Raw genomic sequence first — 72089 nt, forward strand, 5'->3', positions numbered from 1 at the left:
CCGGGTTCTGTGGGTCAGTGGACAGGAAAGGAACACTAAAGTAGTATTTCAGACACTTTTAGGATGGCAGAAAAAGTGTCAGCTCTTTGGGCAAGTAAAATAGCATGGCAAAACTGGGCAGGTGGGTACAGTGCCCGGGGTCTGTGGGTACCAGGACAGGAAAGGAACAGTAACTTAGTATTCCGGAAACTTTTAGGATGGCAGAAAAATTGTCAGTTCTTTGGGCAAATAAAATAGCGTGGCAATAGTGTGCAGGTGGATAAAATGCTTGGGTTCTGTGGGTCAGTGGACAGGAAAGGAACATTAACATAGTATTCCAGACACTTTTAGGATGGCAGAAAAAGTGTCAACTCTTTGGGCAAATAAAATAGCGTGGCAAAAGTGTGTAGGTGGGTACAGTGCCCGGGTTCTGTGGGTCAGTGGACAGGAAAGGAACAATGAAGAAGTATTCCAGACACTTTTAGGATGGCAGAAAAAGTGTCAGCTCTTTGGACAAATAAAATAGTGCGGCAAAACTTGGCAAGTGGGTACACTGCCCATGTTCTGTGGGTCAGTGGACATGAAAGGAACACTAACTTAGTATTCCAGACACTTTAAGGATGGCAGAAAAAGTGTAAGTTCTTTGGCCAAATAAAATAGCGTGGCAAAACTAGGCAGGTGGGTACAGTGCCCGGGTTCTGTGGGTCAGTGGACAGGAAAGGAACACTAACTTAGTATTCCAGACACTTTTAGGATGGCAGAAAAAGTGTCAGCTCTTTGGGCAAGTAAAATAGCATGGCAAAACTGGGCAGGTGGGTACAATGCTTGGGTTCTGTGGGTCAGTGGACAGGAAAGGAACACTAAAGTAGTATTCCAGACACTTTTAGGATGGCAGAAAAAGTGTCAGCTCTTTGGGCAAGTAAAATAGCATGGCAAAACTGGGCAGGTGGGTACAGTGCCCGGGGTCTGTGGGTACCAGGACAGGAAAGGAACAGTAACTTAGTATTCCGGAAATTTTAGGATGGCAGAAAAATTGTCAGTTCTTTGGGCTAATAAAATAGCGTGGCAAAACTGTGCAGGTGGGTACAGTGCCCGGGTTCTGTGGGTCAGTGGACAGGAAAGGAACACTAAAGTAGTTTTCCAGACACTTTCAGGATGGCAGAAAAAGTGTCAGCTCTTTGGGCAAATAAAATAGCGTGGCAAAATTGGGCAGGTGTGTACACTTCCCGGGTTTTGTGGGTCAGTGGACAGGAAAGGAACAATAACTTAGTATTCCAGACACTTTCAGGATGGCAGAAAAAGTGTCAGCTCTTTGGGCAAATAAAATAGCGTGGCAAAACTGGGCAGGTGGGTATAGTGCCCGTGTTCTGTGGGCCAGTGGACAGGAAAGGAACACTAACGTAGTATTCCAGACACTTTTAGGATGGCAGAAAAAGTGTCAGCTCTTTGGGCAAATAAAATAGCGTGGCAAAAGTGTGCAGGTGGGTACAGTGCCCGGGTTATGTGGGTCAGAGGACAGGAAAGGAACATTAACTTAGTATTCCAGACACTTTTAGGATGACAGAAAAAGTGTCAGCTCTTTGGCCAAATAAAAAAGCAAGGCAAAACTGGGCAGGTGGGTACAGTGCTCTGGTTCTGTGGGTCAGTGGACAGGAAAGGAACACTAACGTAGTATTTTAGACACTTTTAGGATGGCAGAAAAAGTGTCAGCTCTTTGGGCAAATAAAATAGAGTGGCAAAACTGGGCAGGTGGGTACAGTGCCCGGGTTCTGTGTGTACCAGGACAGGTAAGGAAAACTAATTTAGTATTCCAGACACTTTTAGGATGGCAGAAAAAGGGTCAGTTCTTTGGGCAAATAAAGCGTGGCAAAGCTGGGCAGGTGGGTACAGTGCCCGGGTTCTGTGGGTTTCAGGACAAGAAAGGAAAACTAACTTAGTATTCCAGACACTTTTAGGATGGCAGAAAAAGTGTCAGCTCTTTGGGCAAATAAAATAGCGTGGCAAACATGTGCAGGTGGGTACAGTGCCCGGGTTCTGTGGGTCAGTGGACAGGAAAGGAACACTAACGTAGTATTCCAGACACTTTTAGGATGGCAGAAAAAATGTCAGCTCTTTGGGCAAGTAAAATAGCATGCCAAAACTGGGCAGGTGGGTACAGTGCCCGGGTTCTGTGGGTACCAGGAAAGGAAAGGAACAGTAACTTAGTATTCCAGACACTTTTAGGATGCAGAAAAAGTGTCAGCTCTTTGGGCAAATAAAATACCGTGGCAAAACTGGGCAGGTGGGTACAGAGCCCTGGTTCTGTGGGTCAGTGTAAAGGAAAGGAACAATACGTAGTATTCCAGACACTTTTAGGATGGCAGAAAAAGTGTCAGCTCTTTGGGCAAATAAAATAGCATGGCAAAAGTGTGCAGGTGGGCATAGTGCCAGGGTTCTGTGGGTACCAGGACAGGAAAGAAAAACTAACTTAATATTCCAGACACTTTTAGGATAGCTGAAAAAGTGTCAGCTCTTTGGGCAAATAAAATAGCGTGGCAAAACTGGGCAGGTGGGTACAATGCCCGGGTTCTGTGGGTACCAGGACAGGAAAGGAAAACTAACTTTGTATTCCAGACACTTTTAGGATGTCAGAAAAAGTGTCAGCTCTTTGTGCAAATAAAGTAGCGTGGCAAAAGTGTGCAGGTGGGTACAGAGCCCGGGTTCTGTGGGTACCAGGACAGCAAAGGAACAGTAACTTAGTATTCCAGACACTTTTAGGATAGCTGAAAAAGTGTCAGCTCTTTGGGCAAATAAAATAGCGTGGCAAAAGTGTGCAGGTGGGTACAGTGCCCGGGTTCTGTGAGTCAGTGGACAGGAAAAGAACACTAACGTAGTATTCCAGACACTTTTAGGATGGTAGAAAAGAAGGGAATTTTGTTACTTACCGTAAATTCCTTTTCTTCTAGCTCTTATTGGGAGACCCAGACGATTGGGGTATAGCTACTGCCCTCTGGAGGCCACACAAAGCACTACATTAAAAGTGCAAGGCCCCTCCCCCTCTGGCTATACCCCCCCGTGGTATCACGGGTTCTCCAGTTTTAGTGCCAAAGCAAGAAGGAGGAAGCCAATAACTGGTTTAAACAAATTAACTCCGAATAACATCGGAGAACTGAAAAACCGTTCAACATGAACAACATGTGTACCCGCAAACAACAAAAAAACATCCCGAAGGACAACAGGGCGGGTGCTGGGTCTCCCAATAAGAGCTAGAAGAAAAGGAATTTACGGTAAGTAACAAAATTCCCTTCTTCTTCAGCGCTCTATTGGGAGACCCAGACGATTGGGACGTCCAAAAGCTGTCCCTGGGTGGGTAAAGAAATACCTCATGTTAGAGCTGCAAAACAGCCCTCCCCTACGGGGGTGTCACTGCCGCCTGCAGGACTCTTCTACCTAAGCTGGCATCCGCCGAAGCATAGGTATGCACCTGATAATGCTTGGTGAAAGTGTGCAGACTGGACCAGGTAGCTGCCTGGCACACCTGTTGAGCCGAAGCCTGGTGACGTAATGCCCAGGACGCACCCACGGCTCTGGTTGAGTGGGCTTTTAGCCCTGAAGGAACCGGAAGCCCCGCAGAACGGTAGGCCTCTAGAATTGGTTCTTTGATCCATCGAGCCAGGGTGGCTTTAGAAGCCTGCAACCCCTTGCGCGGACCAGCGACAAGGACAAAAAGCGCATCGGCACGGCGCATGGGCGCCGTGCGGGAAATGTAGATTCTGAGTGCTCTCACCAGATCTAGCAAACGTAAGTCCTTTTCATACCGGTGAACCGGATGAGGACAAAACGAAGGCAAGGATATATCCTGATTAAGATGAAAAGAGGATACGACCTTAGGGAGAAACTCCGGAATAGGGCGCAGCACTACCTTGTCCTGGTGGAACACCAGGAAGGGAGCCTTGGATGACAGAGCTGCCAGCTCAGACACTCGCCGAAGCGATGTGATCGCAACAAGAAACGCCACTTTCTGTGACAGCCGAGAAAAGGAAACTTCCTTCAGAGGCTCGAAGGGCGGCTTCTGGAGAGCAACTAGTACCCTGTTCAGATCCCATGGATCTAACGGCCGCTTGTACGGGGGCACAATATGACAGACCCCCTGCAGGAACGTGCGCACCTTAGAAAGACGTGCTAGACGCTTCTGAAAAAACACGGATAGTGCCGAAACTTGCCCTTTAAGGGAGCTGAGCGACAAGCCCTTTTCTAACCCCGATTGCAGGAAGGAAAGAAACTTGGGCAATGCAAATGGCCAGGGAGACACTCCCTGAGCAGAGCACCAGGATAAGAAAATCTTCCACGTTCTGTGGTAGATCTTAGCCGAATTCGACTTTCTAGCTTGTCTCATTGTGGCAACGACTCCTTGAGATAATCCTGCAGATGCTAGGATCCAGGACTCAATGGCCACACAGTCAGGTTCAGGGCCGCAGAATTCTGATGGAAAAACGGCCCTTGGGACAGTAAGTCTGGTCGGTCTGGCAGTGACCACGGTCGACCGATCGTGAGATGCCACAGATCCGGATACCACGACCTCCTCGGCCAGTCTGGAGCGACGAGTATGATGCGGCTGCACTCGGATCTGATCTTGCGTAGCACTCTGGGCAAGAGCGCCAGAGGCGGAAACACGTATGGGAGCTGAAACTGCGACCAATCTTGAACCAAGGCGTCTGCCGCCAGAGCTCTTTGATCGCGCGACCTCGCCATGAATGCCGGGACCTTGTTGTTGTGCCGGGATGCCATTAGGTCGACGTCCGGCACTCCCCAGCGGCGACAGATTTCCTGAAACACGTCCGGGTGAAGGGACCATTCCCCTGCGTCCATGCCCTGGCGACTGAGGAAGTCTGCTTCCCAGTTTTCTACGCCTGGGATGTGAACCGCGGATATGGTGGATGCTCTGTCCTCCACCCACATTAGAATGCGCCGGACTTCTTGGAAGGCTTGCCGACTGCGCGTCCCTCCTTGGTGGTTGATGTATGCCACCGCTGTGGAGTTGTCCGATTGGATTCGGATCTGCTTTCCTTCCAGCCACTGTTGGAAGGCCAGTAGAGCAAGATACACTGCTCTGATCTCCAGAACATTGATCTGAAGGGTGGACTCCTGCGGAGTCCACGTCCCCTGAGCCCTGTGGTGGAGAAATACTGCTCCCCACCCTGACAGACTCGCATCTGTCGTGACTACTGCCCAGGATGGGGGCAGGAAGGATCTTCCCTGAGACAATGAGGTGGGAAGGAGCCACCATTGTAGGGAGTCCTTGGCCGTCTGGGAAAGCGAGACTTTCCTGTCCAGGGACGTTGACTTCCCGTGCCATTGGCGGAGAATGTCCCATTGAAGTGGGCGCAGATGAAACTGCGCAAAGGGAACTGCTTCCATGGCTGCCACCATCTTCCCTAGGAAATGCATGAGGCGCCGCAAGGGATGCAACTGGCCCTGCAGAAGAGATTGCACCCCTGTCTGTAGTGACCGCTGCTTGTTCAGCGGAAGCTTCACTATCGCTGCTAGAGTATGAAACTCCATGCCAAGATACGTTAGTGATTGAGTCGGTGATAGGATCGACTTTGGAAAGTTGATGATCCATCCGAAAGACTGTAGGGTCTCCAGCGTAGCATTCAGGCTGTGCTGACATGCCTCTTGAGAGGGAGCTTTGACCAATAAATCGTCTAGGTAAGGGATCACCGAGTGTCCCTGAGAGTGCAAGACTGCTACCACCGCCGCCATGACCTTGGTGAAGACCCGTGGGGCTGTTGCCAGACCAAATGGCAGAGCTACGAACTGAAAATGGTCGTCTCCTATCACAAAACGTAGAAAACGTTGATGTTCTGTAGCAATTGGCACGTGGAGATAAGCATCTTTGATGTCTATTGAGGCAAGGAAGTCTCCTCTGGACATTGAGGCAATGACAGAACGAAGGGTTTCCATCCGGAACTTCCTGGCGTGCACATGTTTGTTGAGCCGTTTTAGGTCCAGAACAGGACGGAACGAGCCGTCCTTTTTTGGAAACAACAAAGAGATTGGAGTAAAACCCTTACCCTTGTTCCTGAGGAGGGACTGGGATCACCACTCCTTCCGCTCTTAGGGAGCCCACCGCCTGCAGCAGAGCATCTGCTCGGTCTGGATGTGGGGAGGTTCTGAAGAACCGAGCTGGAGGACGAGAATTGAACTCGATTCTGTACCCGCGAGACAAAATGTCCGTCACCCACCGGTCTTTGACCTGTGACATCCAAATGCCGGAAAAGCGGGAGAGCCTGCCCCCGACCGGCGATGCGGAGGGAGGGGGCTGGAAGTCATGAGGTAGCCGCTTTGGAAGCGGTACCTCCATTTGCTTTCTTGGGGCGCGTGTGAGCCCGCCACGAATCTGAGTTTCTTTGCGTCCTCTGAGTCCCTTTGGACGAGATAAATGGTGTCTTGCCCGAACCTCGAAAGGACTGAAACCTCTGCTGCCACTTTTTCTGCTGAGGTTTGGTTGTTCTGGGTTGTGGTAAAGAGGAGTCTTTACCCTTAGACTGCTTAATGATATCAGCCAATGGCTCGCCAAACAGTCTATCTCTAGATAAAGGCAAACTGGTTAAACATTTTTTGGAACCAGCATCTGCTTTCCAGTCCTTTAACCACAAGGCTCTGCGCAAAACTACCGAATTGGCGGACGCCATTGAGGTGCGACTGGTAGATTCTAGGACCGCATTGATAGCGTAAGACGCAAACGCCGACATCTGCGTGGTAAGGTGCGCCACTTGCGGCACTGCTGGATGTATGATAGCATCCACTTTTGCTAAGCCAGCTGAAATAGCCTGGAGTGCCCATACGGCTGCGAATGCCGGAGCAAACGACGCGCCGATAGCTTCATAGACAGATTTTAACCAAAGGTCCATCTGTCTGTCATTGGCATCTTTAAGTGAAGCGCCATCCTCCACTGCAACTATGGACCTAGCTGCGAGTTTGGAAATCGGGGGGTCTACCTTTGGACACTGTGTCCAGCGCTTGGCCACCTCAGGGGGGAAAGGGAAACGCGTATCTTTAGATCGTTTAGAGAAACGCCTTTCTGGGTGAGCGTCGTGCTTCTGGATTGATTCTCTGAAGTCAGCGTGATCCAACAAAGCACTCAATTTACGCTTGGGATAAAGGAAACGAAACTTCTCCTGCTCCGCAGCCGCCTCTTCTGCTGAAGGGGCTGGGGGAGAAATATCCAACAGCCTATTGATGGCTGAGATAAGGTCGTTTACCATGGCATCCCCATCAGGGGTATCCAGGTTGAGAGGGGTTCCAGGAATGGATTCCTGATCACTCTCATCAGACACATCACAGGGAGACTGATTGCGCTGAGACCCTGAGCAGTGTGATGACGTCGAGGGTCTTTCCCAGCGAGCTCGCTTAGGGTGGCTGGGGCTATCATCTGAGTCATAATCCTCGGCCTGTGAAGCCGGGGACCCCCCTGTGGGCTGGATTAATTCCAAGTGAGGGGGACCTGAGGACAGAGGCCTCGCCGTGCCCAAAGACTGAGCCCCATGCATAGATTGCAAGGTTTCAAGGATTTTTGCCATAGAGACAGACATATTATCAGCAAAAACTGCAAAGTCTGTCCCTGTCACCGGGGCAGGACTTACAGGCGTCTCAGCCTGGGTCACTCTCCCTCCTGACTCCGGCTGGCGAAGCAGCACCGGGTCGGAGCATTGCACACAATGGGGGTCATCGGAGCCTGCTGGTAGATTAGCCCCACATGCAGCACCCGCAGTATACACAGCCCTAGCCTTGGCAGCCTTGCGTTTTGAGGATGGCATGTTGTTGCTTCCACAGAGTGATCTGGGAGATGCAGCCAGAAGCGACCTCACAGTGCAAGAAATACAATATCTCTATATCCTACACAGTACACCGATACACCGTGAGGCACTAGAGGGACCAGCACAGAAAAATAGCTTACCGCCCGCTTAAAAAGCGGGTGTGTGGTCGCCAGATAGCCCCTAGTCCAGGTCTCCCAGAGCCTTGCGTCCTTCCTCCAGCCAGACTGCATGTAATGGCTGCCGGCGTCCTGAGAGAGAAGGGGGGCGGGCCCTGGGCGTTCCTGGCTAAGAGCGGGAAGCCTGCTTCCCTCTGTGCCTAGTGTGAGGGCTGGAGCATGTAAATCAGGCTCCAGCCCTCGTCGCTGCTAGCGAACAGCGTCTCTCCCCTACCCTGAATGACAGGGTGGGGGCGGGAACGAATCGGAGCTGCCGGCGTCCTAGGCCCAAAAAGCCGGGGACTCAATTTATAACCGCCGCCGCCGTAAAAGCGCGGACGGCGGATCCCCGGCGCACCACAAGTCACAGCAGCGCCGCCCGGTCCAGAGGGGGTCGGCGCTGCGTTCCCATACACAAACAATCCCCCAGTAATCTGTAGGGACACTAACTCCAACGTTGCGGTCCCCGGCGCACTACAACACCCAGCCAGCCCGGAGTGTGTCTGTGCCTGCCGGGGACACAGAGTACCTGTATGATGCAGGGCCTGTCCCTGATCGTACTCCTGCTCCGTCTCCATCAGGTTCTAATGGGTCTGTGGATGGAGCCCGGCGTCAGAGCTGAGAGGCCGGCAGGATCCCACTTCCACAGAGCCCTACCAGGGGATGTGGAAGGAAAACAGCATGTCAGGCTCCAGCCCTGTACCAGCAATAGGTACCTCAACCTTACAACACCATCCAGGGGTGAGAAGGGAGCATGCTGGGGACACTATATGTGTCCTCTTTTCTTCCATCCGAAATAGTCAGCAGCTACTGCTGACTAAAATCTGTGGAGCTATGCATGGATGTCTGACCTCCTTCGCACACAAAGCTAAAACTGGAGAACCCGTGATACCACGGGGGGGGTATAGCCAGAGGGGGAGGGGCCTTGCACTTTTAATGTAGTGCTTTGTGTGGCCTCCAGAGGGCAGTAGCTATACCCCAATCGTCTGGGTCTCCCAATAGAGCGCTGAAGAAAGTGTCAGCTCTTTGGGCAAATAAAATAGCGTGGCAAAACTGGGCAGGTGGGTACAATGCCCGGGTTCTGTGGGTCAGTGGACAGGAAAGGAACACTAAAGTAGTATTCCGGACACTTTTAGGATGGCAGAAAAAGTGTCAGCTCTTTGGGCAAGTAAAATAGCGTGGCAAAACTGGGCAGGTGGGTATAGTGCCCGGGTTCTGTGGGTACCAGGACAGGAAAGGAAAACTAACTTAGTATTCCAGACACATTTAGGATGGCAGAAAAAGTGTCAGCTCTTTGGGCAAATAAAATAGCGTGGCAAAAGTGTGCAGGTCGGTACAGTGCCCGGGTTCTGTGGGTCAGTGGACAGGAAAGGAACAATAACTTAATATTCCAGACACTTTCAGGATGGCAGAAAAAGTGTCAGCTCTTTGGACAAATAAAATAGCGTAGCAAAACTGGGCAGGTGGGTACAGTGCCCGGGTTCTGTGGGTACCAGGACAAGAAAAGAACAGTAAGTTAGTATTCCGGACACTTTTAGGATGATAGAAAAAGTGTCAGTTCTTTGGGCAAATAAAATAGCGTGGCAAAAGTGTGCAGGTGGGTACAGTGCCCAGGTTCTGTGGGTCAGTGGACAGGAAAGGAACACTAACGTAGTATACCAGACACTTTTAGGATGGCAGAAAAAGTGTCAGCTCTTTGGGCAAATAAAGTATCGTGGCAAAAGTGTGCAGGTGGGTACAGAGCCCGGGTTCTGTGGGTCAGTGGACAGGAAAGGAACACTAACTTAGTATTCCGGACACTTTTAGGATGGCAGAAAAAGTGTCAGCTCTTTGGGCAAATAAAATAGCGTGGCAAAAGTGTGTAGGCGGGTACAGTGCCCGGTTTCTGTGGGTACCAGGACAGGAAAAGAACAGTAAGTTAGTATTCCGGACACTTTTAGGATGATAGAAAAAGCGTCAGTTCTTTGGGCAAAAAAATAGCGTGGCAAAAGTGTGCAGGTCGGTACAGTGCCCGGGTTCTGTGGGTCAGTGGACAGGAAAGGAACACTAACGTAGTATACCAGACACTTTTAGGATGGCAGAAGAAGTGTCAGCTCTTTAAGCAAATAAAATAGCGTGGCAAAACTGGGCAGGTGGGTACAGTGCCCGGGTTCTGTGGGTACCAGAACAGGAAAGGAAAACTAACTTAATATTCCAAACACTTTTAGGATGGCAGAAAAAGTGTCAGCTCTTTGGGCAAATAAAATAGCGTGGCAAAACTCGGCAGGTGGGTACAGTGCCCTGGTTCTTTGGGTCAGTGTAAAGGAAAGGAACACTAACTTAGTATTCCAGACACTTTTAGGATGTCAGAAAAAGTGTCAGCTCTTTGTGCAAATAAAGTAGCGTGGCAAAAGTGTGCAGGTGGGTACAGAGCCCGGGTTCTGTGGGTCAGTGGACAGGAAAGGAACACTAACTTAGTATTCCAGACATTTTTAGGATGGCAGAAAAAGTGTCAGCTCTTTAGACAAATAAAATAGCATGGCAAAAGTATGCAGGTAGGTATAGTGCCCGGGTTCCGTGGGTACCAGGACAGGAAAGGAAAACTAACTTAGTATTCCAGACACATTTAGGATGGCAGAAAAAGTGTCAGCTCTTTGGACAAATTAAATAGCATGGCAAAACTGGGCAGGTGGGTACACTGCCCGGGTTTTGTGGGTCAGTTGACAGGAAAGGAACAATAACTTAATATTCCAGACACTTTCAGGATGGCAGAAAAAGTGTCAGCTCTTTGGGCAAGTAAAATAGCGTGGCAAAACTGGGCAGGTGGGTACAGTGCCCGGGTTCTGTGGGTACCAGGACAGGAAAGGAAAACTAACTTAGTATTCCAGACACATTTAGGATGGCAGAAAAAGTGTCAGCTCTTTGGGCAAATAAAATAGCATGGCAAAACTGGGCAGGTGGGTACACTGCCCGGGTTTTGTGGGTCAGTGGACAGGAAAGGAACAATAACTTAATATTCCAGACACTTTCAGGATGGCAGAAAAAGTGTCAGCTCTTTGGACAAATAAAATAGCGTAGCAAAACTGGGCAGGTGGGTACAGTGCCCGGGTTCTGTGGGTACCAGGACAAGAAAAGAACAGTAAGTTAGTATTCCGGACACTTTTAGGATGATAGAAAAAGTGTCAGTTCTTTGGGCAAATAAAATAGCGTGGCAAAAGTGTGCAGGTCGGTACAGTGCCCGGGTTCTGTGGGTCAGTGGACAGGAAAGGAACACTAACGTAGTATACCAGACACTTTTAGGATGGCAGAAAAAGTGTCAGCTCTTTGGGCAAATAAGATAGCGTGGCAAAAGTGTGCAGGTGGGTACAGTGCCCGGGTTCTGTGGGTCAGTGGACAGGAAAAGAACACTAACGTAGTATTCCAGACACTTTTAGGATGGCAGAAAAAGTGTCAGCTCTTTGGGCAAATAAAGTAGCGTGGCAAAAGTGTGCAGGTGGGTACAGAGCCCGGGTTCTGTGGGTCAGTGGACAGGAAAGGAACACTAACTTAGTATTCCGGACACTTTTAGGATGGCAGAAAAAGTGTCAGCTCTTTGGGCAAATAAAATAGCGTGGCAAAAGTGTGTAGGCTGGTACAGTGCCCGGTTTCTGTGGGTACCAGGACAGGAAAAGAACAGTAAGTTAGTATTCCGGACACTTTTAGGATGATAGAAAAAGTGTCAGTTCTTTGGGCAAAAAAATAGCGTGGCAAAAGTGTGCAGGTCGGTACAGTGCCCGGGTTCTGTGGGTCAGTGGACAGGAAAGGAACACTAACGTAGTATACCAGACACTTTTAGGATGGCAGAAGAAGTGTCAGCTCTTTAAGCAAATAAAATAGCGTGGCAAAACTGGGCAGGTGGGTACAGTGCCCGGGTTCTGTGGGTACCAGAACAGGAAAGGAAAACTAACTTAATATTCCAGACACTTTTAGGATGGCAGAAAAAGTGTCAGCTCTTTGGGCAAATAAAATAGCGTGGCAAAACTGGGCAGGTGGGTACAGTGCCCTGGTTCTGTGGGTCAGTGGACAGGAAAGGAACACTAACTTAGTATTCCAGACACTTTTAGGATGTCAGAAAAAGTGTCAGCTCTTTGTGCAAATAAAGTAGCGTGGCAAAAGTGTGCAGGTGGGTACAGAGCCCGGGTTCTGTGGGTCAGTGGACAGGAAAGGAACACTAACTTAGTATTCCAGACATTTTTAGGATGGCAGAAAAAGTGTCAGCTCTTTAGACAAATAAAATAGCATGGCAAAAGTATGCAGGTAGGTATAGTGCCCGGGTTCCGTGGGTACCAGGACAGGAAAGGAACAATAACTTAGTATTCCAGACACTTTTTGGATGGCAGAAAAAGTGTCAGCTCTTTGGGCAAGTAAATAGCGTGGCAAAAGTGTGCAGGTGGGTACAGTGCCCGGGTTCTATGGGTCAGTGGACAGGAAAGGAACATTAACTTAGTATTCCAAACACGTTTAGGATGGCAGAAAAAATGTCAGCTCTTTGGGCAAATAAAATAGCGTGGCAAAAGTGTGCAGGTGGGTACAGTGCCCGGGTTCTGTGGGTCAGTGGACAGGAAAGGAACACTAAAGTAGTATTCTAGACACTTTTAGGATGGCAGAAAAAGTGTCAGATCTTTGGGCAAATAAAATAGCGTGGCAAAAGTGTGCAGGTCGGTACAGTGCCCGGGTTCTGTGGGTCAGTGGACAGAAAAGGAACAATAACTTAATATTCCAGACACTTTCAGGATGGCAGAAAAAGTGTCAGCTCTTTGGACAAATAAAATAGCGTAGCAAAACTGGGCAGGTGGGTACAGTGCCCGGGTTCTGTGGGTACCAGGACAAGAAAAGAACAGTAAGTTAGTATTCCGGACACTTTTAGGATGATAGAAAAAGTGTCAGTTCTTTGGGCAAATAAAATAGCGTGGCAAAAGTGTGCAGGTGGGTACAGTGCCCAGGTTCTGTGGGTCAGTGGACAGGAAAGGAACACTAACGTAGTATACCAGACACTTTTAGGATGGCAGAAAAAGTGTCAGCTCTTTGGGCAAATAAAGTATCGTGGCAAAAGTGTGCAGGTGGGTACAGAGCCCGGGTTCTGTGGGTCAGTGGACAGGAAAGGAACACTAACTTAGTATTCCGGACACTTTTAGGATGGCAGAAAAAGTGTCAGCTCTTTGGGCAAATAAAATAGCGTGGCAAAAGTGTGTAGGCGGGTACAGTGCCCGGTTTCTGTGGGTACCAGGACAGGAAAAGAACAGTAAGTTAGTATTCCGGACACTTTTAGGATGATAGAAAAAGCGTCAGTTCTTTGGGCAAAAAAATAGCGTGGCAAAAGTGTGCAGGTCGGTACAGTGCCCGGGTTCTGTGGGTCAGTGGACAGGAAAGGAACACTAACGTAGTATACCAGACACTTTTAGGATGGCAGAAGAAGTGTCAGCTCTTTAAGCAAATAAAATAGCGTGGCAAAACTGGGCAGGTGGGTACAGTGCCCGGGTTCTGTGGGTACCAGAACAGGAAAGGAAAACTAACTTAATATTCCAGACACTTTTAGGATGGCAGAAAAAGTGTCAGCTCTTTGGGCAAATAAAATAGCGTGGCAAAACTCGGCAGGTGGGTACAGTGCCCTGGTTCTTTGGGTCAGTGTAAAGGAAAGGAACACTAACTTAGTATTCCAGACACTTTTAGGATGTCAGAAAAAGTGTCAGCTCTTTGTGCAAATAAAGTAGCGTGGCAAAAGTGTGCAGGTGGGTACAGAGCCCGGGTTCTGTGGGTCAGTGGACAGGAAAGGAACACTAACTTAGTATTCCAGACATTTTTAGGATGGCAGAAAAAGTGTCAGCTCTTTAGACAAATAAAATAGCATGGCAAAAGTATGCAGGTAGGTATAGTGCCCGGGTTCCGTGGGTACCAGGACAGGAAAGGAAAACTAACTTAGTATTCCAGACACATTTAGGATGGCAGAAAAAGTGTCAGCTCTTTGGACAAATTAAATAGCATGGCAAAACTGGGCAGGTGGGTACACTGCCCGGGTTTTGTGGGTCAGTTGACAGGAAAGGAACAATAACTTAATATTCCAGACACTTTCAGGATGGCAGAAAAAGTGTCAGCTCTTTGGGCAAGTAAAATAGCGTGGCAAAACTGGGCAGGTGGGTACAGTGCCCGGGTTCTGTGGGTACCAGGACAGGAAAGGAAAACTAACTTAGTATTCCAGACACATTTAGGATGGCAGAAAAAGTGTCAGCTCTTTGGGCAAATAAAATAGCATGGCAAAACTGGGCAGGTGGGTACACTGCCCGGGTTTTGTGGGTCAGTGGACAGGAAAGGAACAATAACTTAATATTCCAGACACTTTCAGGATGGCAGAAAAAGTGTCAGCTCTTTGGACAAATAAAATAGCGTAGCAAAACTGGGCAGGTGGGTACAGTGCCCGGGTTCTGTGGGTACCAGGACAAGAAAAGAACAGTAAGTTAGTATTCCGGACACTTTTAGGATGATAGAAAAAGTGTCAGTTCTTTGGGCAAATAAAATAGCGTGGCAAAAGTGTGCAGGTCGGTACAGTGCCCGGGTTCTGTGGGTCAGTGGACAGGAAAGGAACACTAACGTAGTATACCAGACACTTTTAGGATGGCAGAAAAAGTGTCAGCTCTTTGGGCAAATAAGATAGCGTGGCAAAAGTGTGCAGGTGGGTACAGTGCCCGGGTTCTGTGGGTCAGTGGACAGGAAAAGAACACTAACGTAGTATTCCAGACACTTTTAGGATGGCAGAAAAAGTGTCAGCTCTTTGGGCAAATAAAGTAGCGTGGCAAAAGTGTGCAGGTGGGTACAGAGCCCGGGTTCTGTGGGTCAGTGGACAGGAAAGGAACACTAACTTAGTATTCCGGACACTTTTAGGATGGCAGAAAAAGTGTCAGCTCTTTGGGCAAATAAAATAGCGTGGCAAAAGTGTGTAGGCTGGTACAGTGCCCGGTTTCTGTGGGTACCAGGACAGGAAAAGAACAGTAAGTTAGTATTCCGGACACTTTTAGGATGATAGAAAAAGTGTCAGTTCTTTGGGCAAAAAAATAGCGTGGCAAAAGTGTGCAGGTCGGTACAGTGCCCGGGTTCTGTGGGTCAGTGGACAGGAAAGGAACACTAACGTAGTATACCAGACACTTTTAGGATGGCAGAAGAAGTGTCAGCTCTTTAAGCAAATAAAATAGCGTGGCAAAACTGGGCAGGTGGGTACAGTGCCCGGGTTCTGTGGGTACCAGAACAGGAAAGGAAAACTAACTTAATATTCCAGACACTTTTAGGATGGCAGAAAAAGTGTCAGCTCTTTGGGCAAATAAAATAGCGTGGCAAAACTGGCAGGTGGGTACAGTGCCCTGGTTCTGTGGGTCAGTGGACAGGAAAGGAACACTAACTTAGTATTCCAGACACTTTTAGGATGTCAGAAAAAGTGTCAGCTCTTTGTGCAAATAAAGTAGCGTGGCAAAAGTGTGCAGGTGGGTACAGAGCCCGGGTTCTGTGGGTCAGTGGACAGGAAAGGAACACTAACTTAGTATTCCAGACATTTTTAGGATGGCAGAAAAAGTGTCAGCTCTTTAGACAAATAAAATAGCATGGCAAAAGTATGCAGGTAGGTATAGTGCCCGGGTTCCGTGGGTACCAGGACAGGAAAGGAACAATAACTTAGTATTCCAGACACTTTTTGGATGGCAGAAAAAGTGTCAGCTCTTTGGGCAAGTAAATAGCGTGGCAAAAGTGTGCAGGTGGGTACAGTGCCCGGGTTCTATGGGTCAGTGGACAGGAAAGGAACATTAACTTAGTATTCCAAACACTTTTAGGATGGCAGAAAAAGTGTCAGCTCTTTGGGCAAATAAAATAGCGTGGCAAAAGTGTGCAGGTGGGTACAGTGCCCGGGTTCTGTGGGTCAGTGGACAGGAAAGGAACACTAAAGTAGTATTCCAGACACTTTTAGGATGGCAGAAAAAGTGTCAGATCTTTGGGCAAATAAAATAGCGTGGCAAAAGTGTGCAGGTGGATACAGTGCCCGGTTTCTGTAGGTCAGTGGACAGGAAAGGAACACTAACGTAGTATTCCAGACACTTTTAGGATGGCAGAAAAAGTGTCAGCTCTTTGGGCAAATAAAATAGCGTGACAAAAGTGTGCACGTGGGTACAGTGCACGGGTTCTGTGGGTCAGTGGACAGGAAAGGAACATTAACTTAGTATTCCAGACACTTTTAGGATGGCAGAAAAAGTGTCAGCTCTTTGGGCAAATAAAACAGCGTGGCAAAACTGGGCAGGTGGGTACAGTGCGCTGGTTCTGTGGGTCAGTGCACAGGAAAGGAACACTTAGTATTCCGGACACTTTTAGGATGGCAGAAAAAGTGTCAGTTCTTTGGGCAAATAAAATAGCATGGCAAAAGTGTGCAGGTGGGTACAGTGCTCGGGTTCTGTGGGTCAGTGGACAGGAAAGGAACACTAACGTAGTATTCCAGACACTTTAAGGATGGCAGAAAAAGTGTCAGCTCTTTGGGCAAATAAAATAGTGTGGCAAAACTGGGCATGTGGGTACAGTGCCCGGGTTCTGTGGGTCAGTGGACAGGAAAGGAACACTAACTTAGTATTTCAGACACTTTTAGGATCTCAGAAAAAGTGTCAGCTCTTTGTGCAAATAAAGTAGCGTGGCAAAAGTGTGCAGGTGGGTACAGAGCCCGGGTTCTGTGGGTACCAGGACAGCAAAGGAACACTAACTTAGTATTCCAGACACTTTTAGGATGGCAGAAAAAGTGTCAGCTCTTTGGGCAAATAAAATAGCGTGGCAAAACTGGGCAGGTGGGTACAGTGCCCGGGTTCTGTGGGTACAAGGACAGGAAAGGAATCCTCACTTTCTATCCCTCCTAATGATGAAATGCAGCAAGGAATACCCTGAGCTGAGGTACACAGACGCTGTTATCTAAAGCTGTACACAGCGTTTGCACAGACCTGCCTAGCAACTATGGCTATGAACGCCTGGAAATCAGCCCTGAAAAAGGGTGAAATAACAAGCAGTCCCTAATCCCTACAGCGCTGTGTAGCTTGCATTATGTCTATAGCGCACACAGCAGGATCAGTGGCAGCAGCGTGAGCGGTGACTGTCACCCACACGCCGAAGGCAGTTAATGGCGGCGACATATATTTTTTTATTTTTACAATTTTTGTTTTTTAATTAGTCCTTCTATGGGATTTTGGGATTTTCAGTTTTATTAGTTTGCTCATTGGCCTAGGCTGAGCCTCTGGGCCGTATAATCACCCAGGCATATTGGTACATGTATTTGTGTGCATGCATTTCAAGGTCAGACATACCATTATGTCCAATGTAGGGAAGGATTAAAAAATAATCAAGAATCAGTGAAATGACTGAATCTGTATTTGACATTTTTGCTGAATTTGTCAGAACATAGCAAATCCAGTCACATTTGCAGTTTTTCCATTGTTTTTCTAATTAGAAGGCCATTTTAGTAGGAAGTAAAAGTAGCACACATTAGCTGGGCCGTTGTTTTTGTACATGTGCCATTTTCTAGGAATTGTTTTAAGATTTTTGCACCAACATAGCCACAATGGAGAGCAGTGCCAGCAGCTGCCCTCCCTCACTTTGTGGTATTAAGCACAGAGGCTTTGTCTTTATACAGTAAAGCTTATTGTGGTGTGCGGGTTCAGGAGCACGAGAAGTGAGGTGAGACGCCTCATACTGGTTGATAAGATTGTACTGCGGGCTCGAGCGCGTCCGCCTCACAAAAGCCCGCCAAAAAAAAATCTGCTGCACGCGCCGCTTCTAAATGGGGAACTGAAGTGCGCGGAAAACTCCGCCCATTGTATTACGTCACATGGTGAACATGACTGCGATTGTTTAGTCAATACTGAGCGTTCGTGACTGCGCCTGCGCGTATCATAATCTCGGTGGTTGATTGCGGGTGCTGCCTGGAGGCGGACAATTACGAAAAGCATCTGAGACTGGTCATAGGACTCGCGTCTGCGATAATGGCGGCTAATGTCACCACCAACCCGTCACAGCTGCTTCCGCTCGGTATGGTAATGCTAGGCTTTCAGCCCGTTGTGCTAAGCTGCTAGGGAGTCTGGGCTCATGTGTTATGTCTGGGTTACACTGATTTGCAAGCTCTCTTTATGTCTCCGCAGAGCTGGTGGATAAGTGTATAGGATCCCGTATACACATCGTTATGAAGAGTGACAAGGAGATTGTAGGCACGCTGCTGGGGTTTGATGACTTTGTCAGTATCCTGTAAATTGCTGTATATATGTATATCTATATATATAATTGCCTTATTTTGTCTGTCTTGCTCCAAAATTCTGTCGTTACCGTGACAAGCGTCTCATTAACCGCTAGCCTCGCCTCCGCCCCCCCCCCCCCCCCGCACGGATTGGCCTCTCGCCTCCGCCCCCCCCCCGCACGGATTGGCCTCTCGCCTCCGCCCCCCCCCGCACGGATTGGCCTCTCGCCCCGCCCCCTGCACGCATTGGCAACTCGGCCACGCCCCGCCCCCCTCACGCATTGCACTCTCGCTCTGGCCCCGCACGCATTCCCCGAACCGACACTGAGCCCCGACTCCCAGGTGAGTGCTGTACCCCCGGGAGCCCACACCAGCGTACGCCGGCAACCCAGCCGACACATACCCTCGCATTGCTGGGGTTGCCGGCGTACGCTAGTGTGGGCTCCCGTGCGTGCGGGGGGCGGGGTACACTGGTAACCATGGTGCACATCGGGTAATATTGTGTACCATGGTTACCAGCGTATGCCGGCTCCCTGCCCATTCAGATCGTTGGTCTCCCGCTGTCACACGCTGATGCGTGCTGCACAGCAGGAGACCAACAAGTGACCCAGCACTGTCTCTTAGACTCCCCACCCCCAGGACTATTCCTCCTATTATCCTCCTCTCCCCCCACCCCCAGGACTATTCCTCCTATTATCCTCCTCTCCCCCCACCCCCAGGACTATTCCTCCTATTATCCTCCTCTCCCCCCCCCCCCCCAGGACTATTCCTCCTATTATCCTCCTCTCCCCCCCCCCAGGACTATTCCTCCTATTATCCTCCTCTCCCTCTCCCCCCCAGGACTATTCCTCCTATTATCCTCCTCTTCCCCCCCAGGACTATTCCTCCTATTATCCTCCTCTCCCCCCCCCCCCCAGGACTATTCCTCCTATTATCCTCCTCTCCCCCCCCCCAGGACTATTCCTCCTATTATCCTCCTCTCCCCCCCCCCCAGGACTATTCCTCCTATTATCCTCCTCTCCCCCCCCCCAGGACTATTCCTCCTATTATCCTCCTCTCCCCCCCCCAGGACTATTCCTCCTATTATCCTCCTCTTCCCCCCAGGACTATTCCTCCTATTATCCTCCTCTTCCCCCCCAGGACTATTCCTCCTATTATCCTCCTCTCCCCCCCCCCAGGACTATTCCTCCTATTATCCTCCTCTCCCCCCCCCCCAGGACTATTCCTCCTATTATCCTCCTCTCCCCCCCCCCCAGGACTATTCCTCCTATTATCCTCCTCTCCCCCCCCCAGGACTATTCCTCCTATTATCCTCCTCTTCCCCCCAGGACTATTCCTCCTATTATCCTCCTCTTCCCCCCCAGGACTATTCCTCCTATTATCCTCCTCTCCCTCTCCCCCCCAGGACTATTCCTCCTATTATCCTCCTCTTCCCCCCCAGGACTATTCCTCCTATTATCCTCCTCTCCCCCCCCCAGGACTATTCCTCCTATTATCCTCCTCTCCCCCCCCAGGACTATTCCTCCTATTATCCTCCTCTTCCCCCCAGGACTATTCCTCCTATTATCCTCCTCTCCCTCTCCCCCCCAGGACTATTCCTCTTATTATCCTCCTATCCCCCCCCCCCCCCAGGACTATTCCTCCTATTATCCTCCTATTATCCTCCTCTCCCCCCAGGACTACTCCTCCTATTATCCTCCTCTCCCCCCAGGACTACTCCTCCTATTATCCTCCTCTCTCCCCAGGACTACTCCTCCTATTATCCTCCTCTCTCCCCAGGACTACTCCTGCTATTATTATCCTCCTCTCTCCCCAGGACTACTCCTGCTATTATTATCCTCCTCTCTCCCCAGGACTACTCCTGCTATTATTATCCTCCTCTCTCCCCAGGACTACTCCTGCTATTATTATCCTCCTCTCTCCCCAGGACTACTCCTGCTATTATTATCCTCCTCTCTCCCCAGGACTACGCCTGCTATTATTATCCTCCTCTCTCCCCAGGACTACTCCTGCTATTATTATCCTCCTCTCTCCCCAGGACTACTCCTGCTATTATTATCCTCCTCTCTCCCCAGGACTACTCCTGCTATTATTATCCTCCTCTCTCCCCAGGACTACTCCTGCTATTATTATCCTCCTCTCTCCCCAGGACTACTCCTGCTATTATTATCCTCCTCTCTCCCCAGGACTACTCCTGCTATTATTATCCTCCTCTCTCCCCAGGACTACTCCTGCTATTATTATCCTCCTCTCTCCCCAGGACTACTCCTGCTATTATTATCCTCCTCTCTCCCCAGGACTACTCCTGCTATTATTATCCTCCTCTCTCCCCAGGACTACTCCTGCTATTATTATCCTCCTCTCCTCCCCAGGACTACTCCTGCTATTATTATCCTCCTCTCCTCCCCAGGACTACTCCTGCTATTATTATCCTCCTCTCCTCCCCAGGACTACTCCTGCTATTATTATCCTCCTCTCCTCCCCAGGACTACTCCTGCTATTATTATCCTCCTCTCCTCCCCAGGACTACTCCTGCTATTATTATCCTCCTCTCCTCCCCAGGACTACTCCTGCTATTATTATCCTCCTCTCCTCCCCAGGACTACTCCTGCTATTATTATCCTCCTCTCCTCCCCAGGACTACTCCTGCTATTATTATCCTCCTCTCCTCCCCAGGACTACTCCTGCTATTATTATCCTCCTCTCCTCCCCAGGACTACTCCTGCTATTATTATCCTCCTCTCCTCCCCAGGACTACTCCTGCTATTATTATCCTCCTCTCCTCCCCAGGACTACTCCTGCTATTATTATCCTCCTCTCCTCCCCAGGACTACTCCTGCTATTATTATCCTCCTCTCCTCCCCAGGACTACTCCTGCTATTATTATCCTCCTCTCCTCCCCAGGACTACTCCTGCTATTATTATCCTCCTCTCCTCCCCAGGACTACTCCTGCTATTATTATCCTCCTCTCCTCCCCAGGACTACTCCTGCTATTATTATCCTCCTCTCCTCCCCAGGACTACTCCTGCTATTATTATCCTCCTCTCCTCCCCAGGACTACTCCTGCTATTATTATCCTCCTCTCCTCCCCAGGACTACTCCTGCTATTATTATCCTCCTCTCCTCCCCAGGACTACTCCTGCTATTATTATCCTCCTCTCCTCCCCAGGACTACTCCTGCTATTATTATCCTCCTCTCCTCCCCAGGACTACTCCTGCTATTATTATCCTCCTCTCCTCCCCAGGACTACTCCTGCTATTATTATCCTCCTCTCCTCCCCAGGACTACTCCTGCTATTATTATCCTCCTCTCCTCCCCAGGACTACTCCTGCTATTATTATCCTCCTCTCCTCCCCAGGACTACTCCTGCTATTATTATCCTCCTCTCCTCCCCAGGACTACTCCTGCTATTATTATCCTCCTCTCCTCCCCAGGACTATTCCTCCTATTATCCTCCTCTCCCCCCCAGGACTACTCCTCCTATTATCCTCCTCTCCCCCAAGGACTACTCCTCCTATTATTATCCTCCTCTCTCCCCAGGACTACTCCCCCCTATTAGACTCCTCTCCCCCCAGGACTACTCCTCCTCTCCCCCCAGGACTATTCCTCCTATTATCCTCCTCTCCCCCCCCAGGACTACTCCTCCTATTATCCTTCTCTCCCCCAAGGACTACTACTATTATCCTCCTCTCCCCTCAGGACTACTCCTCCTATTATTATCCTCCTCTCTCCCCAGGACTACTCCCCCCTATTATACTCCTCTCCCCCCAGGACTACTCCTCCTCTCCCCCCAGGACTATTCCTCCTATTATCCTCCTCTCCCCCCCAGGACTACTCCTCCTATTATCCTCCTCTCCCCCAAGGACTACTCCTCCTATTATCCTCCTCTCCCCCCAGGACTACTCCTATTATCCTCCTCTCCCCCCAGGACTACTCCCCCCTATTATACTCCTCTCCCCCCAGGACTACTCCTCCTCTCCCCCCAGGACTATTCCTACTATTATACTCCTCTCCCTCCAGGACTACTCCTTCAACACACACACACACACACACACTGCACAAAACATACCTCCCCCCAAAACACACACATACACCCACACAAACCGTGCAACACATACAGCACCACACACACACAATGCTGCAGACACACAGCGCTCCACACACAACGCAACACACAGCACCACACACAAACGCTGCAGACACACAGCGCTCTACAAACAACGCAACACACAAACACCGCTCTCACACACCCAGACAACACCCAGAACATTTACAGCGCCCTACACAAACACTTGGCAACTACAGACAACATCTATATATATAACAAAAATCATACAGTAACTACACAATAAATTCTAGAATACCCGATGCGTTAGAATCGGGCCACCTTCTAGTACGTATATATGTATGTATATATGCTGGGCGCTAGGTAGTATATTGGTGGAACTCACTGCTGTGGGCGTAGGGCTGTGATATTGGTGTAAGGCTATGTGCGCACGTTGCCTTGGTGCGGTGGCAAACAGCGTAATAAGGGGTTAATGGCTGCCCATAGCTGCCACTAAGTCCTAGGTTGTGATGTCAGGCGTCTGAGACACCCCACATCACTAATGTTTAAGTGAAAGTAAATAACCACAAACAGCCAAAAAATCCTTTCTTTGAAATAAAAGACAAAAAAGCTCCCTCTTTCACCACTTTATTAACCCCCAAACACCCCTTCAGGTCCGAAGTAATCCACAAAAAGTCCCATGGCGATTCAGCTATGCTACATCTCTGACCTGTCACAGCGAGCGTCATAGAACATGACTGCCAGCTGTGAGTGTAGACAGAGCCGCGCGATCAGAATGAACTCGGGTGAACTCCTGACGTCATAGGTGTGGGCCCTGCAATACGGCGTGTGTCGCGGCAGTCATGTGACGGGTTCACCGCTGTGAGGTTCAGGCTGCGACTGAAGTGAACTTTGCCATCAGTGGTGACGTCACTCAGGTGAGTCCTCCAGCTGTGGCTCATTTCAGTCACGGTCTGATTTGTGGTCACAGGTGGAGGACTCACCTGTGACCGGAAATCACCTGAGTGACAGCACGGCTCACTTCACTTGCTGCATGGAGCTCACAGGGCAGTCTTGTGCTATGGTGCTCGCTGTGAGCGTCAGATGTAGCAGTGCTGGAAGTGTGGGACCTCGTGTGGATTACATCGTACCTGGAGGGGTGTTTGGGGGGGTTCATAAAGTGGTGAAAGAAGGTGCTTTTTTGTCTTTTACTTCAAATAAAGGATTTTTTGGGAGTTTGTGTTTATTTTTTCTTACAGATTAGTGGTTGGGGGTGTCTCATAGACGCCTGCCATCACTGATCTAGAACTTGACAGCAGCCGTGGGCTGCTATTAACTCCTTATTATCCCAATTGCCACAGCACCAGGGTAATGGGAAGAGCCGGGCCCAGTGCCAGAATTGGCGCATCTTATAGATGCGCCACTTCTGGGGCGCTTGCGGGCTGCTATGGTTAGGCTGGAAAGGGCCAAATCACAATGACCCTTTCCACCCTAATGATACCGGTCCCCAGTTATGTGGCTTTTTTTGGGTTTTTTTTTTATCAAATAATTTAAAAAAAAAAAAAAAAAAAAAAGCGTGCGATACCCTCTATTTTTGATAATTAGCCAAGGTACATCAGACAGCTGAGAGTTGCAGCCTACAACTACTGCTGTTCCTGTGCTGGATATGAAAAATGGGGGGGGGGGGGCACGTCATTTTTTTACCCTTTCCAACAAAATTAAGAAAAAACAGCTGGCCAGGCTAGCTATCCCTCTATCAAGCTATTCTGTTATTTCTTTCTATCTATTCTTTCTATCTAATTTTCTATTTATCCATCTGTTCTAGCTATCAAATATCCGATCATATTTTTTTTCCTCCTTTAAAAAAACGCACTGTCAAAAACGCATTTAAAACGCATGTTTGTTTTTTTTGTCAAACGCAGTGTTTACAGTTATCAAAGTCTGCTAGAGGGTGCATTTTTTTTTTTTTTCAAACCAAGAATGCAGTGTGCAGACATACCCTAACACTGCTGTGGGCTCTTGGCTGTGATATTGGTGTAACTCACTGCTGTGCGCGCTAGGCTGTTATATTGGTGTAACTCACTGCTGTGAGCGCTAGGCTGTTATATTGGTGTAACTCACTGCTGTGGGCGCTAGGCTGTGATATTGGTGTAACTCACTGCTGTGGGCTCTAGGCTGTTATATTGGGGTAACTCACTGTTGTGGGCGCTAGGCTGTGATATTGAGGTAACTCACTGCTGTGGGTGCTAGGCTGTGATATTGGTGTAACTCACTGCTGTGGGTGCTAGGCTGTGATATTGGTGTAACTCACTGCTGTGAGCGCTAGGCTGTGATATTGGTGTAACTCACTGCTGTGGGCGCTAGGCTGTGATATTGGTGTAACTCACTGCTGTGGGCTCTAGGCTGTTATATTGGGGTAACTCACTGTTGTGGGCGCTAGGCTGTGATATTGAGGTAACTCACTGCTGTGGGTGCTAGGCTGTGATATTGGTGTAACTCACTGCTGTGGGTGCTAGGCTGTGATATTGGTGTAACTCACTGCTGTGAGCGCTAGGCTGTGATATTGGTGTAACTCACTGCTGTGGGCGCTAGGCTGTGATATTGGTGTAACTCACTGCTGTGGGCTCTAGGCTGTTATATTGGGGTAACTCACTGTTGTGGGCGCTAGGCTGTGATATTGAGGTAACTCACTGCTGTGGGTGCTAGGCTGTGATATTGGTGTAACTCACTGCTGTGAGCGCTAGGCTGTGATATTGGTGTAACTCAAAGCTGTGGCCGCTGGTGGCTGTGGGTGTTGATGGCGGTGATCAGGAGAAATGCTGTGCTCCTGTCATCACCTGACCCCTCGCTGTCATGGCAACACATTGGCGTCCCATGATTGCATTTATCTCAGTTTATAAGAGTGTTCTACTAGTGGTGCTATTTAATGTCTACAGTCAACTAATATTCTCTGGGTTTTTTTTTCACAATGACAGTTTTTTTTTCAAGGTACAGCATTATCTGCGGTTTTGGTGTTTTTTTTTTTTTTTGTGGCATTTTACTTTAGCAAAAAAAATAAATTACCCCACCAGGAATAAAACTAATGCTACAAAGTAAGGAAACACAAATGTGTTGTTGTTATACAAGCACAGCAAATATGGGGTTAATGGAGTCCTAAATGCTCAGACACCTGCACTAAACTCTGGCCTTTAGTGACATAGGCGATGGGTCAGGGTTCTACTTATTGGTCATTGATCTGTCTGAACTGTCAGCAGTGGAGCCTAGCAAATGAAATGGAGGCACAAACCTTTACTGCAAGAAGAGCAGCGCTGAGTCGCTGTCTAGTGACTAATTAGTAGTAGTACCGTAAATTCCAGCAGGATATTTTTCTTGTTGCCTCTTTTGACATGTTTTCTTGATTCTACTGTTCAGATATGGTCCTAGAAGACGTCACAGAATTGTAAGTATACCAAGTGTCTTTATTTCACCGGCCATTGTTTATCAGGATATTACTGTAGATAGAAGCCTTTGGCAAGATGAAGGGGTTGTTCACTACTTGGACATTCTCCTCTTAACGTGATGTTTAGGTAGTGGACAAGCCCTTTTAACTTCCCTCATTCTTGTGTCCAAATGTAGACATGCCGTTTATAGCTCACTCCTGCTGGACCATATACAGTATATAGCCATCCACAGCATTTAGTGCAGACGATTAAGGCTTTTGTAAACCCAGTATTTCCAATGCAAAATCTACTCCATTTGGTGCAGACTTTGCCGCTATGAAGAATGGCCAGCTTATCCGATCCGTGTGGACGTACCCTCAACGTTCAGTTTTCATTGTGGATTATAATTCGATTTAGTGTGCACTCACACACAGCCGACTTCTTGCAGACAATTTTACCACAGAAATATAATTTGCATTTATCTAAATGGGGTAGAATTCAACTTGAAATAATACTTGTTATTTATTAATCTGCGTATTTCTTTTCTATTTTAGTGAGATCACACCTGAAGGACGACGTATTACAAAGCTGGATCAAATTCTGTTAAATGGAAACAATATAACAATGGTGATAAATAACATTTAGTTTTATACTGTTTATTAGCTTGTACCTCTTTCCATGTTTGTATTAGTTCCCAGTTTTGACATACAAATTCTGATGTAAAATACTCTCCTAAATATCGGCAAGGGAAATAGCACACCCCAAGACTTTAATTGATAGCTTGCTTTGCACAGATGCAGAGAGAGCTGTCACAGTGCAGGGCATGCTTAGTATAGTATAGTAATTATTTATTATTATAGTGAGTGATGACTAATCACTCCCTACACAGCCCCCACTGAACCAAGGAGCTCCTGGGAAGAAATAAGTTTTTCTCCTGGTAGTCGCACTCTCAGTAAGGCAATTGGATAGCAATGTAATGATGTGTACCTACAGATTAACCCGCTATCTGCAGGTAAATAGCATTTTCCAAAGTGACAGGTTCCCTTTAGGGGTGCTTCACACACAGCGAGCTCGCTGCCGAGATCGCTGCTGAGTCACGCTTTTTGTGACGCAGCAGTGACCTCATTAGCGATCTCGCTGTGTGTGACACTGAGTAGCGATCTGGCCCCTGCTGCGAGATCGCTGCTCGTTACACACAGCCCTGGTTCGTTTTCTTCAAAGGCGCTCTCCCACTGTGACACACAGATCGCTGTGTGTGACAGCGAGAGAGCGACAAATGAAGCGAGCAGGGAGCAGGAGCCGGCGTCTGGCAGCTGCGGTAAGCTGTAACCAAGATAAACATCGGGTAACCAAGGTGGTTACCCGATATTTACCTTAGTTACCAGCCTCCGCAGCTCTCACGCTGCCTGTGCTGCCGGCTCCGGCTCTCTGCACATGTAGCTGCTGTACACATCGGGTTAATTAACCAGATGTGTACTGTAGCTAGGAGAGCAAGGAGCCAGCGCCATACCCGATGTTTACCTTAGTTACCAGTGTCCGCAGCTTCCAGACGCCGGCTCCGTGCAAGCGCAGCGTCGCTTGCACATCACTGCTGGCTGGGGGCTGGTCACTGGTCGCTGGTGAGATCTGCCTGTTTGACAGCTCACCAGCGACCATGTAGCGATGCAGCAGCGATCCTGACCAGGTTAGATCGCTGGTCGGATCGCTGCTGCATCGTTAAAGTGTGAAGGTACCCTTACATCCGTCAAAGGTCGTGAAGGAGTTATCAGTCATGGTGCTCTGGTACTTAAAGACCCATGACAGATATATCCACCATGGCAAAATCACGGCCCTGGAGCCTCAGTGACCGCGAACGGTTTTCAAAAACTGTAGATTCGGGAAGGAGAGGACCTGTACCTGACCTCAGGAGGCGTGGTGTCTCCTCCCCGGACCTACGGAGGCTGTGATTGGCTGAGCGGCGTTCATCAGCCAATCACAGCCAGTGTAATGTTTTAGCCATTGAAAATGGCTGAAACATTGAAATCCAACTATGATCAATGTAGCTATAGCACTGATCATTGGCTGGAGCTGCGTGACTTTTGCTGCACCCTCCCCCAGCTCTGATTGGAGAGATCGGCCTTGTGACCGATCTCTCCAATTACCGTATATCTCGGGCCGGTGATCTGTAGGTGATCGCTCTCCTCAACTTCTTTGCCCGTGGAAGGCGCCCCTGCACCTCCATCTGCGACGCCCCTGCATCGCCGCTGCTCTGCTCCTTCTGCTGCCCCCTTGTATCAGCCATTGCGCCCGTCCCCGATCTGCTGCCCCCTCTCCCACCTCTTCTCCTCTCGGATCTGCTGCCTCCTCCATCTGCTGCGATCCTGCTGCCTAGATCCATCCTGTAAAGGTAGCTATCCCCAATCTCACCTCCCACTCCCCTTCCATCCCCCCCATCCTCCGCCGCTCCTGCATCTGTTGCGCCCTCTTCCATCCTCTGCCGCTCCCTCTCCCATCCTCCATCTTTTTTCCATCCCACCTAGTTTCCCCCCCCCCCTTTTTGCAGCACATCCGTGTATGCGTCCTGATTTTTTTTTTCTGTAAACTAAGAAAGAAATACAAATAAACCTTAGTTTAGGGCCAGTAAAATGATACTGTAGTAATCGTCACTACAGTATTTTTTTTACTGATTATTGTAAGGGTCAGCCTACTGCCACATGTGAGAGCGATGCACAAGTCTCACATCGCATCATCCGGCACAGTCGCTCTCTTCCAGACAGGTGTGTGCGGCTGTTCCGGATGATGCGATGCGAGATTCGTGCATCGCTCTCACGTGTGGCACTTGCCTTAGTGTTAGTTGCAGGCGCTCATTTTTTTTTTTTTTCTTTTACTGACGTCCGTATTTTTTACTACGCTAAACTAATTTTTTTGTATGGGGGGGGGGGGTCTAGTTTCCAAAATGGGGTCACTTGTGGGGGAGCTTCACTGCTTCGGCACATTAGGGGGATCTCCAAACGCAACATGGTGCGGCTAGCGATTCCAGCTAATTTTCCATTTAAAAAGTCAAATGATGCTCCTTCCCTTTGGAGCTCTGCCGTGCACCCAAACAGTGGTTTTCTGCCACATATGAGGTATCGGCGTACTCAGGACAAATTGCCCAACAAATTTTGCGGTCCATTTTATCCTGTTACCCCTGTAAAAATTAAAAAATTGAGCCTAAAATAAAATTTTTGTGGCAAAAAAAAGTACTTTTTTGTTTTTATTGCTCAATGTATGAAGCACGTGAGGGTTCAAAGTGCTCATTTCCCATCTAGATTTATGCCATGGGGGGTCTAGTTTCCAAAATGGGGTCACGTGGGGGAGCTCCATTGTTTAGGCACCTCAGGGGGTCTCCAAACGCAACATGGCGTCCGCTAATAATTCCAACCAATTTTGCTGTGAAATGGCGCACTTTCTCTTCTGAACCCTGCCGTGTGCCCAAACAATTACTTTCCACCACATATGAGGTATCTGTGTACTCAGGAGAAATTGCACAATACATTTTATGGTGCATTTTTTCCTGATATTCTTGTGGAAAAAAAAGCTACCTGGTTGAAATAACAATTTCGTGGTAAAAAAATATATATATTTTTTACACAAAAATGTTACTTTAGCCATAAAATTTAGCATTTTCACAAGGGTATCAGGTAAAAATGCACCATGAAATTAATTGTGCAATTTCTCCTTAGTACACCGATATCTCATATGTGGTGGAAATCAATTGTTTGGGCGCATGGCAGAGCTCAGAAGGGAAGGAGCATCATTTGAATTTTTGAAAGCAAAATTGTCTGGAATCATTAGCGGATGCGATGTTGCATTTGGAGACCCCCTGAGGTGCCTAAACAATGGAGCTCCCCCACAAGTGACCCTATTTTGGAAACTAGACCCCTCATGGAATTTATCTAGATGTTTAGTGAACAGGGTGGAGGGTTCACAAAAGTTTATAATGTTCAGCCGTGAAAATAAAAAAAATTTTTTCCTTCCACATTGCTTTGGTTGCTGAGAAGCTCCTAAAGGGTTAATAAACTTCTTGGATGTAGTTTTGAGCAGTGTGAGGGGTGCAGATTTTAGAATGTGGTCACTTTTGGTTATTTTCTGTCACCTAGGCCTCTCAAATCACTCCAAATGTGATGTGGTACCTAAACAGTTTTTTTTTGTAAATTTAGTTGGAAAAATGAAAAATTGCTGATGAACTTTGAACCCTTCTAACTTCCTAACGGAAGAAAATTTTGTATCGAAAATTGCGCTTTTGTAAAGTAGACATATGGGAAATGTTATTTAGTAACTATTTTGTATGACATATCTCTCAGATTTATGGACATAAAATTTAAAATTTTAAAAATTGTGAAATTTTCGCCAAATTTCCAAAGTTTTCACAAACGCAAAACATATCGGCCTAAATTTACCACTGACATGAAGTACAATATGTCACGAAAAAACAATGTTAGAATCGCCAAGATCCATTGAAGCGTTCCGGAGTTATAACCTCATAAAGTGAAACTGGTCAAAATTGCAAAAAATGGCCTGGTCTTTAAGGTGAAAACAGGCTGGGGGCTGAAGGGGTTAAAGCAAATGTCAGATAATTGAACAGTTCCCAACAGCAATATATGCAGGTTTTGACCTGATTACAAACTCTGCCAACGTATTAAAATAAATGTAATTTCTCTGCACTTAATTACCGTATTTTTCGCTTTATAAGTCGCACCTGATTATAATACGCACCCCAAATTTAGAGCTAAAAAAAGGTAAAAAAAATAAAAATGGGGTCCGTATTATACTCCGGTGTTGTCTTACCAGAGGGGGGGCAGCAGTGGTGGTGAAGCGGGGTCACAGGAGGCAGATGTTGTTCTGGCAGGCGCGGTGGCAGCAGGCGCGGCAGGTCAGTAGTGGCAGCGGCAGATCAGTAGTGGCAGCGGGTGAGTGGTGCTGACAGCGTCGGACTGGCTACTGGAGGAATCTCCAGTAATGCCAGGCCTGGATTCAGTTACCTGCATTGCACTCCAGAACTCTCACCTGAAGCCTGTTCTGATCTCAGAGTTTGCAGGACTGAGCCGCGAGCGCCGAGTGATTGATTCCCCGGCGATTGCGCTTCAGTTCATGACAGCTGAGAACAGGCCGGGGTGCAATCAGGAGTTTAGGTAAGAGCACCTGCGATCACCCCGGCCTGTCTGCAACTGTCATGAACTGAACCGCAATCGCCGGGGAATCAATCACTCGGCGCTCACGGCTCAGTCTAGGCTGCAGTCTGGAGCTCAGGTGAGAGCTCCGGAGTGCAGTGCAGGTAACTGAATCCAGGCCTGACATTACTGGAGATTCCTCCGGTAGCCAGTCCGACGCTGGTGGTGCAGCAGGTCGGTGTGGCGAGTGTCCCAGTGTCCGCGGTCCCGGTTCAAATGATGACGCCTGGAGCGGTGGATGTGCAGATGGAGCTCTTATCCAAGGGCTATCATAGAAAATAAGGGGGCACCTTTCTCCTATTGAGATCACTACCAACAACAATAGACCATAATTGCTGTATATAGGGATCAACCAATAAGATTTTGTTCAGATCATCAAAAATATATTTTATTGGCACAAATTTTATACATACAAACATATCACACAGAACAGTGAAAAATAACAAATAAAAACATCTAAAAACAGTCAACGAACACCCCAGTACATAGTTCCATGTTAGGAACCCAGCACCAAGATCCTGAATGAAACTCCACTAGATGTACAAATCAATAATATTCACAACCATAAATGCAGGACCTGTGTGCAAATTGTCACTGCAAACCCTATGCCATATAGTACTCTAGAGAATCGCACCCAATCTGTCACCACCTTCAATAAATACAATATAATAAGTACAAAATACTAGCAAAAGAAGGGGATGAAGATAACCTTATAATGAGGAAATCAATACACCCAGTTCAATAGTTAAACCAGGTAAGCCACAGACTATCCAGAATAATACAGAAAGTCATCACCAAGATGTATTACCCCTTGCTAGAAGTCCAAGTTTAAGGTGGTGTGAGGCCTCAGGATCGGCACAAGTATGGGGTGTTGCCCTTATCCAAGGGCTCAATCTGCCCATTGCTGACTCCCGGAGCGGCACATGCGCAGATGGAGCTCTCATCCAGCAGCTCCATCTGTGCACGCGCTGACTCCTGGCGCCATCATTTGAAACTGGGACCGCGGACACACTGCGAAACATGCCGCACAGCCGCCCGCACGCACAGAGTGGCAGCCAGTAGGCCACCCGCACAGAGAGGCACGAACAGGCACCCGGCTGCCGCCCGCACGCACAGGCACCCGGCTGCCGCCCGCACGCACAGGCGCCCGGCTGCCGCCCGCACGCACAGGCGCCCGGCTGCCGCCCGCACGCACAGGCGCCCGGCTGCCGCCCGCACGCACAGGCGCCCGGCTGCCGCCCGCCCGCACAGGCGCCCGGCTGCCGCCCGCCCGCACAGGCGCCCGGCTGCCGCCCGCCCGCACAGGCGCCCGGCTGCCGCCCGCACGCACAGGCGCCCGGCTGCCGCCCGCACGCACGCACAGGCGCCCGGCTGCCGCCCGCACGCACAGGCGCCCGGCTGCCGCCCGCACGCACAGGCGCCCGGCTGCCGCCCGCACGCACAGGCGCCCGGCTGCCGCCCGCACGCACAGGCGCCCGGCTGCCGCCCGCACGCACAGGCGCCCGGCTGCCGCCCGCACGCACAGGCGCCCGGCTGCCGCACGCACGCACAGGCGCCCGGCTGCCGCCCGCACGCACGCACGCACAGGCACCCGGCTGCCGCCCGCACGCACGCACGCACAGGCACCCGGCTGCCGCACGCACGCACAGGCACCCGGCTGCCGCCCGCACGCACGCACGCACAGGCACCCGGCTGCCGCCCGCACGCACGCACGCACAGGCACCCGGCTGCCGCACGCACAGGCACCCGGCTGCCGCCCGCCCGCACGCACGCACAGGCACCCGGCTGCCGCCCGCCCGCACGCACAGGCACCCGGCTGCCGCCCGCCCGCACGCACGCACAGGCACCCGGCTGCCGCCCGCCCGCACGCACGCACAGGCACCCGGCTGCCGCCCGCACGCACGCACAGGCACCCGGCTGCCGCCCGCACGCACGCACAGGCACCCGGCTGCCGCCCGCACGCACAGGCACCCGGCTGCCGCCCGCACGCACGCACAGGCACCCGGCTGCCGCCCGCACGCACGCACAGGCACCCGGCTGCCGCCCGCACGCACGCACAGGCACCCGGCTGCCGCCCGCACGCACGCACAGGCACCCGGCTGCCGCCCGCACGCACGCACAGGCACCCGGCTGCCGCCCGCACGCACGCACGCACAGGCACCCGGCTGCCGCCCGCACGCACGCACGCACAGGCACCCGGCTGCCGCACGCACGCACAGGCACCCGGCTGCCGCCCGCACGCCCGCACGCACGCACAGGCACCCGGCTGCCGCCCGCACGCCCGCACGCACAGGCACCCGGCTGCCGCCCGCACGCACGCACAGGCACCCGGCTGCCGCACGCACGCAGCCACAGGCACCCGGCCACCCGAACGCACCCAATCGCCGCACAGACAGGCCCCCCAGGTAAAGCTATATTCGGATTTTAAGACGCACCCCTCATTTTCCTCCCAAATTTTTGGGAGGAAAAGTGCGTCTTATGTACCATATCTTTCGGATTATATGAAAATAATGAACAAATGCTACAGAAAATGCTTTTTCACTTGATGATCTGTACAGCAGTTTTTACTTTCCACACAGTATATACATTCTTGCAGCTGTTTATATTGTACATGGTTGTATTACTAACTTCTGTATTTCCTCTTTAGCTTGTACCTGGAGGAGAAGGCCCAGAAGTATAAATGGATTGTGAAGCAGAACAAGTTACCACAATTTTATTTATCTTGATTGTTAAACCTTTTCAAGGATCAAGTGGAGAATTGTTTTTTTTTCTTTCCATACCTTCATGATGGTGTTCTTGGAGGAATATGTGGATTCTTTATTTTGATACAATGCTTGTATTAATCATTGTGCTCCTAAAATTAAAGATATATGTTTTGATATTAAACATGTTTTCTTTCTATAATGGAACACAAGAAGGACTGACCTCAGAAATATTTTGCATGATTAAAGGTATTGTTCCACTAAACAAAGTAAATTTTAATTACTTGATCTTGAAATAATAAGTTCGACAATTGGATGTGTTAAAGGAAACCTATCACCAGATTTTTCACTATTAAACTAAAAGTATCACCTTCTAAAAAGGATACTCCATAACACCATACAACAAAAAAATGTGGGTTTAGGTTGGTGGCCATATACCCCACATTGCACAACTCAGGAACAATAGTTGAAGGAGAAACAAAACGAGTTTTTAAGGTGCAAAAAATCAAATACATTTATTGGAAAACAAGTGATGAGAATCCATAAAATCATCAATAATTAAAAGATGTTACAAATTCACTGGACGGCAGATGACATGGTATAGGGTTAATGATGATCCTTGCAGAGTGCCACCATTGCATATTAGTACAATTTTTATAGACATAGTGTACACTTACATAGGTTGCAGCACACAATCTAGGATACAGCATAAAAACCCATGCTAGGGCTGATAACATAGAACAATAGCTTTTTTACATTGTTAATAAAAATGCATGAACCAGTCCGTAATTCCCATGCACACATCACCAACCAGGAAAAAATACCTCAGAAACGCCCTATGTACGTTTCAATTATTGGGGTCACCAATCTTCATCAGGGGGATAGAGAGGTAGTCTAACCTTCAAGACTGCCGGTTTTATGTGCAGTGTCCACAGGTGTACAGGGACACAATCATCCCGCCCACATCAGCTCCCTACTCACATCTTGCGAGACCTCGGCTGTCGCGTCATGACCACGCCCATGCGGGGGGTGGGATGCGTCACCATAACCCCCGCGCGTGCGCATACCCGCAGAAAGCCTCAGCCTTCAAGCAAAATAGAGCCAGGAGCCGATCAGATGTTCAAGAAGGGCGGGATAATTTAAATAAACATGTATTTTTATTTTTTTTTTCCCTCTCCTCCCCTTCTTCTTTCTTTGGGGCTGCACAATGCAAAAACCAATAGGAAGACAATAACATTTTTAACATTATGGATAGCACATTAAGATAAAAATAGACAAAGGCATAAATATACATAAGTATACATAAAAATCTTCATGTAATGTGATGTTCATGGCTTCTCTATTCACTATTGGTCTCTCATCATTGTGCTTTATTATCTACAAGCAAAAAAAAAAAAAATTATTTAAATATATATATATATATATATATATATATATATATATATATATATATATATTTACTTGCATGTCACACTACCGGCATGATTGGAGGAAATTTAAAAAAATAAAAATATATAAAATGATGATGGGAAGGAGGGGAATAAAAAAGGGGGGGAAAGAAAATGACACAACTAATCCAGATGAGGACAAATCCCAGCATATGCCGTCAACATTCCATGACAAAATTGCCAGTACGGACATATCCTTTATTAAGACAACAAAGGCTGGTAATCTACCATGTTACTCAAAAACAGGAAAAATAAATAAAACCGAAATTGGAAGGACAAGGAATAGGGTACAACCGTAGAGATCTACAGGAATGAAGCATAACTTACTGCCTCATTTAGACCCCTGGGAGCCAAGGTGTCCAGAGTCACGATCCACTTGGTTTCACACTGCGCCAGACGTTTTTTCAAGTCGCCACCCCTGATGCCGCCTTCTATGGTATCTATACCTCTTATTTTCAATTTTGAGGGGTCACAGGAGTGGTGAGTTTTAAAATGCCTGGGCAGTGTTTTAAGCAAGATGATATCATCTTCCGATTTGGCTGCGGAAATGTCTCTCACGTGCTCCCTTACCCTAACGTGGAGCTCACGTGATGTCAGCCCCACGTAGATCAGGGAGCACGTGCAGGTAGCGAAATACACCCCGTGAGTAGTGTTTTCTAGAAAATTAATTCTAAAAAAACTTTTTTATAAGCGGGATGGTGCATCTGGCAGCCAAACTGAAAGGGAGGCGATTCAGAATCTGGAGAACCTACTCCAAGAACAGGAAACCCCCCAAACAGCTACGTTTCCAGGTAGCCTTATGCCAAAATCTAAAAAGTTCCCCCCGTTGTCCCTCAGCCCTGCTATTGAGATATTTACCCGGTTGGTAAGTGACGACTTCAAAAACGTCCCAAGAAACTGCAAACGGGACAATTTGACCCAGTTGCAGCGGACGGCTCTTACTGAACTGCAGGACTGTAGGGACATAGTGATAACACCAGCAGACAAGGGGGGAAACATAGTGGTGCTACCATATGAGAAATAGGAGCGAGAGGTATTGAGGAAATTGCGGGATAGGAAGACCTACACAAAATTGTCCTCAAGTACCCTGATTGGATTTTCCAGTGAACTCACCACGTTCCTAGAGAGAGCCCTTGAAAAGGGGATTATCAATAGAAAGATGTTTGATGGCCTCCTTAATAGACACCCGAGGATACCTACCTTTTATATCTTACCCAAGATCCACAAGGATGCCGTCAACCCGCCTGGGCGTCAGATTATGTCGGGCATAGAGGGCTTGTGTGATCCAGTTTGTAAGTTTATTGATCACCACTTAAAATCATTGGTGGAGACACTGCCCTCTTATGTCCGGGACACCACGGACGTCTTGTGGCGACTGGACGGCATCTTTGTGGAAGAGGATATGATCCTGGTGACGGCCGACGTTGAGAGTCTCTATACGTGCATAGCACATGATGATGGCATCCAGGCGGTCCGTTTCTTCCTTGAAATGGCTGGTCGGAGTGGCGAATTGGGCAAACTGATCCTTGAGTTGCTCCGTTTCGCCCTGACGCACAATTTCTTTGTCTTCAAGGAAACCTATTATTTACAGCAGCGTGGCACTGCCATGGACGCGGCCTGTGCGCCCACGTACGCCGGCCTCTTCCTGGGTTACTGGGAGAGGCTGGTTTTTGGTGACAGGGGCCCCGGGCTTAGCGCCCATGTGCAGTGCTGGCTAAGGTACATAGATGACGAGCTTTTTGTGTGGCAGGGCTCGGCGGAGCAATTGGATCAATTTATGGGGCAGCTTAATGCAAATAAATTTAACATCAAATTGATTCACAAGAGCAGGATCGACTTCCTTGATATATTGATTACAGTGGATGATAGGGGGTCGATCCAAACGGACGTTTTCCAGAAGGATACGTCTGTAAATGCATTGCTGCATGCCTCATATGCCCATAATCCATCTACTATTCGTGCCATCCCGACCGGACAATATTTAAGGATGAGACAGATCTGCTCATCAGATAGAGATTTTGAGACTCAGTCGGCCGACTTGAGGGATCGATTTAGGTTAGAGGGTATAGTGGTAGAAGTATCCTTAAGGGTTACAGACAGGCCAAAAAAGCATCTAGGGCACAATTGTTAACTAGTGCCCCAAAAAAATATGAACAGGATAACGTGGTGAGGTTCATTGGTACATACAATCAGGAGTGGGAAACAATGCGGGATATTATGCGTAAACATTGGCCCGTATTGTTATCTGATCCAGTTTTGGTACAGGTCCTTACCCGCAACCCTCTAATGACCTCTAGGAGAGCCAGGAATTTAAAGGACTTTTTAGTCCAGAGCCACTATATTCCACCAAGAATTAATCCATTTGGTTTCCATGGTCGTCCACAGGGTTGTTTCCCTTGTGGACATTGTTTGGCTTGTGGTAATGTCCAGCGTAGCAGTACTTTCAGTACATCGGATGGTAATAAGATCTACCAGATTAAGAAGTACATCACTTGTGGGACTACCCACGTGGTGTATTTCGCTACCTGCATGTGCTCCCTGATCTACATGGGGCTGACATCACGTGAGCTCCACGTTAGGGTCAGGGAGCACGTGAGAGACATTTCCGCAGCCAAATCGGAAGATGATATCATCTTGCTTAAAACACTGCCCAGGCATTTTAAAACTCACCACTCCTGTGACCCCTCAAAATTGAAAATAAGAGGATACCATAGAAGGGGGCATCAGGGGTGGCGACTTGAAAAAACGTCTGGCGCAGTGTGAAACCAAGTGGATCGTGACTCTGGACACCTTGGCTCCCAGGGGTCTAAATGAGGCAGTAAGTTATGCTTCATTCCTGTAGATCTCTACGGTTGTACCCTATTCCTTGTCCTTCCAATTTCGGTTTTATTTATTTTTCCCTGTTTTTGAGTAATATGGTAGATTACCAGCCCTTGTTGTCTTAATAAAGGATATGTCCGTACTGGCAATTTTGTCATGGAATGTTGACGGCATATGCGGGGATTTGTCCTCATCTGGATTAGTTGTGTCATTTTCTTTCCCCCCCTTTTTTATTCCCCTCCTTCCCATCATCATTTTATATATTTTTATTTTTTTAAATTTCCTCCAATCATGCCGGTAGTGTGACATATATATATATATATATATATATATATATATACTTGTATTTATTTTTATTTTTTTTTGCTTGCAGATAATAAAGCACAATGATGAGAGACCAATAGTGAATAGAGAAGCCATGAACATCACATTACATGAAGATTTTTATGTATACTTATGTATATTTATGCTTGTGTCTATTTTTATCTTCATGTGCTATCCATAAGGTTAAAAATGTTATTGTCTTCCTATTGATTTTTGCATTGTGCAGCCCCAAAGAAAGAAGAAGGGGAGGAGAGGGAAAAAAAATAAAAATACATGTTTATTTAAATTATCCCGCCCTTCTTGAACATCTGATCGGCTCCTGGCTCTATTTTGCTTGACGGCTGAGGCTTTCTGCGGGTATGCGCACGCGCGGGGGTTATGGTGACGCGTCCCACCCCCGCATGGGCGTGGTCATGACGCGACAGCCGAGGTCTCGCAAGATGTGAGTAGGGAGCTGATGTGGGCGGGATGATGGTGTCCCTGAACACCTGTGGACACTGCACATAAAACCGGCAGTCTTGAAGGTTAGACTACCTCTCTATCCCCCTGATGAAGATTGGTGACCCCAATAATTGAAACGTACGTAGGGCGTTTCTGAGGTATTTTTTCCTGGTTGGTGATGTGTGCATGGGAATTACGGACTGGTTCATGCATTTTTATTAACAATGTAAAAAAGCTATTGTTCTATGTTATCAGCCCTAGCATGGGTTTTTATGCTGTATCCTAGATTGTGTGCTGCAACCTATGTAAGTGTACACTATGTCTATAAAAATTGTACTAATATGCAATGGTGGCACTCTGCAAGGATCATCATTAACCCTATACCATGTCATCTGCCGTCCAGTGAATTTGTAACAGCTTTTAATTATTGATGATTTTATGGATTCTCATCACTTGTTTTCCAATAAATGTATTTGATTTTTTGCACCTTTAAAAACTCGTTTTGTTTCTCCTTCAAGTACCACCTTCTGCAGCTCCTGGGCTGCATTCTATGAAGGTGCACCTTGTTCCTGACTAAACTTGTAGACCCCTGAAATAACTTTATAAAATCTGACCGCCAGGTATGCTAATTACCTTATCTAGTCAGATGGGCATGATAATTTTCTGCTACTTTTTTTCCCTCTGGCCACGTTCGCCATCCTACTTTCCTGATTGACAAAGATGGCGCCACAGTCGTCATCCATGCTTCTCAGCCAAATCTCGCGCAGGCTCAGTTAGCTCTGCCACATCACGGGCCGAGAAGGAAACAGAGCCGGTGCGGTGTTTGCACATGCGCAAGATTATGGTCGGGCACGAGGATGAGACTGGTGAGCTCATGCACAGCACCAACCATAATCTCGCACCTGCGCAAATTTCTCACCAATGCACGCCAGGACAACTATGTTTCCTGCTCGGCCCGTGATGTGGCATAGCTAACTGAGCCTGCGCAAGATTTGGCCAAGAAGCACGGATGACGACGGTGGTGCCATCCTTGTCAATCAGGAAAGGAGGATGGCGAACGTGGCCAGAGGGGAAAAAAAGTAGCAGAAAATTATCACGCCCATCTGACTAGATAAGGTAATTAGCATACCTGGCGGTCAGATTTTATAAAGTTATTTCAGGAGTCTACAAGTTTAGTCAGGAACAAGGTGCACATTCTTAGAATGCAGCCCAGGAGCTGCAAAAGGTGATACTTTTAGTTTAATAGTGAAAAAACTGGTGACAGGTTCCCTTTAAAAAAAAAAAAAAAAAGTCCCTGTCCTGACATAATCTTATAAATATGCCAATAGTGTGTAATAGCTGTGTCTGACCATACAGAGCTATTCCGGTTCATGGTCTTTACATACCACATCTCCTTGGCAGCAGAGGAAGCAAAAGAGAGTATACAGAGATTACAGCCTGGGATCGCAGCTGATTCTTTCCCTGTTTGTTTTAAAACAGACAGGGAAATGTTTTACCTAGTAGAAAACAGCATTTGTGATGTCATGCTGTGCTATCTGCGTACTGTTTTTTGCGTTCTCCTCTGCCCAGGAGATGTGGTATATTCAGACCTTGTTCCTGTATGGCCAGACACGGCCATTATCCAGTACATATAAGGGGCACATTTATATGATTATATCTCAGCACAGGAACATTTTTTCTTTTAACATATCCAATTGTGGAACTTTTTTTTTTTATTCCAAGATCTATTGATTTAAAGGTTTTTGTGTGTGGGACGACCCCCTTTAATACAGTCATGGCCAAAGGTTTTGAGAATGCTACAAATATTAATTTTTACAAAGTCTACTGCTTAAGTTTTTCTAATAGCAATTTGCATATACTCCAGAATGTCATAGAGAGTGATCAGGTTAACAGCAATTACTTGCAAAGTCAATATTGGCTAAGAAAATGAACTTTAACCCCCAAAACACATTTCAACATCATTGCATTCCTGCCTTAAAAGGAGCAGCTAACATTGTTTTAGTGATTGTTCCATTAACACAGGTGTGGGTGTTGATGAGGACAGGGCTGGCGATCAATCAGTCATGATTAAGTAAGAATGACACCACTGGACACTTTAAAAGGAGGCTGGTGCTTGGTATCATTGTTTCTCTTCAGTTAACCATGGTTATCTCTAAAGAAACACGTGCAGCCATCATTGCTCTGCATAAAAATGGCCTAACAGGGAAGAGTATCGCAGCTACAAAGATTGCACCTCAGTTAACAATCTATCGCATCATCAAGAACTTCAAGGAGAGGGCTTCCATTGTTGCCAAAAAGGCTCCAGGGCGCCCAAGAAGGACCAGAAAATGCCAAGACCATATCTTAAAACTGTTTCAGCTGCGGGATCGGACTACCAGCAGTGCCGAGCTAGCTCAGCAATGGCAGCAGGCTGGTGTGAGTGCTTCTGCACGCAATGTGAGGTGGAGACTCTTTGAGCACAGCCTGGTTTCAAGGAGGGCAGCAAAGAAGCCACTTCTCTCCAGAAAAAACATCAGGGACCGACTGATATTCTGCAAAAGGTACAGGGAGTGGACTGCTGAGGATTGGGGTAAAGTCATTTTCTCAGATGAATCCCCTTTTTGATTGTTTGGGACATCTGGAAAACAGCTTATTAGGAGAAGAAGAGGTGAGCGCTACCACCAGTCTTTTCTCATGCCAACTGTTAAGCATCCTGAAACGATTCATGTGTGAGGTTGCTTCTCAGCCAAGGGGATCGGCTCACTCACAGTCTTGCCTAAAAACACAGCCATGAATAAAGAATGGTACCAGAATGTCCTCCAAGAGCAACTTCTCCCAACTGTCCAAGAGAAGTTTGGTGCCCAACAATGCCTTTTCCAGCATGATGGAGCACCTTGCCATGAAGCAAAGGTGATCACTAAATGGCTCATGGAACAAATCATAGAGATTTTGGGTCCATGGCCTGGAAACTCCCCAGATCTTAATCCCATTGAGAACTTGTGGGCAATCATCAAGAGACAGGTGGACAAACAAAAACCAACAAATTCTGGCAAAATGCAAGCATTGCTTATGCAAGAATGGACAGCTATCAGTCAGGATTTGGTCCAGAAGTTGATTGAGAGCATGCCAGGGAGAATTGCAGAGGTCCTGAAGAAGAAGGGTCAACACTGCAAATATTGACTTGCTGCATTAACTCATTCTAACTGTCAATATAACCTTTTGGTACTCATGATTGCAATTATATTTCTGTATGTGATGTAAACATCAGACAAACAATTAAAAACCAGAGGGCAACAGATCATGTGAAAATATAATTTTGGTGTCATTCTCAAAACTTTTGTCCATGACTGTAGAGATGAGCAAAAAGGTTTATGGTGTCCAGTTCCAAACTCTGGTCCAGACCTTGATTTGGTGGACTATATGTATGGCATCCTCTCCCTTTCATGTCCTGGGTACATCTGCTGCTTTCATTTCTAGCCCCTGGGATGTGATTACTTAGCAGGGCCTAAGAAGTAGCTGAGGTGCCTCATGATTTTGTGGGGCTTAGAGAGCAGTCAAGGTGGTTATGGGAAACTGCTCCACTTTTTCTAAACCCCAGTGGGTTTTAATTTTTGTTTGACATGGCTCACACTTGAAAGCACTTGTCATATGCTGAAAGGATTGTGTTAGGGTTTAGATAGACTGACTGGCAGCACGAAATGACCAACAGTCAGTAAACTTACTGATCAGCGGTTGTTAAAATGTCTGTTTACACTGGCGGACCATAGAAAGGCATGCACACCAAGCATGATCAATGTGCCATAGTTCTTGGCAGTGTGAGTCCTGTTTGGTTTTTTTGTAGGAGGCGCTAAAGATCATTCAATGAATGGGCAATTTTCTCACTCATTAGTTGATCGGCAGTCCAGCTACATGACAAGATAATCGTGATAAGTGTTTTTACCAACAAATTCATAATTATCTTGCAGTGTAAATGCAGCTTTCAATTGAAGAAAAAAATAGGTCTCATTCATAATTATGGGACTAAGGTGTAACACAAAGCAGTGCTCATAGACATGACCTTGTGTTTGAGTAATTGGTTCACTTTTTGTTTTTTTTTTCCCAAGAGCGTTTTTAACATTACCACTTCTAAGTCACTGTGCTTTTCCCTTTATAAAATAATAGCAGCTATGCTCACCTCCAATGAGGGCGCCTTTCCAGATGTGCTTCTCCTAAAGATCGTATCATGTCATGAGTAGTGATGGGCGGACTCGATACATATATATATATATATATATATATATATTATATAACAGGGTCAGGCCTGAAATTGATCCCAGATATCTAGCTAGACGCCGGTGTCCATATAAGTCTGTGCGGACTAGAATCTGGTGCTTAAAAATGTTGGTAGAAGGGAAAGGGGGATTGGAGCAATCACGTTATACTTACCGAGAGAGAGACCATCACACATGAGCGGTGGATTCGCCTGTCTTCCTCATGCCTTCCTTCCATTTAGAATTCCTCTCACTACTAGACCTCACATTGACAATTTGGGGGCCATTGCGCACCTACCTAATTGAGCTAACTGCTTATTTCTATAAAGAGTTCCTCCGGTTACTGCATAAACCTTATTACATATTATTATCCTACAAAGAACAGATTAAATAGCCAAAAAATAGAATCAAATTATATCTTTATTGAAGTACAAATCAACAGACAAACAAAAACAAAAGGGGATAAGCCATGAAAGATATTTTCATCCATAAGCATCCTAACAAAGCACGTACAGTTAGGTCCAGAAATATTTGGACAGTGACACAATTTTCGCGAGTTGGGCTCTGCATGCCACCACATTGGATTTGAAATGAAATCTCTACAACAGAATTCAAGTGCAGATTGTAACGTTTAATTTGAAGGTTTGAACAAAAATATCTGATAGAAATTGTAGGAATTGTACACATTTCTTTACAAACACTCCACATTTTAGGAGGTCAAAAGTAATTGGACAAATAAACCAAACCCAAACAAAATATTTTTATTTTCAATATTTTGTTGTGAATCCTTTGGAGGCAATCACTGCCTTAAGTCTGGAACCCATGGACATCACCAAACGCTGGGTTTCCTCCTTCTTAATGCTTTGCCAGGCCTTTACAGCCGCAGCCTTCAGGTCTTGCTTGTTTGTGGGTCTTTCTGTCTTAAGTCTGGATTTGAGCAAGTGAAATGCATGCTCAATTGGGTTAAGATCTGGTGATTGACTTGGCCATTGCAGAATGTTCCACTTTTTTGCACTCATGAACTCCTGGGTAGCTTTGGCTGTATGCTTGGGGTCATTGTCCATCTGTACTATGAAGCGCCGTCCGATCAACTTTGCGGCATTTGGCTGAATCTGGGCTGAAAGTATATCCCGGTACACTTCAGAATTCATTCGGCTACTCTTGTCTGCTGTTATGTCATGAATAAACACAAGTGACCCAGTGCCATTGAAAGCCATGCATGCCCATGCCATCACGTTGCCTCCACCATGTTTTACAGAGGATGTGGTGTGCCTTGGATCATGTGCCGGTCCCTTTCTTCTCCATACTTTTTTCTTCCCATCATTCTGGTACAGGTTGATCTTTGTCTCATATGTCCATAGAATACTTTTCCAGAACTGAGCTGGTTTCATGAGGTGTTTTTCAGCAAATTTAACTCTGGCCTGTCTATTTTTGGAATTGATGAATGGTTTGCATCTAGATGTGAACCCTTTGTATTTACTTTCATGGAGTCTTCTCTTTACTGTTGACTTAGAGACAGATACACCTACTTCACTGAGAGTGTTCTGGACTTCAGTTGATGTTGTGAACGGGTTCTTCTTCACCAAAGAAAGTATGCGGCGATCATCCACCACTGTTGTCATCCGTGGACGCCCAGGCCTTTTTGAGTTCCCAAGCTCACCAGTCAATTCCTTTTTTCTCAGAATGTACCCGACTGTTGATTTTGCTACTCCAAGCATGTCTGCTATCTCTCTGATGGATTTTTTCTTTTTTTTTCAGCCTCAGGATGTTCTGCTTCACCTCAATTGAGAGTTCCTTAGACCGCATGTTGTCTGGTCACAGCAACAGCTTCCAAATTCAAAACCACACACCTGTAATCAACCCCAGACCTTTTAACTACTTCATTGATTACAGGTTAACGAGGGAGACCACTTCAGAGTTAATTGCAGCCCTTAGAGTCCCTTGTCCAATTACTTTTGGTCCCTTGAAAAAGAGGAGGCTATGCATTACAGAGCTATGATTCCTAAACCCTTTCTCCGATTTGGATGTGAAAACTCTCATATTGCAGCTGGGAGTGTGCACTTTCAGCCCATATTATATATATAATTGTATTTCTGAACATGTTTTTGTAAACAGCTAAAATAACAAAAGTTGTGTCACTGTCCAAATATTTTTGGACCTAACTGTATGTAGCACCAATGAATATTTCTTCATCGTTCCTTATGGGAGACCCAGACCATGGGTGTATAGCTTCTGCCTCCGGAGGACACACAAAGTACTACACTCAAACGTGTAGCTCCTCCCTCCTAGCATATACACCCCCTGGTAGCCAGTCCTAGCCAGTTTCAATGCTTTGTGTTCAGGAGGTCACACACACATGCATTCTCTGATTTTTGATTTTTTGGATTTCAAAGATTTGGAAGAAAAGCGGGTCCAATCTGGACTCCCGGCATGTCCCTTCTCACCCCACTGTGTCGGCGGTGCTGTTAAGGTTGATTTTACAAGGCTGGAGCCTTCACATGCCGCGCTCCTTCACCATCCCCTGGGGCTCTGGCTTGAAGTGGGAGCCATCACGGTTCTCACTGCTTTGCAGGAGACCGGTCTCCATCCGCAGCCCTGTTCAGGATTCTGCCGGACGGAGCGTTTAACCCCCCCCCAGGGACATGGCCCTGCGTCTCAAAAGCTAAGTGTTGAGACGTTTTTACCACAGAAAGTGGTCTTTCCAGGGGTCCCTTGTACTTTATTTATTGGGGGGAGTGTGTTATATGACTGTGGTAACATTTCCGGCCGGTTCTCCAGTTTTCACTGGAGAACCGCGCCGATGGTGCCTGCACGCTGGCCGCATGTTTAAATCTAGGCCCCGGCTTCGCCTGAGGCCTAGTTTCGGTTTCACTGCCCCTGCATATTAGTTATGCAGAGGGACAGTGTGGCTCCGCCCAGCGGCTGTGCAGCACAGGGAACGGACACTCCTCACTGAGGAAAGATTCCCTTCCCTGTATACCTCATTTGCCCGCTCTCAGAGTAGGCCCCGCCCCCTCTCCTCGCTCCGGTCGCCATTTTCTCAGTGTTCTCAATGTCTGCATAGGCACAGAGATACCACATTGTGACAAATGGGGGCCTGGGCTGGGGGACTGGAGGGCACAGAAATGTATGTTAAACGGTCTGGCAGCCACAACCTCCAGTTGTGCAGCTGCTTATATTCTCTGTTTATATACTCTGTTGGGGGTCATTCTGGAGATGCATTCCCTCACAGAGCCCCCACTTCTGCAGCATGTCTCATATCAGAGCAAGGCTGCAGGGCTGTTCTTAATATGCACTGCATGTAGACTCGTACTGCCTGTACTGAGCACATAAACACAGTGGTCCCTCAGCCTGGAGGCTCATCAGTGGTCCCTCCAGCTGCTCCGGTGGTGCTGAGCATGCATTAGCCCCCTTCTCAGGGCGCTTCTGCTGCTACGGCTTGCTCAGCAAAGCTCTCAGAGGACTCTTCATCTGGTCTCAGTCCCCGTCCTCCTAAAATGGAGACGCAGGGTCCCCTGTCCTTCCCCGTCCCGCAGCTCTGATTCACGAGCTGACTCACTGGACGAGGAGGATGTCTTTACGGGGGGCTCGGACGCTACTTAATGTACCATTGATCTGTCCAAAGGTGATGCAGATGCTAATGATTTGATTGCGTCCATTATATTTGTACTGGACCTCAATCCGCCTGTATCAGGGGAGTATCCCCCTCTGGCAGAAAGGCATCAGTATACCTTAAAGAGAACAAGGAGTGTGTTCCTTAACCACTCCAGTTTTCAGCCCACTGGACCAAGCCCAGGGCCTGTCCTGACAGACGCTCCCAAAGCGTGGTTCTGATGGCTGTTTCCCCCTTCCACCTCAGGTGGTCAAGGAGTGGGCTCATTCACCAAGGGTGGTCCCTCCGGTGTCTAGACTTTCAGCCCGGATAGTTGTATCAGTGGCTGACGGCACCTCTCTAAGGATCCCACTGTACATTAATTCTGTACTGGACCTCAATCCGCCAGTATCAGAGGAGCAACCCTCTCTGGCAAAAAGGCACCAGTTTACCTTGCCTAAGAGAACAAGGAGTGTGTTCCTTAACCACTCCAGTTTTCAGGCCACTGTGACCAAGCCCAGGGTCTGCTCTGGCAAACGCTTCCCAAAGCGTGGTTCTGATGGCAGTTTCCCCTTCCACCAGAGGTGGTCAAGGAGTGGGCTCATTCACCAAAGGTGGTCCCTCCGGTGTTTAGACTCTCAGCCCGGACCGTTGTATCAGTGGCTGATGGCTCCTCACTTACGGCTTTGCTGTCCGCCAGGTTGTCCTTCTGGCCAAATCTGTATGGAGGCGGCAGGGGCCTCGTTCTCCCCAGCTCTTGCAGCAGTGCGGCTTTCAAAGCCATCTCTGCTTCTCTAGAGGAGATGCATTCCCTCACAGGGACTCTTTGCCCGAAATGGTTGCCTTAACTTCCAGACTTCAGTCTTTTCATCCTATGCCATGTCTGCCATGCTGGAGACTATCACCGCACTGCGGTGGCCTCGGCTAATTTCCTCGCTATCCGCAAGCTCCTGTGGCTTTGGAAGTGGAGGGCGGATGCTTCTAAAGAAGTTCCTTGCTGGGCTCCCTTTTTTCTGGGACCAGACTATTCGGGAACAACTGGATGAAATTATTAAGGAAGCTCTTGGCGGGAAGAGTTCTTCCATGCAGCAAACCTAAACCAGGAAACCTGTCCAGGGCAGGAATCAGTCGAGGTTTCGTTCTTTTCGTTCCTCCATCTGATCGTTCTCTAAGCCCTCGGCCTCGTCCACTGGCTCAGCCAAGGATCGTAAACCCAAATGGCGCACGAGAAGACCGCAGGAGATGCTGCCACTAAGTCAGCCTCCTCCTGGCTATCTGGCCACGCCAGCAACGTCCTTGGTCGGTGGCAGGCTCTCCCACTTTGGCGACGTATGGTTTTAACACGTCTCCGATCGGTGGGTGCGAGATACCATCTCCCACGGCTACAGGATAGAATTCTATCCAGCCCGCCAAACAGATTTTTCTGCAACTCCCCCCTGCTCCAAGGCCGCCGCCTTCTCACAGGCTATGGCATTCTTGCAGGCCACTGGAGTAATTGTACCGGTTCCCGACTGGGAACGGTTCTGAGATTTCTGCTTAAATCTATTCCTAGTACCGAAGAGGGCGATGCCTTCCGACCTGGATCTCAAGCTTCTCAAGCATGTTCAGGTGCGGCTTTTTCGCATGGAGTCTCTGCGATCAATCAATGACCCAAGGAGATTCCTTAGCATCCATCGACATCAGAGATGCCTATCTGCATGTGCCAATCGCAGTTTCACACCAGCGTTGGCTACGTTTTGCAATCAGAGTGGTCCAATTCGTGGCTCTTCCCTTGGGGTTAGCCACGGCCCCTTGAGTTTTCTCAAGGTCGGGGCAGCTGTGATTGCGGTCCTGCACCTCTAGGGGTTGGCAGTGATCCTTTTGTCCTGGACAGCCTTCTAGTCTGGGCTTCATCCAGTGCAAACTGTTAGCGGAGTGCCTCGCTCACTCTCGCCACTCTAACCAATTCGGGTGGTTTGTCATTCTGTCCAAGCCCACTCTGACTTCGACCCAGAAGTTCATATTCCCAGGGACGCAATTCGAGACTCTGTCGGCACTTGTGAAGCTGCCCTTAGTCAAACAGCAGTCCCTTCGCTGGCGGTCGACGTCGTTCCATCAGGCACCTAATACAGGTGCTGGATCAGATGGTGGTGTCAATGGAAGCGATTCCCTTGCCCAGTTCCATCTGCGTCCTCTGCGGCTGGATATTTTCCGCTGTTGGAACAAGCGGACTTCCTCCTTCCACGGGGTGGTGGCTTCGCCACAGACCAGGGGCTCGTTTCAGTGGTGGCTTCGGCCCCTCTGTCTCAGGGACGCTCCTTCCTGGCTCCGTCCCGGGTGATCCTCACCAAGATGCTAGTCTATCCGGCTGGGGAGCAGTATATCTCCACCATGGAGCGCAGGGCACTTGGACTCTGTCCGAATTAGCCCTCTGGATCAACGTGCTGGAAATCAGAGCTGTGTTTCTAGCTCTCTAAGCCTTTCGCCATCTGTTGGCGGCCAGGCACATTCGAGTCCAGTCAGACAACGCTACAGCGTTTGCCTACATCAACCTCCAGGGCGGGACACTCAGCCGCCTGGCAATGTTGGAGGTTCATCGCATTCTTCAGTGGACGGAGGACTCCTAGTCCACCATATCCGCAGCCCACATCCCAGACGTGGAAAACTGGCAGGCAGATTGTCTCAGCCGTCAAACCGTGGCTCCACGATCCTCAGGTTTTTGCGGCAGACGCACTGGTTCAAGTTTGGTCCCAGCTTCGTCTGTCTTACGTGTTTCACTCTCTAGTTCTTGCCCAGAGTCCTGCGCAAGATCAGATGGGAGGGCCGTCGGGTCATTCTCATTACTCCAGACTGACCCAGGCAAGCTTGGTAGCCTGACCTGCTCCGTCTGTCCGTAGAGATGCCATAGCATCTCCCGGACTGTCCAGACCTTCTCTCACGAGGTCCGTCTTTCCGCCAGAACCTGCGGCTCTCAGATGACGGCGTGACGTTTGAGTCTTGGATCTTGACGACTTCTGGTATCCCTCCTGAAGTCATCTCCACTATGACTCGAGCTCGGAAGTATCCTTTGGCCTTTTGGCCTTGCCGACCCTCCTGTCCCTTCTACAGTCCGGTCTGCAGCTAGGACTATCCCTCAATTCCCTTAAGGGACAGGTCTTGGCTCTGTCAGTGTTGTGCCAGCGGCGTATCGCCCGGCTGGTCCAGGTGCGCTCCTTCATGCAGGGCGCATCTCACATCATTCCGCCTTACCGACGGCCTTTGGAGCCCTGGGACCTTAATTCGGTCCTCACGGCTTCCGGAAACCCCCCTTTGAGCCTCTTAGGGAGGTTTCTTTGTTTAGTCTTTCACGGAAAGTGGTCTTTCTAGTGGCCATAACTTCCCTCAAGAGAGTCTCTGTTTTGGCTGCACTCTCTTCGGAGTCCTCCCTTCATCAAGACAAGGTGGTTCTCCGTCCGACTCCGGACTTTCTCCCTAAGGTGGTTGCTGCTTCCACCTTAACCGGGGCATTTTCCCTGCCTTCCTTTTGTCCGGCTCCTGTTCATCGCTTTGAAAGGGCGTTGCATACTCTGGATCTGGTGCGGGCGCTCCGGATCTATGTGTCTCGCACCGCTGTTCTTAGGCGGTGCACCTCTCCTTTGTGCTGACCGCTGGTCAGCGTAAGGGCCTCTCGGCATTTAAGCCGACCCTGGCTCGTTGGTTTAGGTCGGCCATTTCCGATACCTACCAGTGTACTCAAGTGCCTCTCCCGCCGGGGATCAAGGCACACTTGACCAGAGCTGTCGGTCCCTCTTAGGCTTTCAGGCCCAGGCTACGGCTCAGCAGGTCTGTCAGACTGCCACTTGGACTAGTCTGCATACCTTTTCGAAGCACTACCAAGTGCATGCTCTTGCTTCGGCAGATGCGAGCTTGGGCAGACGCATCCTTCAGGCGGCTGTCGCCCATTTGTGAAGTTAGGTTTCGCCTACTTCTCAGTTTTTCTGTTTATTTCCCACCCATGGACTGCTTTAGAACGTCCCATGGTCTGGGTCTCCCATAAGGAACGATGAAGAAAAAGAGAATTTTGTTACTTACCATAAATTCTTTTTCTTATAGTTCCGACATGGGAGACCCAGCACCCTCCCTGTTGCCTGTTGGCAGGTTTCTTGTTCCGTGTGTTATTACCGGCTGTTGTTGTAGACAGAGGTTCCGGTTGTTCCGGGTTTTGCTCTGTCTCTACTTGTGGGTGGATGTCCTCCTTCAGCTTTTGCACTAAACTGGCTAGGACTGGCTACCAGGGGGTGTATATGCTAGGAGGGAGGAGCTACACGTTTGAGTGTAGTACTTTGTGTGTCCTCCGGAGGCAGAAGCTATACACCCATGGTCTGGGTCTCCCATGTCGGAACTATAAGAAAAAGAATTTACGGTAAGTAACAAAATTCTCTTTTTAATTAAAAATATATAAATTGACCACTAGAGGTCCTCAGTGCAAAGAAATACAGTGGAATCTTGGATTACGAGCATAACACTGGGGAACGCAATTTTTTAGGAGTTAGGTCAGACAACTGTTCTTAATTAATTTTTGGATGCTGAATCCAGAAATGATCTCAGTTTTTCTCTATCACGACAAGTTTTTGAACTATAGGATTTTTGTCTTCTCAAAAATATGTAAACTACTGTACCTAAAAAGTGTTTTTTTTTTTTGGTTTTTTTTTAAATAGTACAAATATGAACAAAAAATGAAATATATAAGAAATAGGCATGACAAATGTTTTTTAACACTATCATGTTTTTTACAAAAGATATATATATATATATATATATGTATGTATTTAAGGTACAAATGTACATTTATAGCTTTTTCTGGAGTGTTTAACTTGAGGACAATCACGTTTGATGCTCCAGCAATAGTCAGCCATCATATGTACATCCCATCTACCCTGGTAACGGTCTTCCATAACCTTCAAATCTTGGTGAAATCGTTCACCTTGCTCATCGCTAACAGCACCAAGATTTTCCGGAAAGTTGGCAAGATGGCAATGCAGAAAATGTAGTTTAATACTCATGTTGCAACCAAGCGTTTTGTAGCTCTCCAATAGTTTCTGAACAATTTCTTTGTAATTACTTGCACGTGTATTTCCAAGAAAGTTCTTGACGACGTCTTTGAATGATAACCAAGCATTCTTCTCAAGATCTGACATAGTCCCGGTGAAATGTTCATCTTTGATGAGCTGTTGAATTTGTGGACCATCAAACACATCAGCCTTGATTTTTTTCAATGGACAGTCCAGGAAGTGCCAGCATGATGTACTTAAAACAGTCGCCGTCAGTTGGCAATGCTTTTACAAATTGCTTCATGAGACCTAGTTTTATGTGCAGAGGTGGGAATAGTATATTCTTCCTGTCAACAAGTGGCTGATGTAGAATGTTAGGATCTCCAGGTTTAAGACCAGATCTTGGAGGCCAATTCGACTCAACCCAATGCTTTTCTCGAGCTTTGCTATCCCACATACAGAGAAAGCAGGGATACTTTGTGTACCCACGTTGCTGACCAAGAAGGAAGCAAACCATTTTAAGGTCAACACAGATGATCCAATTGTTTGTGTCATATTTCAATAACTCAATAACTCTCTTTACATCTCCATGTTCTTCACGAAGAGAGACAGAATGCCCAATAGGGACTGCACCAAATAAATTGCCATTGTGTAGAAGCACACACTTAAGACTCCGCTTTGAGCTATCAATAAACAGTCGCCATTCATTTGGATTGTACATTAAAAGCCCTAATTCTTGTAGTAAACCAGGAATATTATGGCAAAACACAAAACCGCTGTCACACCTAAAGTACTGCAAAAATGTACTTTCTCTAGTACGAAAGTATGATACCTTTGCTCCTTGTTCAAGTAACTGTTTCTCATTCAGCCTTGATGCTAGTAATTCTGAAGCTTTTTTTGATAAGCCCAATTCACGTGCTAAATCATTTAACTCGTGCTGATCAAATCCCTTACGAACTGAATCCTTGTGAATTTCAAATTCTGCATCATTGCTGTCACTGTGTTCGCCAACATCACTCAGAACTTCTAGAGATGGTAGCTGTTCGAAAACTGGCACTGGAATTTCAGCTGAATGAGGCATTGGTCTGATAGCTGACGGTAGATTTGGATATTCTATTTTACTTTTATTTTTCCTGTTAAATCCTGATGTTTTTACTAAACAGAAGTAACAGTCTGTGGAATGACTTTTTTGCTCTCTCCACACCATGGGGATACCAAATGCCAACTTTTCACGTGTTCCTTTGGTCCACATCCGTAAACTCTCTACACACTGCTTGCACACTATGCGAGGGGCCAATGGCTTATCTTGATCACCGAGTTTTACTTTAAAATATGCTTGTTTGACAAATGCACTGATGTTTGCCCTTTGAACTGGAATGGTGAAAACACCACAAATATAGCAGAAGGAGTCAGGGTTGTTTAGGCATTTACGACGAGAGGAAGAAGGAGCAGACATGATCTGAAACAAAGGAAATATGTACATAAGTAAATAAAACACTGAGATGGAAAGTTACAAGCTTTGAAAACTAACAAAGAAAAAAATCATAAAAGATATATAAATTACAACTAAGCGCCCAATGTAAAGAGAAAAGCTATCACAAATCCTATTTATTCCTACTATGATACATTTTTTGTGTAAAGATATTGATAATTATGACGTATTGGGAGCTGCACACACCTCTCACCACACTGTCTCAGTTATGACTACTCTTACAAGTTGCCACATAGCTCTATATGAGTCGAATTGTACTCAGATAACAAGTCTTATTACAGAAATCAGTGCAATTGTGCTTCTATGGCAGGTAAGTTGAGGAGGAAAAACTTGACGTGATAGAAAAAAACTGACTACATTTTTGGAATCAGCATGCCAATTTTAGTATAAATCAGCTCAAAAACCTAACTCAACAGAATTTTTTTTCAAATTGTTCCCCAGTGTAATTGGTTCTGGGACTGTGCTCTTAAACCAAGTTACTCTTATATCAAAGCAAATTTTCCCATAGGAAATAATTGAAAGACAGACAATTCGTTCCACAACCCAAAAATATTTACTGTATTTATACAAATTTGTTACAGTAATACAATATAATGTACTGTATTCATATAAAATTATTACAGTGCACTAATACATAATACTGTACAGTACAAACATATAAAACAAATTAAACTGCACATTAGCTTACAATAGAACTGTTGGTGTGCGGGAGGTACATGACAAGCAATGTGCTGTACTAGTTAATAAGAAAGTACACTACTGTATCCACAAATGCAAATTGATAGACATGCTATATAGTATATATTGTACAATGGTATACTGTATACAGTACACATGTACAGAAAGTTACCTCCAGAGCAGGTCAGAGTGTGGTGAAAGGAGAGAACCAGAAGTGTGCACTGTGGGAATTTGCTCTTATTGCAAAGCATTGCTCTTAAACCAAGTTACAAATTTTTAGAAAGTTATGCTTTTCTTGCAAAATGCTCTCAATCCAAGTTACTCTTAATCCAAGGTTCCACTGTAACTTGAAATTGATGTAAGTATTACACATTCTCTGGAAAAAAATTGTTATTAAATATTGCACTCTCCAAAAAATTGCACAATCATGAAAAAATTCTTGTTAGCACTCAAGATATCATAGCTAAACAGGAAGGACCTAAAAAAAGACACATGGCCTCAAACATTGCACATAAAAATGGATCAATCATATAAAACAAGCCCACCTGTGCAAAATATACAGAATAGAGGGGAAAGGCAGTATATGAGCTGTAGTTAAATAATTAAACAAAGAAACAAAAATTGGTATAAATAACGTTGCTCAATATTTATTGCAGAAAAAACAAAAAGCCAGCACCAAATGTGCACTTCAGCACTAAACATTCCAAACTGTACTTATATAAAAATTTTGAGATTTTTGGCAAAAAATTGCAATTTCTTGAGCTGCCTCGCCACATCACGGCAAATCTCATTAGAGGCAGTCCTACACTAAAATATTATTATAAAATGTGCCATACGGCCTCATATATGAATAGTAGAACTGCTCTTAGCAGCACTCACCTGGTCTATTTCAATCCCGTACCCATGACTGAGTCATGGCTGTGGCCATTTGGGATGTATTCCATCTGTATAGATTTTGGCGTTTGGTGACTGTTCACATTGGGTCATCAGGCTTTGTCCACAGGCTATATATATACTTCATGCAGCATTTGCTTGGACCTGTCCCGCCCACAGCCATGACTCAGTCATGGGTACGGGACTGCAATAGACCAGGTGAGTGCTGCTGAGAGCAGTTCTGCTATTTATATGTGAGGCCGCATGGCACATTTTATAAAAATATTTTAGTGTAGGACTGCTTCAAATGAGATTTGCCGTGACGTGGCGAAGCAGCTCAAGAAATTGCAATTTTTTGCCAAAAATCTCAAAAAAATTTTTATAATGCAGTTTGGAATATTTGATGCCTTAGTGCACATTGGTGCTGGCTCTTTGTTGTTTCAATATTTATTGCACAGACCCAAATATCATGAATAAATAGCAGCAAGGTGGGCAAAAAAGTGCAGAGAGATTCTTAGATTGGTATATATAATATAACCCAATACTTGTTGCACTGACCCAAAGCACCAAAAGAAGCAAATAAATATTGCATTGGCCCAAAGTCCCGGAATAGCAGCAAAAGAGGCATGGAGAAGTAAGGGGATACAAAAGCAGCCATACAGACCAGTGTCAGGCTGCAAGAATAAAGTGCAAGGAGCAGAGGAAAAAAATAGAATACTCTAATATGCGTTTTTCCAGGGGCTTCTTCGTGAGGGTCCTATTACATATTACTCCACATACCAGCGATTGACATCGCGTGTTGCTAACAGGCATTCATTAACTCCTTGGACTATCTGTTCTACTTTTGCTACGAGACAAGCAGCTACCCCCACTCATGACTTGGCTTCTTTATTTTCAGCCCTTCTGCCTCCTCGTTTTCTAACATAATTTACCATTTCCTTACTTCAATACACTTACAGATTCACCATTTTTCCATTTGTTCATTCATAGTTTCTGTTTATTCATATACAGCAAGTTCCTTGATGAAGCTTAATGACTTGACCGAAACGTCTGTGATTGAACTGTTTGCTGTCAGCAATATACAATAAAGTCCTTAGATTTTTCCACATTGGAGTGCCTGGTTCTATTTCATTGCATTTTCACAGAGTTTAACCCTACCAGAGCACTCATCTTTTTCAGCAGTGCCGTGCTACTTTTTATTTGCAACCAATTAGAGGCGCTGTGTGTGTTTTTACTGGTGTAAAATAAATTTTATAAAATTGGCGTAAGGCCCCCCCCATATTATGATACACAGCACAGATAAAGCATATGGCTACAGTCTGAAGCACCAAGCCATGCTTTTATCTTTAATGTGTATCAAAACGAAGGACCGCATACTGTTTTTTTAAATTCCAGGAAAAAGAAAAAAATCCAGCACTCGTGTCCAGGAAATGTAATAAAATTTGCTTCTTTTATTTATTCAATTTTCATAGTAAAATTGGATCATATCCACAAAGTATAAAAAATCCCCATAAAGACAGGATGGGATGACAGAGGAGTACGCGTTTCGAGCTACATGCTCTTAATCTCAATCCACATTGAATGAACAACCACATGGGGATTTAAAGGGAAAAAAAGGAGGAGGAAAAATTTGAATTTAAGACGGATATGACACCATAGAAAAAAGTCAGAACCAAACAAAATAGCAGCAGATAAAAACAGAGCAGAATAACTAAGTACATTGTATGAATAGCAACCCCATATACACATATATAGAGAAGGGACGATCTGCAGTAAAAGTATGCAAAGTGACAAAACACATGTATCAAATATATTATAGACGTACAAGTGCATCCTTATATATTTTATATTATAAATCTTTATCGACCTTGTACATATAAAAAAACAAAAAAAAAAAAAACAAAAAACCATCATTTCATTTTATCAAAACCGTGTACCAATTTCAATGCATTAATATATATTTCTTAATTCATCTCTTAAATTCATGCCTTGAGGGGCTCTAGTCTCCATCAAGAAAATCCATTTTGCCTCCTTCTTGCGCATGATTTTTGTGATATCACCCCCTCTATGTGGTAACACAATTTTCTCAATCGCATTCACACGGCAGCTGTTTGTGCAGCCACCGTGAACAGAGATAAAGTGTTGTGAAGCACCTGAAGGGCTTCTGCTACTTCTGTTACAAGCATCATATAGGTGTTCTGAAATCCTTTTCCTTGTACTAGAAGTAGCAGAAGCCCTTCAGGTGCTTCACAACACTTTATCTCTGTTCACGGTGGCTGCACAAACAGCTGCCGTGTGAATGCGATTGAGAAAATTGTGTTACCACATAGAGGGGGTGATATCACAAAAATCATGCGCAAGAAGGAGGCAAAATGGATTTTCTTGATGGAGACTAGAGCCCCTCAAGGCATGAATTTAAGAGATGAATTAAGAAATATATATTAATGCATTGAAATTGGTACACGGTCTTGATAAAATGAAATGATGGGTTTTTTTGTTTTTTTATATGTACAAGGTCGATAAAGATTTATAATATAAAATATATAAGGATGCACTTGTACGTCTATAATATATTTGATACATGTGTTTTGTCACTTTGCATACTTTTACTGCAGATCGTCCCTTCTCTATATATGTGTATATGGGGTTGCTATTCATACAATGTACTTAGTTATTCTGCTCTGTTTTTATCTGCTGCTATTTTGTTTGGTTCTGACTTTTTTCTATGGTGTCATATCCGTCTTAAATTCAAATTTTTCCTCCTCCTTTTTTTTTCCCCTTTAAATCTCCATGTGGTTGTTCATTCAATGTGGATTGAGATTAAGAGCATGTAGCTCGAAACGCGTACTCCTCTGTCATCCCATCCTGTCTTTATGGGGATTTTTTATACTTTGTGGATATGATCCAATTTTACTATGAAAATTGAATAAATAAAAGAAGCAAATTTTATTACATTTCCTGGACACGATTGCTGGATTTTTTTCTTTTTCCTGGAGTTTCTTGGCCGGGCCGGCCTTCCCGTGCACCTGTCCTTCATTGGAGTCTCCATGTGATCTGGGTGAGCTGATTCTACCTTTCTGTTTCTCTGTTGTTATGGCCTTCGTGCTCCCTTGATCTTATGAATTTCCCTGCAATATAAGTGTGTTTATTGGATCACACCAACGGATCTTTATTTATTTGAATATGGAGACCCCTAATCCTAATATTTCTACGAATACCGATGATTTTTTCAATGTTAATTGTCAGACAAGACTTAACAGAGCAGCAAATATTTTTCTACATAAAGCTGGGGATACAACCTCACAAGATCAGAATGATCTGAATACTTTAATGCATCAATTGGAGAAGCATATGACATCTCGGCTGAAAACATGGTGGGATTTTAAAACCTTATCCGCTTACTTGGATCAGAAAATGATCCCCAGAGGACTGAGGATAAAAAAACGACCTACCACTGAGTTTGATACTGATTTTCTGAAGGAATGGGACAATGTCCTCTCTGAATGCTCCCTCAAACTTATTAAGCTGATTACAGAGAGAGAACTGTTGAAATTAAATGAGACGGAATCAAAAGTTAAAGAGATTGAGGTTGAATTAAAAACCTATTCCAGTAATTCACAATTTTCTATCCTCAAAGAAAAAATCAGCAATAATTTAACTAAATTGGAAGATTCTATTACTCTTATGAAGAAAAAAAGTTCAAAAGAGATGTTTTTGACTACGAAAACAACCAAGTATATGATTGGCCCCAGAATCGGAGACAATACAGACAGACACCCAGATCAATTATCAGAAAAAGAGTAAGTTTTTCCTCTACGGAAATGGATTCCTCTGACAACAACATTGATACCACAGATTCTGAGGGATCTTCTGTATTGAATACACGGACTGCCCAGATGAATCTGTCAAACACCCAGGAAAAATTCCCAAAAAAAAACAAAAAAGAAAAACAACATTACAGACGGGCCGGACGGAAACACCACAATAGAAAAGGACATTTTCTTTCACCGAACCCGGAGAGGGAATTATTAGGGGGCCATAATGACCTTACGGTATTAAATATGTCAGCCAATATCTTAAATGAAGATCAAATAAGTGTTTTGCAAAGAGGTTTGAATTTCGTCCCAACTACGAGGTTCAACGTCTTTGAAACCCTTTTAGATGTTAATAAATTCATCAGACGTTTAACCATTAAGAAACATTTTTTCTGCAATGATATTAAACCTGTATGCCCCGATGAAACTAATACAGCTTGTGAATTTTTTCCTACCACCTTTTCTGAACAAATGTCTTTGATTGTATTATGTGACCTTTCTGATCTAGGCTCAGAATCCCAAAATCATTGTGATACATGGTTTTCAAATAGAGTTCCTAATCCAAACTACTATCCTACTCAATCTAAAACCACGAGTATGGAAGATTTTCAAAATGTTGTAGAATCTGAATTAATTAAATTGAAAAAAAGTAAAAAAAATATTAATCATAATTTGAGCATACATGAACAGACCGCCTTATCCCAGTTACAGGATAACAACAGTATCGTTATTAAAAGATCTGATAAAGGCGGTTCTGTTGTAGTTTTGGATATTGGACTCTATGAAATGGAACTAAATAAAATGCTTAGAGAAAATTCCATATATAAAAAAATTTCTAATAATCCCATTAATGAGGTAAAAAAATGTTTATCTAGAATTCTGGAGGAGGGTGTGCAACTTGGGGTAATTTCGACAAAGCAGAGTGAATATTTAAATCCATCAACATCTATTATTCCATTGTTTCACGCTTTACCGAAAACGCATAAAAATCGCTTTCCTCCAGAATTCAGACCTATTATATCAGGGATTGGTTCTATGACTGAGCATCTATCAGAATGGTTGGATTTACGTTTACAATCATTGGCACAAATCTCACCAAGCTATGTAAGAGATACTAAACACATTCTGAGTATTTTTTCTAATTTTTCATGGAAAGAAGGATACAGCTGGCTAACCTGCGACATTACCAGCTTGTACACTTCCATACCCCATGAACTAGCCCTCATGGCCTTGAAACATCACATGTCTGGACATAGTGGCTACTCATCTGATCTTCAAAATTTTATTTTGGATGTGACTTGGTTTTTATTAAAAAACAATTTTTTCACCTTCATGGGTAGTTACTATGTCCAGACTCAAGGCTGTGCTATGGGTGCGAAATTTTCCCCCTCCCTAGCAAATATTTATTTGTCTTGGTGGGAGGAGGGAAATATTTTTTCTGTGGACAACCCATTTTCACATAATATTGCAATATTCCTCCGTTATATTGATGACGTGATCATTGTGTGGAAAGGGGAAGGAGAGGAGATTGTAGATTTCATGACATATCTAAATAACAACCCCTACAATCTTGGGTTTACATATGAACATCATAAAGAACAAATTACATTTTTGGATGTTATTTTTTCATCTAAACCTGGGAATGAGGGTGTAACTTGCAGTTTATTTAGAAAGCCGACAGCAGGGAATTCCCTGCTCCACGCTAATAGCTGTCATCCAAAACATGTAGTGGATAACATTCCCACAGGAGAGTTCATACGGGCAAGGAGGTGTTGCTCATCAGAGGAAGCATATGTGAAATAATGTAGGATCATTAGGGAAAGGTTTCTCTGCCGAGGTTTCTCTGATGCGATTATTTCCAAAGCTAAAGTACGTGCAGATTCTAAAACCAGAGATCAGTATCTATTGAACAAACAAATGGACCTCACACATAAACAGCCATCAATTGTATTTTCCACTAAATATAGTACGGATTTTTATTCTATTGTCAACATCATTAAGAAATATCTCCCTATACTCAGTACGGATGATACCGTTAAAAATATTCTTGAGGAGGGAATAAAATTTGTCTCTAAACGTAACAACACTATTGCCTCTATGATCTCTCCCAGTGACCATACAAATCGTAATAGAGGTGGTGTGTATAATTGGCTATCTGTTACGGGCTCATATAGGTGTGGACAGAAGGTATGCGGCTTGTGCAAATATATGCCTAACACGAAAAAAATTGTATCTAGTGTAACGAAAAAAGAATATAATATCAATTCTTTTATAAACTGTAGTACAACTCATGTCGTGTATCTCATTACATGCGATACATGTAATATTCAGTATATTGGAAGCCCTGGCCGTAGCCTTAGGAAAAGGATTTCAGAACACCTATATGATGCTTGTAAAAGAAGTAGCAGAAGCCCTTCAGGTGCTTCACAACACTTTATCTCTGTTCACGGTGGCTGCACAAACAGCTGCCGTGTGAATGCTATTGAGAAAATTGTGTTACCACATAGAGGGGGTGATATCACAAAAATCATGCGCAAGAAGGAGGCAAAATGGATTTTCTTGATGGAGACTAGAGCCCCTCAAGGCATGAATTTAAGAGATGAATTAAGAAATATATATTAATGCATTGAAATTGGTACACGGTTTTGATAAAATGAAATGATGGTTTTTTTGTTTTTTTTTGTTTTTTTATATGTACAAGGTCGATAAAGATTTATAATATAAAATATATAAGGATGCACTTGTACGTCTATAATATATTTGATACATGTGTTTTGTCACTTTGCATACTTTTACTGCAGATCGTCCCTTCTCTATATATGTGTATATGGGGTTGCTATTCATACAATGTACTTAGTTATTCTGCTCTGTTTTTATCTGCTGCTATTTTGTTTGGTTCTGACTTTTTTCTATGGTGTCATATCCGTCTTAAATTCAAATTTTTCCTCCTCCTTCTTTTTTTCCCTTTAAATCCCCATGTGGTTGTTCATTCAATGTGGATTGAGATTAAGAGCATGTAGCTCGAAACGCGTACTCCTCTGTCATCCCATCCTGTCTTTATGGGGATTTTTTATACTTTGTGGATATGATCCAATTTTACTATGAAAATTGAATAAATAAAAGAAGCAAATTTTATTACATTTCCTGGACACGAGTGCTGGATTTTTTTCTTTTTCCTGGAGTTTCTTGGCCGGGCCGGCCTTCCCGTGCACCTGTCCTTCATTGGAGTCTCCATGTGATCTGGGTGAGCTGATTCTACCTTTCTGTTTCTCTGTTTTTTTAAATTATTTACATAAATAATTTTTCTAACTAAAGAAAATAGTGTGAGGTCCCCCCAATTTTGATACCAAGCCAGGATACAGCTGACAGGTGGAGGCTGGTATTCTCAGGCTGGGGAGATCCAAACTTATTGGAAATTGGGAAACAGCTCACCAGACTCCAAGATGTGGGTGCGGTGCCCAGAATACTGGACCGGCTACCAGGTGAAATGTAAATCAAATCAGAGGAAGATCCAGCAATCGCTTCATAAGATAAAACATGGCTTTATTAAAAAAAAAAATTAAAAACAGAAAAACTGATAACAGGGTAGACCAGATGTCCGTCTACACGTTTCAAACAGGTTAAGTGTTCTTAATCATGACAACATCTTAGGGTATGTGCGCACGTTACGTTTTGCCTTGACAAATTTTCTGCAGTGTTTTGTCAATTCATGTGCGTTTTGCCAAAACGCTGCGTTTTGGATGTATTTTGAATGCAGAATGGATGCAGAATTCATGCGTTCTGGATGCTTTCTCTCCCATAGACAGAGTGGAAAAAGCATCCAAAACGCACAAAAGAAGTGACATGTTGCTTTTTAGAAGGCATCGATTTTGTCAAATATTTGGCATCCAAAACGCTGCGTTTTAAAACACAACATGCGCATGGAATTTGCTAAATTCTCATAGACTTTGCTGTGAACACAGAACGCACGTGTTTACGCTGCAGTTCAAACCGCTGCGTAAACGCATGAAAAATGCACACGTGCGCCAATAGCCTTAGACAACTACAAGTTTATATATACCCAACCCAAAAGTGTGGAGCTCAAACACCACTCATTAATCACAGAATTACATAACATAATACAACAATCGTGGAGGACAATTAATTGGGGAAATTGTGCAATACACCATAAAAACATATACAACCAAGTCCTCACATGTACAGTCATGGCCAAAAGTTTTGAGAATGACACCAAAATTATATTTTCACATGATCTATTGCCCTCTCGTTTTTAATTGTGTTTGTCTGATGTTTACATCACATACAGAAATATAATTGCAATCATATTATGAGTACCAAAAGGTTATATTGACAGAATGAGTTAATGCAGCAAGTCAATATTTGCAGTGTTGACTCTTCTTCTTCAGGAACTCTGCAATTCTCCCTGGCATGCTCTCAATCAACTTCTGGACCAAATCCTGACTGATAGCTGTCCATTCTTGCATAAGCAATGCTTGCATTTTGCCAGAATTTGTTGGTTTTTGTTTGTCCACCCGTCTCTTGATGATTGCCCACAAGTTCTCAATGGGATTAAGATCTGGGGAGTTTCCAGGCCATGGACCCAAAATCTCTATGTTTTGTTCCATGAGCCATTTAGTGATCACCTTTGCTTCATGGCAAGGTGCTCCATCATGCTGGAAAAGGCATTGTTGGGCGCCAAACTGCTCTTGGACAGTTGGGAGAAGTTGCTCTTAGAGGACATTCTGGTACCATTCTTTATTCATGGCTGTGTTTTTAGGCAAGACTGTGAGTGAGCCGATTCCCTTGGCTGAGAAGCAACCCCACACATGAATCGTTTCAGGATGCTTAACAGTTGGCATGAGACAAGACTGGTGGTAGCACTCACCACTTCTTCTCGTAATAAGCTGTTTTCCAGATGTCCCAAACAATCAAAAAGGGGATTCATCTGAGAAAATGACTTTACCCCAGTCCTCAGCAGTCCACTCCCTGTACCTTTTGCAGAATATTAGTCGGTTCCTGATGTTTTTTCTGGAGAGAAGTGGCTTCTTTGCTGCCCTCCTTGAAACCAGGCCTTACTCAAGCAGTCTCCGCCTCACAGTGCGTGCAGAAGCACTCACACCAGCCTGCTGCCATTGCTGAGCTAGCTCGGCACTGCTGGTAGTCCGATCCCGCAGCTGAAACAGTTTTAAGATACGGTCCTGGCATTTTCTGGTTCTTCTTGGACGTCCTGGAGCCTTTTTGGCAACAATGGAAGCTCTCTCCTTGAAGTTCTTGATGATGCGATAGATTGTTGACTGAGGTGCAATCTTTGTAGCTGTGATACTCTTCCCTGTTAGGCCATTTTTGTGCAGAGCAATGATGGCTGCACGTGTTTCTTTAGAGATAACCATGGTTAACTGAAGAGAAACAATGATACCAAGCACCAGCCTCCTTTTAAAGTGTCCAGTGGTGTCATTCTTACTTAATCATGACTGATTGATCGCCAGCCCTGTCCTCACCAACACCCACACCTGTGTTAATGGAACAATCACTAAAACAATGTTAGCTGCTCCTTTTAAGGCAGGAATGCAATGATGTTGAAATGTGTTTTGGGGTGTTTTGGGGGTTAAAGTTCATTTTCTTAGCCAATATTGACTTTGCAAGTAATTGCTGTTAACCTGATCACTCTTTATGACATTCTGGAGTATATGCAAATTGCCATTAGAAAAACTTAAGCAGTAGACTTTGTAAAAATTAATATTTGTAGCATTCTCAAACCTTTTGGCCATGACTGTATATCATATGCATAATTAATACAAAGGACCGGCACTCCAAATCTTCTGAAATATTTTTGTAGTTTATTCCATCATAATATACAGGCGTAAATTACGCGTTTCGGCTAATAGTGAGCCTTTTTCACATCTATAGATTAAATGAATGCACACACATATATATACACACAATGAGTGGATTACTTCCTTTGTGACTGACCCACCTATCTCATCTGCATAATAAATTAATTAGTTAAATTATATTAATCAAATTTCCATATATGTTTCTCATTAGAATTCAAACTGAAACAAGCAGATTCACTGAGATGATGGTTCAACCACAGTTACAAATGGATTTAGACATATAAAGAACCAATAGTTGAACAACAGCCTAATAATGCTTGTTTCAGTTTGAATTCTAATGAGAAACATATATGGAAATTTGATTAATATAATTTAACTAATTAATTTAGTATGCAGAGGAGATAGGTGGGTCAGTCACAAAGGAAGTAATCCACTCATTGTGTGTATATATATGTGTGTGTGCATTCATTTAATCTATAGATATGAAAAAGGCTCACTATTAGCCGTAACGCGTAATTTACGCCTGTATATTATGATGGAATAAACTACAAAAATATTTCAGAAGATTTGGAGTGCCGGTCCTTTGTATTAATTATACTGTGGATGCCTTCCTTGGATACGTGCACCTTGAAGGATTGTGTGCCGCCTGGAATTTCTGTTTCTGCATATTCCCTGGCCTTCTTCCAGTGAGACGAGCACCAGATTGAATCCATGAATCCTACAACGCTTTCATTTACTACTGAACAGGCTAGTGATATACTTGCCACTGTGGCTACTTCCACGGATTTTCTGAATATCCCAGCATCTGAGTGGAGAGGACGAGACTGGGAAAAAGAGGTGAGACATTTGACCTCATATGAACTGAATGCAGCCACACTCGCTCAATATCACAGGACTGAGAAAATTCCACGACGACTAAGGGTTAACCTTAGACCAACTTTCTTTTGTGATAATATTGAATATTGTACTCAATTTGCCAACATATTAAATAAATGTTCAATGGACTTGATGACATTAACTATAAAACACTTACAAGCAGCAATTTTGGAATCTAAAGACAAAATTGCAGCAATTGAAGTCCAGCTAAAAGACTCTTTGAAATCTGATGAACTTGATTCATTAAAGAATAAAATTAATAAGATCCAGCAGGATTTAAAGAAAGATATTGAACAGAAGAAGAGGAACAAGTATATCAGAGACTCAGAGGATTATATCTATAAACGGGTATACAGATGGCAGGACTCATCAGGCACTGCAAAACCCTTTTCATTCAGGGGAAACAGACGTACGGGATCTCAATCCTCAGGATCTGGCAGCGAGTCTACCACTATATCCAGGGCTCCTTTTTTAGGGAGAAAACGAAGGACCCGACGAGACCTCTTAGGAGAGCCGGACGCCATCATAGGAGACGTCGCGGATCCAATAAGGACTCGAGCACATGTCAGGGAGAATCCCTAGTCCTGAACTTATCATCTAAATCCTTAGATTCAAATCAACTACGAGTTTTATCTAAGGGATTATCTTTTTGTCCATCTACTAATTTTGATTTTTTTTACATTGGACATTGATCTTCAAAAAAATTTTCGTTCCTTGAGGTTATGCGCCCAATTTTCAGACAGAGATACTACTACATCTGAAGGTAATACATCTGACACTATTTTTCTTCACAATTTAGGTTTGAGGGTTAAGAGTAGTATGAACCCTTTAAAGTCGTTTCACCCAATTGAAACCTATGTGAATTTAGTTCAGAGGGATGTAGATGTAATGGTTAAAAAATTCAAAAGTGGGGCTTTGTGTCATTATAATAACCTTAATAAGGAAGAAAGAAAAGCTTTAAAATCTCTCAAGGAGGATATGTCCCTAATAATTAAACCAGCAGATAAGGGGGGTAGTTTGGTGGTAATGGATAGAATAGCGTACATAGAAGAAATTATGTCACAATTATCAGATAGAAATGTTTATGAAATTTTGAAAAATAATACAGTGTTTGATATCACCAAAAAATTAGAGCAGATTGTGGGTAAATATTCAGCCCTAAAAACAATTGATGATAAAACAGTTTCCTTTTTAATTAATACACATCCTATTACCCCAGTTCTTTCTACACTGGCAAAAGTGCATAAATCGCTGGAAAAACCCCCCGGAGGCCGATAGTGGCACTGACGGATTCCATCTTGTCAGCACCAGCTATCTTCCTAGAAAAGATTCTTACCCCTCTTATAAAGTCTACACCGTCATTTTTATTAGATACCTCGCAGTTTCTGAATGACATTAAAAATCTTAAAATCAGTAATGATGATTTATTAGTCACCTTAGATGTTTGCAATTTATATACGTCCATTGTACATAGCAAAGGAATAAGGGCTGTGAAGTGGTTGTTACAATCGTCCAATCACACTGACACACAGAAAAATTTGTTTTTGGATCTGTTATCTCTTATTTTGGAAGAAAATTATTTTTCAAGACACGTTTTACAAACAGCGGTGTGGGACCGCGATGGGCTCGAATGTCGCACCTCCGTATGCAAATGCCTATATGGCTTGGTTTGAAGATAATTTCATCTATTCAAATAATTTTTTTAAAAAACACTGTTTATTTTGGCGAAGATTTATAGATGATATTTTTTGCGTGTGGAGGTGCAACATTCGAGCTCTAAAGGTTTTTGTTCAAGAACTTAGTACAGTTTGGGTAGAATTAAATTTTACTATGGAGGTTTCTTCTGAAAAAATTAGTTTTTTGGATGTGATGGTTACCAAGGGTATTGACAACACCCTGACTACAGATTTATATAAAAAAAACAACAGATAGGAACAATTTGTTATTATTTTCTAGTAACCACCCTCCACATTTAAAGAATTCATTGCCCTATTCACAATACCAGAGGGTACGCAGAATCGTTGCTGACCCTCAGTTATGTGAAATGAGACTTGAGGAAATGTCTAAAAAATTTTATCAGCGAGGGTATCCCAAAGCCCTATTAAAAGATCAAAGAGCTAAACAACCTGTTGTAAAGACAAAGGAGAAACGCATGGCGTTTATTAACACATATCACCCGTGGTCAGTGTTTGTACATCGCATTCTGCGCAAACATTGGAATGTAATATCTAATTCCTATCCAAAAATTAAAGAATTCAATTTGCCCCCTTTAATCTGTCACCGCAGATCGCAGAATCTGAGAGATAAAATTGTAAGAGCAGATCTAAGGGTACCTTCACACTTAGCGATGCAGCAGCGATCCGACCAGCGATCTGACCTGGTCAGGATCGCTGCTGCATCGCTACATGGTCGCTGGTGAGCTGTCAAACAGGCAGATCTCACCAGCGACCAGTGAACAGCCCCCAGCCAGCAGCGACGTGCAAGCGACGCTGCGCTTGCACGGAGCCGCCGTCTGGAAGCTGCGGAGACTGGTAACTAAGGTAAACATCGGCTATGGTTACCCGATGTTTACATTAGTTACCAGCGCACACCGCTTAGCTGTGTGAGCAGGGAGCCGCGCACACTGAGCGCTGGCTCCTTGCTCTCCTAGCTACAGTACACATCGGGTTAATTAACCCGATGTGTAATGCAGCTACATGTGCAGAGAGCAGGGAGCCGCGCACACTGCTTAGCGCTGGCTCCTTGCTCTCCTAGCTGCTGTACACATCGGGTTAATTAACCCGATGTGTACAGCAGCTACATGTGCAGAGAGCCGGAGCCGGCAGCACGGGCAGCGTGAGAGCTGCAGACGCTGGTAACTAAGGTAAATATCGGGTAACCACCTTGGTTACCCGATGTTTATCTTGGATACAGCTTACCTCAGCTGTCAGACGCCGGCTCCTGCTCCCTGCTCGCTTCATTTGTCGCTCTCTCGCTGTCACACACAGCGATCTGTGTGTCACAGCGGGAGAGCGGCTTTGAAGAAAACGAACCAGGGCTGTGTGTAACGAGCAGCGATCTCGCAGCAGGGGCCGGATCGCTGCTCATTGTCACACACAGCGAGATCGCTAATGAGGTCACTGCTGCGTCACAAAAAGCGTGACTCAGCAGCGATCTCGGCAGTGAGCTCGCTGTGTGTGAAGCACCCCTAAGTGGTAAAAGTAAATTAGCACAAACCTTCTTATCTACTACTGTGATGGGCACCTTCCCTTGTCTTAATTGTGTACATTGTTCAGGGATCATTAAAGCTGGGGTCACACTAAACGACAGCGACAACGACGTCGCTGTTACGTCACCATTTTCTGTGACGTAGCAGCGACCTTGTAAGTCGCTGTTATGATCGCTGCTTAGCTGTCAAACACAGCAGAAGCAGCAGTGATCATAACGACGCTGTGCTACATGTGCAGAGAGCAGGGAGCCGCGCACACTGAGCGCTGGCTCCTTGCTCTCCTAGCTACAGTACACATCGGGTTAATTAACCCGATGTGTACTGCAGCTATATGTCACAGTGCAGAGAGCAGGGAGCCGCGCGCACTGCTTAGCGCTGGCTCCTTGCTCTCCTAGCTACAGTACACATCGGGTTAATTAACCCGATGTGTACTGCAGCTACATGTGCACAGAGCAGGAGCCGGCACTAGCAGCAAGAGCGGCGGAGGCTGGTAACGAAGGTAAATATCGGGTAACCAGGGAATGGTCTTCCCTTGGTTACCCGATGTTTACAGTGGTTACAGCTTTCCGCAGCTGCCAGATGCCGGCTCCTGCTCCCTGCTCGCTTCATTTCGTCGCTCTCTCGCTGTCACACACAGCGATGTGTGCGTCACAGCGGGAGAGCGACGACGAAAAAATGAAGCAGGACATTCAGCAACGAGCAACGACCTCACAGCAGGGGCCAGCTCGTTGCTGGATGTCACACACAGCGACAGCGACGGGACGTCGCTGCAACGTCACAGAAAATGGTGACGTAGCAGCGACGTCGCTGTGTGTGACACCACCTTTAGGGAGACTCCTTTCATCAACCCGCACGGGAGAATCATTTAAGATAAGAGGGTATTACACTTGTGACAGTAGCTACATAGTTTACATTCTGAAGTTTCCCTGTGGTCTTATCTACGTCGGGGAAACAACTCTGAAACTAAAAGAGAGGCTTTCCAATCATAAATACACCATTAGACAAAAGAATGTTTTATTACCGGTACCGCAGCACTTTGCTGAACACAAACACAACTTGTCACAATTGCGTTATCAGATCCTGGAGCAAGTCCCGCAGCCCAGGCGAGGAGGAGATCGTGTCAGGGCATTGAAGCAGCGTGAGCTATACTGGATACACCGACTGCAGTCTCTCCATCCACTGGGACTGAATAGGGATTATGATGTAACTTGTTTTTTGTAACACAGCCATACATGTAATGAAATATTGAATTGATGCAACAGAGTTTATTTTTATTTTCATTTTTTAATTTTTCTTCAAAAGGAAAAATGCGATTTATTAAAATCAAGAAAAAATATACTTGACATGTAATGACAGTGTATTTGCAATATTAAAGATGTACTAATTTACATGGAAAATGTCAAATAATTTATGTAATTTTGAGCAAAGGTGAAAAAATTTAACCCTTTGATTTATTAGGCTGTTGTTCAACTATTGGTTCTTTATATGTCAAATCCATTTGTAACTGTGGTTGAACCATCATCTCAGTGAATCTGCTTGTTTCAGTTTGAATTCTAATGAGAAACATATATGGAAATTTGATTAATATAATTTAACTAATTAATTTAGTATGCAGATGAGATAGGTGGGTCAGTCACAAAGGAAGTAATCCACTCATTGTGTGTATATATATGTGTGTGCATTCATTTAATCTATAGATGTGAAAAAAGGCTCACTATTAGCCGAAACGCGTAATTTACGCCTGTATATTATGATGGAATAAACTACAAAAATATTGCAGAAGATTTGGAGTGCCGGTCCTTTGTATTAATTATACTGTGGATGCCTTCCTTGGACACGTGCACCTTGAAGGATTGTGTGCCGCCTGGAACTTCTGTTTCTGTATATCATATGCACAAATAACTACAAAAAATACATATATTTTTAATATAGTAAAAAATCCCTTATTTTAATAGTTCAAACCACCTGGATATCTGGTACCAAGCTTCAATATCCAAAAGGCTTCTCTTTTATACAACAATCTAATCCAGTCACCACCTGTTCTAGATACTTTCTCAATGCCCTTCACAGAAAAAGATGAATTCATTCCCTGGTGCTGCTCTAAAAAATGCCGTGACAGACCGGACATAGATGTAAACAATTGTTCCCAATACAAAATATTTTATTAACACAGGTGATAATCACACAAAGAGCTGAACATTGCCGATTGCTCAAGGTACCAATTTGTCCCAAGATGTTAATTAGACATATCATATATCCTATACTCCTTGACCCTGGATACCAGGGGCAAGGTAGGAATAACGTATAATGTGAACAAATTGATCCAATCAGGTACATTTTCATAGAGAATGAAAATCTGTAAGTGCCGTTGCAGAAAAAAAACAGTCCATCAAAGATCCATATGCCTTATTTGTGCAGATGTCGCATATCCAATGGTTAGTCCACTATGTGAAAACAGTAGCCATCTACAATGGATGAGGTATAAGAAGAAAAATCCAGTATCCAGTTCCAGACTATATTAAAATGGTGGTTCAGAGTAAGGAGATTTTACTCCGAGACGCATTCCTTGTTCACTCTGCCATGTTAAGGTTTTTATGAATATGGAGGAACCTTTGTAAGATGTTTTTATCTTTTTGATAAAATAAAAAAAATCCATTTTAATATAGTCTGGAACTGGATGCTGGATTTTTTCTTCTTCTGCCACGTTGTTATCTGCAGCTGGGTCTGGCTGCCTTGGATCCTTGCACCTTCTTGGACATTGTGGTTCTTCAAGTGGGTGAGCTGGTTTTTTGCTTTCTTCCAATGGATGAGGTATGTCTCTGCCTCGACACGTTTCCCCAAGTGAATGGTTCATCAGGAGGCTACAAAGACAAGTGTAGTCTATCAGAGACCATACAACCATCAATTTACATACATTAACATATAACATTCCAAGTCCACCAAAGAATGTGACACAATTAAATACAAACACCTATATAGTGATAATAATGTATACTTGCCCATCAATGATCATCTCAGACATGCAAATCCATGATACAGTCCCCATATAGATCAGTGGTGGTGCAGAGAATCCTGAACGATGTTACCCACAGAAGTCATGAAGGAGCATCATGGAGGTGCATGTTGGATCCGGCTATAAATAACCCGCAAACCACTCTCACAGCTGTAAACGTTAAGGCAATTACCGAATCACGGCTGATACTGTGCAGAGCCATGATTATGTTCAAGGCGCATGCGCAATTATGGTGGCTCAAATAGAGGTATACAGAGATGTGTTATCAAACTGATCATGCGCCAACCTCGCACAAAACCACACCCAGACCTAGCTCAATAGCGATCACATGATGTGGTTATTTGCGGTTCACACTGGAACACAAAGTTCGCGCAGGCGTACAGAGCGAAAAATTGAACTTAGTTTTTATATATGCGTCTGGAACTATGTAGGGAGTGGTGCGGAGAAGTACAGCCAGGTCAATACATTGATATTTACAATAAAAGCCCATAATGAATTATCAAACTAAATTCAAATACGTAAATCTGTGATATGTGATGAAAATCATAATTATAGATACCCTATAACAGGGGTGGGGAACCTTTTTTCTGTCGGGGGCCATTTGGAAATTTCTACCAACCTTCGGGGGCCGCACAAAATTATCAATGTTTAAATGACCCTGCTATATTGGGTGAAGCAATTAATTAACTGGGGGCACAGACACCACACGCGGGGCTGGGGGCACAGACACCACACGCGGGGCTGGGGGCACAGACACCACACGCGGGGCTGGGGGCACAGACACCACACGCGGGGCTGGGGGCACAGACACCACACGCGGGGAGGCACAGACACCACTGTGGGGAGGCACAGACATCACTAGGGGGGAGGCACAGACATCACTGAGGGG

General features: G+C 45.5%; 1 protein-coding gene across 1 annotated transcript; it reads left to right on the forward strand.

The window, feature by feature from the left end:
- The first annotated feature begins 17807 nt into the window (after positions 1-17807).
- LOC142244382 (U6 snRNA-associated Sm-like protein LSm5) lies at positions 17808-33732 on the forward strand. The gene is made up of 5 exons (XM_075316589.1): positions 17808-17986; positions 18097-18192; positions 25647-25674; positions 26209-26281; positions 33494-33732. Exons 1-5 carry the CDS (start codon positions 17941-17943, stop codon positions 33524-33526), a joined length of 276 nt encoding a protein of 91 aa, XP_075172704.1. The 5' UTR covers positions 17808-17940; the 3' UTR covers positions 33527-33732.
- Positions 33733-72089: the final 38357 nt, after the last annotated feature.

This window comes from Anomaloglossus baeobatrachus, chromosome 6, assembly GCF_048569485.1.
Source record: "Anomaloglossus baeobatrachus isolate aAnoBae1 chromosome 6, aAnoBae1.hap1, whole genome shotgun sequence".
Classification (NCBI taxonomy): domain Eukaryota; kingdom Metazoa; phylum Chordata; class Amphibia; order Anura; family Aromobatidae; genus Anomaloglossus; species Anomaloglossus baeobatrachus.

What these genes read in the sequence shown, in the direction of transcription:
- LOC142244382 (XM_075316589.1), top strand. Translation starts at nt 17,941, where the DNA reads ATGGCGGCTAATGTCACCACCAACCCGTCACAGCTGCTTCCGCTCG. An exon ending in CTAGAAGACGTCACAGAATT is followed by an intron (nt 25,675 to 26,208) that starts GTAAGTATACCA and finishes TTTCTATTTTAG; the next exon opens with TGAGATCACACCTGAAGGAC. An exon ending in ATGGAAACAATATAACAATG is followed by an intron (nt 26,282 to 33,493) that starts GTGATAAATAAC and finishes TTTCCTCTTTAG; the next exon opens with CTTGTACCTGGAGGAGAAGG.